The 60,948-nt window shown below is 43.7% G+C and overlaps 4 protein-coding genes across 4 annotated transcripts; 2 read left to right on the forward strand and 2 right to left on the reverse strand.

Annotated features, from left to right (window-relative positions):
• The first annotated feature begins 20,128 nt into the window (after positions 1-20,128).
• bet1 (Bet1 golgi vesicular membrane trafficking protein) lies at positions 20,129-22,404 on the forward strand. Its single transcript, XM_084455780.1, has 4 exons — positions 20,129-20,267; positions 20,808-20,917; positions 21,101-21,157; positions 21,283-22,404. The coding sequence occupies exons 1-4, from the start codon at positions 20,249-20,251 to the stop codon at positions 21,436-21,438; spliced, it is 342 nt and encodes a 113-aa protein (XP_084311906.1). The 5' UTR covers positions 20,129-20,248; the 3' UTR covers positions 21,439-22,404.
• Positions 22,405-22,540: 136 nt separating this feature from the next.
• LOC311323255 (putative acyl-CoA dehydrogenase 6) lies at positions 22,541-51,496 on the reverse strand. Its single transcript, XM_084455453.1, has 9 exons — positions 51,302-51,496; positions 42,514-42,634; positions 34,785-34,914; positions 33,601-33,707; positions 32,169-32,336; positions 30,446-30,619; positions 27,503-27,664; positions 24,714-24,864; positions 22,541-22,974 (listed from the first exon to the last, which is right to left on the reverse strand). The coding sequence occupies exons 1-9, from the start codon at positions 51,488-51,490 to the stop codon at positions 22,884-22,886; spliced, it is 1,293 nt and encodes a 430-aa protein (XP_084311579.1). The 5' UTR covers positions 51,491-51,496; the 3' UTR covers positions 22,541-22,883.
• A 662-nt stretch (positions 51,497-52,158) lies between these two features.
• gngt1 (guanine nucleotide binding protein (G protein), gamma transducing activity polypeptide 1) lies at positions 52,159-52,670 on the reverse strand (the record flags this gene model as incomplete). The annotated part of the gene is made up of 2 exons (XM_084455089.1): positions 52,159-52,284; positions 52,575-52,670. The coding sequence occupies 2 exons, from the start codon at positions 52,668-52,670 to the stop codon at positions 52,159-52,161; spliced, it is 222 nt and encodes a 73-aa protein (XP_084311215.1).
• Positions 52,671-54,379: 1,709 nt separating this feature from the next.
• Positions 54,380-58,381, forward strand: tfpi2 (tissue factor pathway inhibitor 2). Its single transcript, XM_084455467.1, has 5 exons — positions 54,380-54,481; positions 54,691-54,861; positions 55,142-55,321; positions 56,789-56,962; positions 58,002-58,381. Exons 1-5 carry the CDS (start codon positions 54,403-54,405, stop codon positions 58,076-58,078), a joined length of 681 nt encoding a protein of 226 aa, XP_084311593.1. The 5' UTR covers positions 54,380-54,402; the 3' UTR covers positions 58,079-58,381.
• Positions 58,382-60,948: the final 2,567 nt, after the last annotated feature.

The raw sequence follows: 60,948 nt of genomic DNA on the forward strand, positions 1-60,948 counted from the left end.
TAGGAGTACTTAAGTCTTATGGGGCTTAAGTATTATGAGTACTGTATGTATTGTTTCTATATGATTGGACAAAAGCCTGAGGATGACACGATTACCCCCCCCACAAAAAAACAACAACAAACAAACACCTCTCTCATATGAGGAGAATCAGAGGATGACATGATTGTGCCTGCCCCCCCCCCCCCCCCCCACCCCCCCACACACAGCCCAAGAAAGAAAGAGAAAAAATACATGTGGGTGTAATAGCAATCAAAATCAAGCTTTGGGGAGATGTCAGGGGCCTCATTTATCATTGAGGTACGCCTTCTTTTACACGGTCTTTTTCGCGAGTTCAGGCGTACGCCATTTGCCCCCCCCACATTGCGATTTATCAAGCCGTAAGGGCGAAAATTTAGTCGCCTTTCTCCGCGCTTTTGTAGGACACCTCTCCAGTTGGCGTACCGATTTACACGGTGTTCTACGCCCTTCTTGAACACAGGGGGAACTGGCGACGCAGGTGGTGCGTCGGTGAATTACTATGTTTGACGGAGAGAATAAGAGCGACAGTTCATGAACGCACAATCATGTAGGCTAATAGCCCAATTCAGCACCAATATATATCGCAATGCTAGATTAGACGTGTCCTCTAACCGGCTCATTCATGGTCCGATATGGATTTGTTCCCCAAACGGAACCTATATGCGCTGTCCCAAACCTTTCCGCGCTATATGTCACACACCTAATGCAGGCACTCCATCAAACGGCAATAATTGACCAATTAGATTGTCATTAATATGTGATCATGTGGACCTGTTTGCTCTTTGGTAAGCATATAAATGACAGTCCTCCTGTGCGTAATGCGAGCCTAAATGAATCCGGCGCTACTCGGCCTACTGGCCCGAGATAGAACTCCAAAGAGGTGACGGCGATGGCGACTGCACCCACATAAGGGCACCATCAGTGAATGAATACGTCTATGTGAATCGCTAAAATGTGCACACTAGAAATACCCAAATCATATGTGACATGCTCATCACAAGTGTAGTGGCACGGTGGCCTGGCTCCACGCATGACTCATTCATCCTGGCGCACAGCAGGGTAGGGCTAGACTGGAGGCAGGCGCTGCGCGTGACGGCTGGCTTATTGGTGTGTGCATAGCCAAGATACATATTCTTTGTCTTATTTACTTTAATCTTTATTAGCATTTTCCATCCATACAACGACAATACAATAAAACATAAAAACTTACAATAACAGCTTATGGGTACTTCCATCCATGCAGCTTTTTTTTCTTACTCAAATATGACAATTTTAATATTAGTGGTATCATCACACTTCCTTCTATAATCCATCCATTTTTCCCATCTCCCTTCAAACTTTCCTTCATGCATCCTCAATGCATGCGTGAACCTCTCCCTAACATACATCTCCTCCACAACACCCAGCCACTGCACCTTGGTTGGGGGTTCCACCTTATACCAAGCCCTCGTTATTGTCTTTTTACTAGCAACCAATAGTACTTTCACTAGGTATCTGTCCCCTCCTTGTACATCATCCCGTGTTATGTTTGCCAAGATATATATTCAAAGCTGATAAGAAGGTGGAAGTCGGCGCGCTGGAGGTGGAGGCTGCAACTCGCGGGGGCACGACCGTCAGGTCAAGGACCACTGCAGACTCCCCCTCCTCTGAGTCCCACCCCACGTCAGAGTCTGGAGAAACAATTTCAATCATTTTCTTTGAGTTTGTCTGTGAACTTGATTATGCATTAAACATTTCATTGTGCAGCCATATTCATTTGATATGTTTTTCTGTTGGCAGTCAAATAAATGCTGTGATTTACCGGGTGATTTAGATGAGTCTTAATTTCCCAGAGGGGAAAATGTTTAATGTGTTCTAACATTATGAAGTGGTCATCTGCGTTATTGTTCCCTGTTTTTGGTCCTAATTTAATCATAGCCTACCACAGAATGTTTGCTTCACTCGCAGCCACATGTTACAGTATGTCCGTGTATGCCCAATCCTAGATGCACAACACGTAGCTAAAGTAGGCTACTAAGCTGTAGGAGCAAACAGACAAACGTAGGCGATTTATACCTTCCGAAGAGGATTGCCTTCCTCACGTGGACCTCACCAACTAGCACATGCACCTCCGTCTCCGAAAAGTTCCTCTTCTTTGCTCTTCGTTCCATGTTTCATTGTCCCGCCTGGGTGCTCCACGCTACCTTTTTAAGCCGGTTCCTTCCGGGAAACCACGTTTGTCCACTCATGGTTGTGACCATATATGGTTGGATTAGGGCGTGGAGGGGGCGGAACACGGGGCGCGTGCGCGTACGCTCCCTTCCCCGCCCGTCTCGGATTTACCGTGCAGAAAAGGGCATACGACATTTTTGATAGATCCGAAAAGCGTGTAAATATTCTCGTCGTACGCTACATTGTTCATTTTCCGCGTTTTCGTCGTACGCCCTCTTTTACACCTGAATTTACACGCTCTTTGATAAATGAGGCCCCAGATGTCTTTCAGATGTAACAATAACAACCAATGACTAGAACTCTAGGCCAAGCCAAAGAAAGATAAGCATCTATAGCTAAAGCAGGTTAACAGCATTTGACCTTCCATCCATACCAACAAACGGGTAGAGACATTGTTGGGAGGGGAATACGTCATGTAGACACAAAGCACACATTCTGGTATAATCTTTCATTCATAATGCATGGTGCAAACCATTATTCCCCCTGGGGATAGATATCTAACTGACTGTGTGTGCTGTCCAACTATTGACTGTGTATACAAGAGCACAAAAGAACCAGGCTGCCATTATCCTCTACGGGTCCTCTGTAAGGTGTTCTGCAAGAACATTACACTAGTTTGCTCAATTAATCCGTGCAAACATTCCTCTCATTGCTGATGAGCACCATAATTGAGTGTGGGGGATCGTCTGCTACTCAGCTGACTCACTGAGATTAGTCATTTTGAGATTTGATGTTTAGAAAGTTGTCCCCCCTTCAAGGCTCAGTGCACCTCTATACTGTAGAAGTCGCCCGGCCCAGCCAAGTGTGCCTGACTCCCATCTGTGTGTGGATCACTGTTTTCCTGAGAGACAGGAAGCTTTAGGCCTGGGCCATAGCAAACACACACCAGTATTTGCCATGTCTCTCCTATGATGCTTTTTTAGCCTCTCTTACTCTGAAATATAATTTAATGTAATGTATTGTTTTATAAATGTTCTTAGCCAGTAGATAAACATACTCCTGGAGCTTGCTCGATCGCCTTGTTGAGAGGGGTCAGGGGAGAATTTTTACAGCTCACTTATCTGGCCCCTGGGGGATTACTGTTTTTTTTGCTTCCCTCTGGAATAGCTCTCTGTAAAGCGCATTGTGTTGCCTCTGTGCTTGAAATGCGCTATACAAATAAAGCTTTGCTTGATTGATTGATTGAAGCACCCCCCTGACCTTAAGCACTGGTGCCCCACAAGGTTGCGCGCTCTCTCCCTTGCTGTACTCACTCTACACAAACAAACAAGCCGCCTAAGCCTCAACTCCAACGTGGACGAGTTGACCTACCGACGGGAGGTTCTTCACCTGGCTTCCTGGTGCACCTGTAACAATTTGGAGCTCAGCGCCTGCAAGACTGTGGAGATGGTTGTGGACTTCAGACGGAGAATAGAATTGAAAGTTTATTTACCATATATAACCAGTACAGGTACATTTAAATTCTTATCGCTTGTCCTTACAATATCTTATCAGCATTAATCAATTCCTCATTCCAGTTCCTAGGTCTGCAACGAGACAATGTTCCTTATCTGAAAATTTACTATCGATCAGTCTAGCAAATTGACCCACATCTACTTATTCCATTCAATCATGGATGACTGTGACTAATATAGGTGGTACAGTTATTAAAATTCAAGTATTCAGTTGAAGAGTAGATTGGTATAGTCTATTTTACTGTACAGTATATGCAAGTCAATTGTTCTTGTCTATTGTATACTGTAGGTAAGGTGTTCAATTGTTGGTCAGGTGTTGGTTCAACTGATCAAGTGTACAGTAGTAGAGAATAAATTGTTGTTGTCTGTGTATTGGCAAGGTGTAAGGTGTTCAAACTGATCAGCGGCTGCGTTGGTTGTAGAGATCCTTGATGGCTGGGAGTAGGGCTGCACAATTAATCGTGAATTAATCGAAATCGCAATTATGACCTCCATGATTAACTAATCGCAAAAGGCCGCAATTAATGCGATTAATAATTTTGCTTTGAATTGAGTGTGCTAGGACTACACGGACGAATCACAGGTGCTTCTGCTGTCTGACCAATCACATGCGTTCCTGCTGAGTGGGCTGTGCGCAACAAATTCACTGAGAAGACAGATAGCAGTAGGGCAAGACAAGTGTCACAAGAGTACCTGCAGCCGTGAGTAGTGAATGAGCGAAAACAAGGTCAGTGAGTTAGTAGCTAGAAAGGGATCAACGTCCGTGATTTGGGAGCATTTCGGTTATTATATATGAATATTATATATTAAATATGAATCGCAATTATTAATCGCAATTACCATTTTGAAGCAAAAAATCGCAATTATTATCTTTAGTCATTATCGTACAGCCCTAGCTGGGAGCTCCATACCGATGATCTTCTGCGCTGTCTTCACCGGCCACTGGATGTCATCCCTCCTGTCCTGCCCCCCTTGTCCTGACAGTTAACTTGGTGGAGTCATCCAAGTTCCTGGGCATCATCATGTCACAGGACCTGAGGTGGGAGAACATCAACTCCATCATGGAGAAGGCTCAACAGAGGATGTTCTCCCTGCACCAGCTGAAGGAATTCAACCAGCTGCAGACAATCTAGCCTGGCATCGCCATCCTGATCACGTGAGCTCACATTCTGCTCTCCATGGATCAGTCTGGACTTCTTCCACATCCACATTGATTCCCAGAAATTACAAAGTAATGGGCCAGTAAGGGACTGCTTTTTAGCTGTTCTGCCCCCCAATGGGAATGCAGCCCCTGATTGGAACCCGTAGTTGATGCCTGAAAATGAAATGCAGGCTGCTGGCAAAACAGTCTCCCGAAGCAACAAGCGGTAACGTTAAACACAGCCATAAGTTCAGTTATTGCAGAAATAGACTCAATAACAACAATTAAACAAGAACAAGAGTATCCACTAGCGGAGTTCCTCAGAGGAAAAGATGATTTTCTTCCGACTGGATTTGGCAAATGTTTTTGAGGAAGTCTGGCTTCCAGGCTACAGACAAACATGGTCCAGTTCTGCAGGATGTAGCTGAAACGGTTAACTCCGGTTTCCCTCAGCCCGGCGGCGTGGGGTCTGGGGCTCGGTCTGCTGCTCAGATCAGAGTCTACTGACTGTCATTTGCTTCCCCCGCTCGGCTTTTTGTCAGGGGTCGACTGGTTCCGGCAGGTGGCCTGGGAGCACGGTTGCCACGGCAACCGGGAAGGGCCGATAGATGCCCCCTTCTCAACCTGGGCCTCGCTGGCCATGGTGCTGAAGCCACGGGGCTTGTGCTTTGCTGCAGAAGCTCTGGGCGCGTTCGTGCTCGCGGACCTCCACCCTGGGGCAGCCCTGTGCCCCTCTTCACAACCGGCAATCACTGAGTCCATGTCAGAACAGCCGTTTACAGCCTGCGCTCTAGCTCAAAAGGTTACACTTTTTTCAACTGCAAAAAAAGCCTAGAGCTCATGGTGCTGTAGCGCTTGGAAAACAGCTCTCCTCTCTATAGCGCCCTAGAGCTCATTACCTGTTGTAAACAATGAGAAAATAGTGCCAGCTCTAAAATACAGCTCCCCGGTGGACGCGCACCCTCACTAATGCTGCCTGCACTGAATGTGCACTTTACCCTGGGTGCAATACTGGACTATATATCTGTACATGTTCCATTTCTATTTATAACACATTAGCCTTTTAATTTATGTAAATATAACCTCACATAATAATCTATATTTTATCACGTACAGCCTTATAATAGCCTTACTACTCTACCTCTTATTGTGTATATATATTTTATTATGTTTTACTGTGCTTCAATTCCTCTGTGCAGCATGGAGTCAAATTCTTTGTATGTGGAAATGTACTTGGCAAATTAACCAAATTCTGATTCTGGTGAGTATATATCAAAAGACAGAACAATACTTAAATCATCAGCAGTGTGTTACAGAAAAACATTGTACTCACATGAAAGTCAAGGTTGTTAGAGCTTGTAGAAGATTTTTAACTGATCTAGTCAAAAAGGATTTGCCAAGATTCGCTCAAAGAGGTTAAGTCTGGTTTATTGAGAAAGCATACGAGCGCAAGGACTTCAGGACAACGCACGTGAGTGGTTCATCCAAGAGAAGTGCCGCAGTCTGATTTTGCGCGGCCTTATATTCAAGCAATACACAGGTATGGCGCTTCCAGGATGTGATTGGCTAACCCATTGTACACGTCATATTAAATGGCAGGCGTCATCAACAGTGGTCGAGAATACAGACACGTGACATGAGAAAAGGCGGTAATTCTTGCAGGGACAATGGGACAAAGGATGGTTATTCTGGAGCAGACAACGTCTAGATGTCTCGACCTCCTGGAGAGGTCATCCTGTATTAGCACAGCTATGTGAAAGGTTGAGGGAGGTGGTGAATTACAAAGGAGGTGGTGAAACTACAATTTCTATGACAAGCTCATTTCTACAAGACTGACACCCCATTCCTCTGAGTAACTTGCAAATCAATATTCCCAATATTAGGCCCTCTGAAAGAATAGATGAATAATACTAAACCCTCTCAAAGAACAGATTAAGGACGTGGGCGATGGGATACAGGCGAAGACGGATGCGGTTTCACTGGGACTCCAAGGGGTTCTGAAGCAGGCCGCATCTCGGACTAATGAATACGAATAATGTCAGCTGCAGCTTATCCCAAAACTCCAACAAATTATTTAGTTTGAGTAATGACTCTACTCATTAGGACTGACAAGCAGCTCTTGAAGGCTTTGAAACCCATAGAGTGCTGCTGGGGTGAAAGAAGTGTTTTTACAGTAAATGGATGATGATGAGTGTAGCGTTTTCAGTCTCTGTGTCTATCATGTTAGCTTTTTCATTCATTGTCTTGGTCGCATGGTCGGTACTCTTTCTCTCTCTCAGATACCCAAATGATACATGCACACGGGTGTCTGACTCACTCACTCACTCAGCTTTATTGACATTTATCTTACCCTAACCCTTTTCTGCCTCCCCTCTCCCTAGTGCCTCTCTCTCTCCCTCCTAACCAGGTCCAGTGGATGCCCCACTGTCACCCGCAGACCACCCTGAGTCCGCTAGATACCCCCGTGTCTGCTGTGGATGTCCAGTACAGCCACTAACCCTGTCCTCCTCCCTAGTGTCTCTCCCTCTTATACTCAGGTCCTGTGGACACCCCGTCTCCTGCAGGCCATCCTGTAGCAGATCCCGGAGACCCCCCCCTGTCCTCGGCCAAAGTTGAAACTGTTTTTTCTGCGTCCCTCTGGAATATGTAGGGGTGGGACCTATGCCCCCATTGCTCTCTGTAAAGAACATTGTGTTGCCTCTGTGTATGAAATGCGCTATACAAATAAAGTTTGATTTACTGCAGAGAGAGATCTGCATAGCATCAACATGGCAATTTTAGACAACTGTCATACCTGTAGCCAAATGTAGAACTGCAATACTGCAATCACAAGATACGCCCACTAGCCCAGGTTGAATAGAGACAAGGTTGTTATGAATTTGAGCCATTCATAGCCTCAGTATGCAAAATGCAGTAATTTGCAGTCAGAAGGATTTTAGAATCGCTAGAGGGTTAGAGTAGTGAAGAGAAAGTTTCAGAGTGTTTTAGGATTGGAAGCAGAGGTTAGGATTTGAGAGTGGAAGAAGGCAGCTTTAGCAGCTGATAGGGAGGAGGAGAATGTGAGAAGAAGAGATTGGAAGTTAAGAAGGTCCTCTGGGAGTCTGCCTTTTCTCCATTAACTATTCTCAGGCACCGTCTATCAGTCCGCCAGAACTGTTTCTTTTCATCTCCCCCCTCAGCACTGACTCATTTGTGAGGTATCTATCCACTCTCCAGAGGAATCAAGGCCATCAGGATGAACCAGATAGCGGTCACCTTGTCTCATGACATAAGGCGCTTAAGTGTTTCCATTAACAACAACAACTTCTTATCGTGCCTCTAATTGTTTTGCCCGACTTTAACTAGCTGAGGAAGCGAATACAAACACACACACACACGCACACACACACACTATCAAGTGAAATTATATAACTGAACACTGACGTTAATCAGTTATTTAAACTGTATTACAATTGAGTTACTTTTCTTTAAATGAAGGTACTCTTGATTGGGCATTTACATTTTTATTTAAATCTTAAAGTTTTTTTTTTAAATAAGCAAATATCCACTCTAAACTGATGCAGAAAAGTCTCAAATTGGTGATTGGTAAAAAAATTCACTAGAATGCAGGAAATTCAGTGTGACCTCAAAAGTTCTTGTCCTCCCAATGTTCGAATCTGATCTATACCACTGGTGGGGCTCAATGTCATATCTCTTCATGGGGCCCTTAATCCCTGGCAGCGCCCGTTTGAGCAGTTTGGAGTCTGCCGTTATACACACAGAGAATAACCAGCATTGAGTTGGGATTTGCATTTCCCCATTCATTCTCTACTAGTAGCCTACCCATATCTGTTGGAGCACACAGTTAATAATTGCCCATTTAGTCCATTATATGGCCAGTATAAAGTACAGTAGATAGAAAGATAGATACCATGGATGATACATGGACTGCACTTATAGCACTGTTATCCACACACACACACACACACACACACACACACACACACCAATGGTGGCAGCTGCCATGCAAGGTGCTAGCCTGCTCAGTGAGAGCAATTTGGGGTTCAGTGTCTTACTCAAGAACACTTCGACATGTGGACAGGAGGAGGCGGGATTAAAATCGCTGACCCTGCGATCATTGGACGACCTGCTCTACCTCCCGAGCCACGGCCGCCCACAACCACTACAGCCAGGCAAACGGGTACTTTACACTAGTTATTTCAGTAGTCATTTCAAAAGCTTCCTAGAATCTCTTGAAGGACATTTGGAGTGCTGCACATGATCCTATAGGCTTGAGGATAACTGTGTGACCCCTGAATCAATCAATTCACCCAGAGCACCAGAGAGCAGGGGTGCAATTAGCAATATCCTCTGTCTGCACAGATAGCTCTCTGAGGCCCAGCAGTTGAAAGGTCCTTCTGATAGATAATTTTCTCCGATTCATAAAGATGGCCAGAATGCAGCTCAATCAATGAGGCTCTTTCACTTTGACATGAACGCTTGTCATAACCGCATGCTTTAATATCAAAGAGATAAGTGTGAGGGGGTCGATTGAAATGCACTACAGAAAATGAAGTTTTGGATGGCATTTATTTATGAGCCATTGGATCAAAATAAATTAACGTCAACTGAGCCAATTTTAATCTTTTTGATCATGTTACCTGTCTTCAGTGACATTGGCATTGCTTGGATGATTTATAAGTTGAATACGAAGCAAACTAATGACGGTCATTTCGATCTCATTGCATGAGACTTGAAAAAGAAGAGTTTGATATTGCCGGTCTCTCTAATCGCGCAGGTCACAGACGGGGGCAAGCATGGACATTAGTAAGCCCACTATAAAGCCAACAAGAGGAATTCACGGTATTTGAACACTTTTGACAGATGTTACATTTCAAAGCAACACAGGGGGACAATCTGTCTTAAGTAATGACAACCAATCTATTTTGCATTCTAGTTGCTACCCCCCCCCCAATGACAGTGCACGGTGAGAGGTAATGTTTTTGGTGGGGTGTTAGTTTGTTAGTTAGTTAGTTAGTTAGTTATAGTAGTTAGTTAGTTATAGTAGTTAGTTAGTTAGTTATAGTAATTAGTTAGTTAGTTAGTTAGGTTAGTTCGTTAGTGTTAGTTAGTTAGTTAGTTATAGTAGTTAGTTTGTTTGTTAGTTAGTTATAGTAGTTAGTTAGTTAGTTAGTTATTAAGCAGGATTACATAAAAACTACCAAATCAATTTTCATGAAACACGGTGGAGGGCTGTAGCATGAGCCAATGAACCCATAAAAAAAAATTCACAGGGTGGATCCACCAATTAAAACAAACCGAACGAAGCCAGTCATAGGGTTTGGACTCGGGTGTGCGGAGGGAGAGCCAGGAGTACACCAAACAGCTCCCCACCGGCTGAGACCAGAGGGGGGCGCTACAGAGCCGCCCAACATCCATTTTCTTGACTTAGATTCAGGAGTGAAAAAATCCCTACCCATCCATTGTCAATGGGGGAAGATATTGGCCATATCTCGATGTGGAAAGGTAACAGAGACACAGGGTTTGGACCGGCATGAAGCTCTCAACCTATTAAATGCAGCAATACCAAACATCCTGCCTGCATGCATATGCGTGTACCCAGAGCCATGGAATGCATTCATGGGCAGAGGTGTGTGCTCCCCAGGCTCCATTTCTAGTATTAAATATTCATCTTAATCCACTCTGTTTTGAATTTGAAGGAAAACTAACAAAATGATTTACTGCGGATTTGCTATTAAACTGGCTTCAGGCAACAAAACGGGACACAATAAAGGCAAAAATGTGCTGTGAATATTACATAACATTAAGATCTGTAGTAGCAAATACAATGAGGAGTATTTTTCTAAATAATATACATGAATATACTCTCCCTGTTGTGTAATAATATACATGAGTATACTCTCCCTGGTGTATAATATACATGAGTATACTCTCCCTGGTATATAATATCCATGAGTATACTCTCCCTGGTGTATAATATACATGAGTATACTCTCCCTGGTGTATAATATACATGAGTATACTCTCCCTGGTATATAATATCCATGAGTATACTCTCCCTGGTGTATAATATACATGAGTATACTCTCCCTGGTGTATAATATACATGAGTATACTCTCCCTGGTGTATAATATACATGAGTGTACTCTCCCTGGTGTATAATATACATGAGTATACTCTCTCTGGTGTATATAATATACATGAGTATACTCTCCCTGGTGTATATAATATACATGAGTATACTCTCCCTGGTGTATATAATATACATGAGTATACTCCCCCTGGTGTATAATATCCATGAGTATACTCTCCCTGGTGTATAATATCCATGAGTATACTCTCCCTGGTGTATAATATACATGAGTATACTCTCCCTGGTGTATAATATACATGAGTATACTCTCCCTGGTGTATAATATACATGAGTATACTCTCCCTGGTGTATAATATACATGAGTATACTCTCCCTGGTGTATAATATACATGAGTATACTCTCCCTGGTGTATAATATACATGAGTATACTCTCACTGGGTTATAATATCCATGAGTATACTCTCCCTGGTGTATAATATACATGAGTATACTCTCCCTGGTGTATAATATACATGAGTATACTCTCCCTGGTGTATATAATATACATGAGTATACTCTCCCTGGTGTATAATATACATGAGTATACTCTCCCTGGTGTATAATATACATGAGTATACTCTCCCTGGTGTGTATAATATACATTAGTATACTCTCCCTGGTGTATAATATACATGAGTATACTCTCCCTGGTGTATAATATACATGAGTATACTCTCCCTGGTGTATATAATATACATGAGTATACTCTCCCTGGTGTGTATAATATCAGGCGTTAAGCAGATGAGAGGAGTGTTTGAGGTTAGAGGTTAAACACCATGATCAGGCCCTTGTGAACAATTAAATTAATCCATTCAATTTGACACTGCACTAACTTGCATTATTACTATGATCACATTATCCAGCATGTTACTGTTTAATTTAATTTAATTGCACCATTAAAACTATTATGACAGCCTGTAATGAATCTGAGCCTCAAACACAAATCTGTCATAATAATCATCAACATCATCAGGTCACAAAGCATGAAAAGCACACAGTTTCAGTTCGGTGCACACAGATTTTTAATTGACAGTGCTGTTCTGAGGGGCTCCAGCTAACTGGCAGCACTGATCTGATCTGTCAGTCGAGGGTCTTAATTAGAATAATAATGTCAAGGTGAGTTTGGGGTCTCGTGTGGTGTGTATCTCATTAAAAAGTCCCCCCTGTTCCCTTCTCTGTTTACCATAGGTTCCCTCCACACATCTGCTACAACTTGGCACTAAGTAATGGATAAAAGGCCGGCTTTTGCCTGTCACCCCTCAGTGATGGAAGTCTTTTTTATTTCTTTTTTTTAATAGTTGATCCTTGTTATCTTTGATGAGCATCTCTGTCTGCTGCACACTAGAGGGATTCCATGAAATAACAGGATTAATGCAAAGTTGAAGGTTGATTTTGAGAGATTAAAAATAAAACATTTATTCACTGGATTAACTTCAGTGCTTTGAATGGTGATTCACTAGAGGCCAGATAACCTTGGCATGTGAGATTATCTTATCGGTAACTGCACACCAATATGTCCAGGTTACATGTAGACGTGTCTGACTCGTGTGATCCCCTGACGATTGAAAATAGCGTGGCTGAAAATAGAGCTCAAATATTGAGTGAATCAAGAGAGGATTAGTGGAGGAAATGAGAAGCATGATCGTCTGATGAAGAGCTGTTGCTCGAAACTTGTTACCATGCAGTAGCAAATAAATCTGTGATTTTCCAAGAGTCATGTTGTTGCGAGCATGGGTGATTTTATAGGGGGGCTTTTTTAAAGTTATTTTGTTTTTACTAATTAAAGGAGTTTATCGGATTGTTATCTCTTGTTTTAAGGTTACTTATGATCATATACAATGGTTCAGATCAAAACGTTGACGAATGCAGAAGTGCTCCAGAGGCTATCGAAGCTAGCACTAGCAACATCACCATCGGCGAGGAAGCTAGCACCAGCAGGCAGTTGCAGTTTGATGTTGTGATGTTGGGTCATATTGACATGCTCGTGGTGTCTAGATGAAGTTTGATGCGTTGTGTATATTGAATTGTCATACGGATTTCTTATTAGCATACTGTTCACAACTGGCATTCTTTGTAAATAGACGGGACGGCAGAACTGTTTTTTTTTCTCACGTCAAAATGTTGCCCCCCCTACTCTCAGAGGGTAAAATCGCCTATGGTTGTGAGCTTCCTATATTCTTCTTGATATCGTACTCTTAGCTCAGCACCTGCCCTGTCCGGCCATGGATGTGCGTGCTTCCCTGTCTTAGCATGATCGAGAACTCAGCTGGCAAACACTTAAGTACTGTACATGTTGCTGATATTATTGCCACATTGAAAAATGGGTCTAGCATTTTGTTTTACATGCCAAACTGTCAATGGAGAACTCTGGAACAGGCAGCATAGCTTCTTACCACTTAAAATATATATTGATATTTGTATGACTCATTCCTAAACATGAAGCTTCACTATCAAGGCAGGAGGGTCGTACTTTATTGATCCCAGAAGGGAAAAGATACAGCAGCAGTATACAAGAATAGATAGATAAATACTACTCATTGATGTTGATTTCATGTAGGCTACTGCTTTTTGGCTTTTTTTTAAGATATAGATGCCTTCATTTAGACACTGATAGAGGTGATTATATCATGTGTGTACAGAGCATATAGATAGATAGACATTGAGAATGATTGATTGATTGATTGCTTGATTGATTCATTGATTGATAGTGAATGCATGTAGATGGCTTTTGTGTTATTTTCTATGTTATTGGTTGTTAGTTGTATGGTTTATGGATAATTATTACTGCATATGTATTATTTCATTGCAGCACAGACAGACATAAGCGCGTCAATAAAATCTCCTGAGTGGTGTCGACCCCCAATCATCTGCCTCCTCCTCTTTTGCCATCATCTTTGAGTCATCTGACCGTGGTTCTGCCTGTTCTCCACACGCAAAATCTCGGGGCCCCCCCGCAAGGATTAGGCGGGAGCCTTTTGCAACGAAACAGTATTTCGAGCCCTAGTCCTAGACCAGGGGTTTTCAAACTTTGTTTGTATGTGGACCACTATTAATAATCAAGAATTTTCGGGGACCACCCCACACCATAAAAATAGGTAGGCTACTAGACCTATACACACAGTCCTACCTGAATTAATCCACCTCTTAATACTAGCACTAGTATAACGCTGTCAGTATAACTGGCCGTTGCATCAGTAGGCCTACAACAGACTTGTAAAAAGAAAGTTTAGCGCACACAACGGATGCCTTATCTAGTAAATCATAACCGCCTAGCCAGACTCAGCCATAGCCTCTCCAAACACAATGCAAGCCTGTACACATAAAACAGAATAATCAACACACAAACCAGCAGAGGACAGACCGACAGACTTCAACCATAGTTATATTAATAAATAATATATTCTCACCTTAACAGTGACCAAATGTTCTCTCCTCCTTGCATTCGTCTGTGCGAAGTCCTGAACAATGCTTGTTAAGTCCATCTGGCGTGCGCGCTGGCTGAGGATGGCTAGTCAGAAGAGTCTGTCCTGGGCCATGGTGCTTCTCACATAGTTTTTGATGATTTTGAGTTTCGAAAAAGATCGCTCAGCACTTGTCACTGGTATAGTTAAGAAGAGTTTGAACGCGGTAGCAACGTCTGTGACACTGGGCAGGATTGATGTATGCCTCAGGAGCAGGAGGTCGGTTAGATGATGGAACCTTTTCAATACGGTTTATTTCTGACTTCAGAGCATTTCTAAAGGAACGTAGCTGTGCTGGAAAATCAGGCGAAAGATCGGTGGTGGGGCCTCTTCTGCAGCAGGGTCAGCCTGGTCTGCCTGCACCATGCAAGCTGCTGCCATGTCCTCCGGCTCAGTAACGTTAGCGCTATAGCAACGCCAACAGGTGCTCCAACGACGGCTGATTCAGTGCTAGTGCTACCTGCATCCTTCCTAGCGATGGTCGCTGCTGCATTAGTTTGATTTGTTAGAAAATATTATATCTTGGGTAGTTTTGCTATATTCTGTGCTTTTCCGTTCTGTTCATGCCGTTTTTGGGCTCCACTTTGGTATTTTCGCTTCATTTTGCTGTCTCGCATGTTGGATTCCCGGGCTACTAATGTAAGTGATAAGTGAGTGACGTCGTGACTGATCGCGTGCATCAAATGATGATTGGATACAGACAGGATACCCCCTTCCCTTTTTTTGTTTTGTTTTTATACATCCATGATACAGTATAAGGGTTGATGGTAAGATCTAATCTAAGTTCTGACCTTTCTGTCCCTACTGCAACAAGGAGCATTTCTTAGGGTCCTGCCCAGAGGTCAAAAAGATCAGCCTGGCTGAGGACATGGGACCAATAACCATTGCTACAAATGTGCTCCCTGTCATCCATCAGAGAAATGCAGCCTCAAGAAACCTTGCACAGTATGTTAAGGGTTACATCTCGCCATCTTACATGACCTTGCCCAGCAGAGGACCCGAGGTACAAAAGACACTATAAAGGAGACCACTACATAACTCGCCAGGTTAAAATGGTAAATGGACTGCACTTATATAGCGCTTTTCCATCTTAGCAGCACTCAAAGCGCTTTACAATGGCCTCTCATTCACACACACATTCACACACCAATGGCGGTAGCTGCCATGCAAGGTGCTAACCTGCTCATTGGGAGCAATTTGGGGTTAGGTGTCTTGCTCAAGGACACTTCGACATGTGGACAGTTGGAGCTGGGATTCGAACCACTGACCCTTCGATCACTGAACGACCCGCTCTACCAACTGAGCTACAGCCGCCCCTACCTGTTGATAGACTCTCTGTATGTGGACCAACCTAAGCGATCTTCACGGGTGATGCTGAAGGTTGTCCCAGTCAGCCTGACAAATGGCCGACAAAGACCAAGAACACATGCAATTCTGGACGATGGCTCAGAGTGGACTATGATCCTGAGTGCAGCAGAGATATCACTAGAGCTCAATGGAGCGCAAGAGACCTTGAACCTTAGGACCGTAAGACATGAGATGTTACCCATAACCGGTGAAACAGTGTCCTTCCTCTTGTACCAGCTTTAAAAGACTGAGACAAGTAGCAGTTCCACACCAGATCCAGCCTGGACACACTTTAACGTTCTCTGTTCAGTTATGGAATGAAGATCTCATAGAAGGCCTTTAAAGAGGTTGGCTTCCGCATCTGGATGATGGCTGCCCCCATCTACAATAGTTCAGGTAACCTTGAGACTGTAATAGTATGCACTATGAACATGTTCCAGGCACGAAAGATCACTCTTCAGCCCCAGATGGAGACCCCCCATCAGACAGTGCTGGGGGACATGGCTAGTTCTCCTGTTGAAAGAACTCATGAAGGTTTCCATCTTTGGTCTGGCAAGCGATGTACAACCTTGAAAAGAGCTCCATGTCTTGTTTGAGAGAAAGCAATTGCTGCTTGTTTTTTTTTTGAGACTTTTGTCACAGTTGAAATACTGAAGACCATCAGCTTATTTCTTGGTATGGTATCATCCAATGGCTTTGTTCTTTCAACTTGCTGATCGTTTCATCAGCTGAAGCAGCAGCATGTGTGGAGTGCAATCAGGTCCTTGCTTTCCTCTTCAAAGGAGTTTCCATTTCACTCTGATCAGAGAATGTATATCATTTATGAAAGAGACCTGGACACTTGTTGTTTGATCATGGTGATTTGATGATTTGATTTCCCATCCCCTTCTTGATTTCTTGGAGCTAGTTTCAGCTCCCCACCTTGTTAACCATAGTTCGGCTCTCCCACGCTGGCACATCCTGTCAATTCAGGTGCAGCTATCTAACTATATCTAATCCAAACTACGCTAGATGTGGGGCTAACATTAGATAGCATTTAAGAAACTAAACTACACTACCACTAAACTATCACAACAAGCGCTAGATTCATACCGACTACAGAAAGCCGCCATTACATGGATATACTTGGCTCGCGCTGGATTTTACATTTCTTCTACAGGCCTCCGAATTACACCAAAGTTCTCGGTGAGTCAAACGTCTTATAATATGCCGTAAATAAGGTCCAGGGGCCTCATTTATAAAAATTGCGTATAATCCACGTAACTAAGTTTGCTTAGCTAAGTAAGTACGAAAATATACGCACAAAAAATCTCAGATTTATAAAACGCTGCGTATCACAACCCATGTTCACTCAGGCACGCCTACGCCAGCTGCCCTTTATAAATCACAATCAACACTTAACTTGGCGCACGTGAACGCGCGTTCTTATCACACCCCAATTAACGCCCACAATTGCCTATAAATGGTCAGTGATACGCCCCTAATACTATGCAACGACAATGGAGCCGAGTGCAAAAGGCAGAAAGAGAAAGATACATTTTACCGATGCGAGGTGGAGGTATTGGTCAACGAGGTAGAGATGCCGCAAAAGGATCTTTTCGGAACGATGATTTCACATGTGCACGACTGATAAGAGCACCTGTTAGGCCTGTGTGGTCCCATTTAGATTATAATGAATTATCTATCATGCAGGCTATATTGGCATTCGTTTAGTGCGGTAGGCCTTATTAGGTGGCTGCTTATATCCAAACTGATAATGATTATAAGCCTATAGTGTTGTTGCATGGGTAATGGGGTTTGGATCTATATTGCACGTAACCTAATGCTTCACAGGGTGGACCATGAATAAAAGGCCTAACTTATCAACGTATAAATTTACAATGACAGCCATAACAATGCAAACATGTAGGCCTATAGTGACTACTTAAGGCAAGTATCCCCAATTTAACTGTACGACAGATCTGAGGGTTCTTTGCAGCAGCCAATTTGTGTATTTTCCGGAATATCTTGCATTTCACATACTTTCTCAAAACATTCTGTAGGCCTATAGAAGCTGCGTGTTCTAATGGATGTTGCGGGATAGCCAAGCACATATTAGAACATCTGTGCCAAGTCCCGGCATATCCAAGGCCCCGTGCGTCATGGCCTACTATAATCCAGCTATATCAGTGCCTGTATGGAGGTCTTGTAAATATATGGGGTCCATGGATGAGTTTCATGTGATTCTATAAAGCGTAATTATAGCTACACACATGACGATTCGGCAAATTAATAATCTAACTTGCTCCCTTGTGTTCTTACAACTTGGAGACGCATCACCTCCATGCGCTGTTTTGCGCTCAGCTAATTCTACCAAAGCGGCATGTGAGCATTGGGATGACATGCGTTTTTAGGCCCACATTCCTCGCATGCCTGCTACATGACAATCATAAGACAATATGAGGATATATGATGATGTACAATATAGCCTAATGTAGCCTACAGTTGCCTCAAGTAGGACATTTCCATTCACCGCTCAACATCATTGTAATTGCGGCTTGCCTCAGTGGTCATTCGGGTTTACATAAAAGCCTAATCAAATATAGGCTACAAATACATTAACGAATGAATAGGTGGATAATTAAACATACGAATAATTAACTAAATAAATGATTAACTGAATAAATATACTTCAACGCCGAATGCAACATTTGTTTGGTGCGGTATAGGCCTTATAGTTGTAGGCTATCGACATACGGAATCATTACTATGATAAGCCTAAGATTCGTGATGGCCTTAGGAAGCCTGACACTAGCGAGCTCCCAATGTGATCCTCAAATTCAGCAGTCAAACAAACAAACAATTCACATTTCCCTCAGTCCAGCGGCCATTTTAGAGTAACGTTAACTAACACAAACTACCAGCTCAGACCGTTCGCTTATGTTTCTGCAAATGTTCGCGGCGAACACAAAGCCAGCAGTAACAGAAAAAAAGGTTTGCAATAGTTTGTCGGAGTATTTGCAATATTGTCTAAACGTTAGCCAAGTTCGGGCCTTGACTTAGCTAGCTAGCACTAGGTAGCGTGCTAGCTAACATTAGCTAGCTATCATTAGGCTTCCAATACCTGAACTTAGTTTAGCGTGCAGGTTATGAGTTACATTCTGTTTACTTAAATCTTATATTACCGGTAAGTAAACAAATAAATAGCTAAACCAACAGTCAAATCAATGTAATTTGATGAGAAAAAAACCCTGAGGTGACGTTAGCTAGATAACTTACCAGAGATGAGGTGCGCACCACACAAAAAAGTGTTTGTTGGTCCCCAAACTGCTCTCTTTATGGTTTTAAACCACAGCTTTCGGCGGTTCCTCTGAAAAGGGTGACATCTCAAGGGGATGCTGAAGAATCTGAGGCCATCATCTTGTCCTTTTCTGTTTGTACAGTTCACAGCAGCTTTGAGGCATAATTAGCTACATGAAACGGGGCTACTGCGGCTAGCGAGTTCGTTTGCCTGTTTGCCGAGAGGCTGCGTGCGCACTCTGCTGTGAAGGCGGCGAACACATCTATAGGGAGGGAAAGTAATCTCATCGCCCCCTAGTGGAAGCGTTCCATAATGCCGAGAGAATGAATGGGATTTCTCGACACGTCTTTTGAAAAATGATATCTTGGTCGACACCGAAAAGTTAGTAGAATTTTTTTTAATTAATGAAAAAGCATTCAATTTATAACAAACAGGGAAATATACAATCAATAACATTTCTAAGATGAGTTATTAACCTCAACATACAGTTCAATATGAAGGATATAAGTGAAAATAATATATATAATATAATAAATAATACAGGAGCAGTTTGGCAAAGAATCCTGCCTACTTTAACTGTGAACCAGCAAGCAGTGACGTCACGGGATAGCCCGATTGCTAGCCTAATAGGACTGTAATACAACGTTATTATTAATAACGTTATAGACACGTTATTAAACGACGTTGCAGGGACCCATGTTGCCAATGTTTCTGCAACGTTGCAGTAAAGTCTAATTAGACTTAGGAGGGTAAAGTTATTTTCGACCATAGATGGACGTTGTCACAACATCGCCTAATGGTAACGTTGCAACTTACCTAAGTACAACTTATGTGCAACGTTGCTGCAACCCACTGTGTTAGTAGGGAACCCACTGTGTTAGTAGGGAACCCACTGTGTTAGTAGGGAACCCACTGTGTTAGTAGGGAACCCACTGTGTTAGTAGGGCTGGTCGAAACAGAAAGCAAGCCCACAGATGACGTACCACGATGATTCACTTAACTGGGCTAGGGAGGGAGGAGTCGCACGGGAAAATATTTGCCTTACCGGCTTCCGTATGATGTCGTGGCGTTTCAGGCTTATCAAAGCTACCGCAGCTAGTTGACCGAGTTGAACACCACTAGTACAAATCAACAAGGATAGCAATATCCCCAAGACATTCACGTCCTAATAAACAGGGCCTGTCTGCGATAGTAAATCAAGATGAGACGTGCAGGTTTGGGTAAGAGAACAATACCAAGTAGTAACGTTACATCGTAGTAGCTAGCTGCTAATGTTAGCATGCTACCGCTAGCAACACATGTTAGTTTTTTAAGTTGGTTGTCTTTTCGTGATCAGACCGTTCTCTATATTGTGTATTGTTGGTCAGCCAATGATCCAGACCCAGACTGAGCCATGGCTGGCTAGTGAGTGAATGGACCCGCTAGCTCACTGCTAACTAGCTAGCTTACTCTATGTAAGCTATGTTTATCAGTATACTGCACTGTAACTTTTATTCCTGTATTCTATTTGTCCTGCTTTTTGTTTAAATGTCTATAATGACTTGCTTTTTGTTTTAATGCTTTTAATTTGTCCTGCCATTTGTTTTAAATGTCTATAATGTCTTGCTTTTTGTTTTAATGCTTTTAATGTCTCATGTAAAGCACCTTGAATTGCCCTGTGGCTGAAATGTGCTCTATAAATAAACTTGCCTTGCCTTGCCTTGCCTTACTCAGGTCACTGACAGTTCTGTTTCCACATGTGTGTTTGAAATGTCCCCCAGGCGAAGGGGGGGCTCCAGGGAACTATGTCGCAAGTGGATACAGCATCTATGAAGAGGAGAATGAACACTTACAGGAGGGTCTGAGAGCCAAAGTCAGTGCCTTGAAACATGTAAGCATTTCACTGATCCTATGTGTGTTTAACTGTAGTAATGTAGTAAACACATTCTAGATGGAAATTAGCCAGAGACTAAATCTGATTAAAGCATCTCCTCCCCCTCGCGGGATTAATGCCTTTTGCATACTGTCCCTGCCAAATAAAGTAAATTAAGTAAATGTCATGTCCACCTTCTAGCTGACAATTGACATAGGAACAGAAGTGAAGCACCACAACAAAGTGCTTGAGGATATGGTGAGTTTTCACTTTGATCATTTCACATCTAAGACATGAGGACCAGTAGCCCAACAGTTACAGCTGTATATGTCTCTCACACACACATCAATACAGTGTCAATAATCGATTCTCTTCCAATACAGGACACAGACTTTGACTCAACGGGCGGTTTGCTGGGGGCCACGATAGGCCGAGTAAAGCAGCTGTCCAGGGGCAGCCAGTCCAAGCTGCTGTGTTACATGTTGCTCTTTGCCCTGTTTGTCTTCCTAGTCCTCTACTGGTTTATCAAGCTCAGGTGATAAGAGGAAGCATTCCACCACTCCCCCCCTCCTCCTCCTCCTCTCTCTCTCTCTCTCTCTCTCTCTCTCTCTCTCTCTCTCTCTGTCCGCCTCCCACAATCTGTGCAATCTACCCTGTGATGCACCTCTGGAACTGATGACCGTGTAGATGGAATTATGATGATTGTGACACATTAATTAAATTATTATGGGTTATGAATAGAGCATTTCTGACAGCCAGATCCAATGTGACTAGAGACTGCTGCAGGTCTGTGTACTGTAAATGTTTGCACAACTTGCTCTACTTAAGATGAGTCTCCTGACTAATCAAGACATCAGTCATGGTTAGATTAAAAAAGTTGTAAGAATAGGTTAATCTAAAGATTGTTTTTACAATGATGAGGTAACTGTGTTGAACCACAGAAGATCATTGCACAAATCAGTCAGTAGGTAATTTGAACATGTATGATGGTACTTTTGAGATATGCCTACAGGTATGTGCTGTTATTGAAGATTATTCTGTATGTGCGATGGTGACAGACCGTTTGGTCATTCTAGTGCATCAGAAGTAAAGAGCCATAAACAGAGCAAACATCTTGTTTTTGTAGAAGAAGAACGCTACCTTGGCTCAAAGTGTATTTAAAAACTGAGATTGCTCACTGAGGTGGGTTTTGTGTCCCTCTCAGCAAGAGATTAGGCTAAAAATAGACCTGCTGAAAAACTCAAAGGCACTCAGTCTCGTGTATAGTAATATTTAAAAAGCCTTTATTCTTGAGGCTCTGCCATATTGCTCAACCGACACGTATCAGCATCAAGTCTTCATCAGGGGATACAAGGCCGGCATATAAACATCAACATTGTGTTTATTTGTTGTAAGGAATGGGAGGATGGGTCAAGTCATACCCTCAACCGTGTCATGCAAGACTGTACCACCACTGTACCCTCCTGTGTTTTCAGCTGTCCTGTAAAAATGTATTTTATATGTAAATAAACCAATATGTATGTTTTAAAAGTGCACCCATTTCATTTAGTTTTCAAGTTTATATTTGTATCAAACAAGACATCTTGACCATAAGACACAATGTACAAACATGCTCATTTGAGGTAAATTGTTTATTTTACAGAAAAGTTGTAGAACTGTACATACTGTGTTTCCCAGAGACTATACTAGCAAATTTACAGGTTCTGTGCTCAACAGTTGATCATAACATTTCTGACAAACATTGTTTTAATGTGAAAAGGGGATTAAGAGTCGAGTACACAAGGCAATGGTTAGAACACAGACTACATTAATGAATCCCCTGGGATTATTACTTATGCCACAAATCTGGATCCACTATCTCACTCAGAAAGCAGTACCCTGGACGGAAGCACAGCATCAAAAAAGTACAGATACAGCTAATGAACTGCACTTCCAGTAGTATATTTTTCTTCAATCAAAACTGGCACATGATCGGCACGTGACATCACTTCCTGGGTAGGGTGTCCATGTACTTGCAGATGATGGCCAGCATTACCTCATCTGCCCCTCCTCCAATGGACAACAGTCTAGAATCCCTGGGTATTGGAAACATACACAAAGCAGAGGTAATTTAAAATTAAAATGGAATTTTACGGTTGTCGCATTGACCACAATGGCCACATTTTAATACTTGCATAATGTGATGTCATGAGTGGAAATGCATTGACTTCCAAATACATTTTCTGATAGCAATTTCAGCATTTCCAATACTTACAGTGAACTCCGTCTTGAAAATTACAGGACCCAAAGGGGGGGGGGGGGTCTTTATTCCGCCACAGAGTAACACACACATTACATATTGTGAGTGGCAACAGCATACAGCTTGCACATGCAACTTTCGGGGGCCCCCAGTGGAAATTGTCACTGCATTTATGCCATCCTAGCTGTCCTCCTGGGGCAACAGGAGCAAGTAAGTGCAAGTTCAAATCCTGGTCAGGGACCGGACTGAAGAGCATCTGTTCTTCTGCATGTTTTTCGTATTGGGTTCTTTGTGAGGAAACCCGTGCGGACACGGGGAGAACATGCAAACTCCGCCCTTTGATTTGATGCATTGTTGCATACATGCTTGACTTCAAGGGTTGCTTGAATTATTCTTACTGGGGTGGCTGTAGCTCAGTTGGTAGAGCGGGTCGTTCAGTGATCAGCGGTTCGAATCCCAGCTCCGACTGTCCACATGTCGAAGTGTCCTTGAGCAAGACACCTAACCCCAAATTGCTCCCAATGAGCAGGTTAGCACCTTGCATGGCAGCTACCGCCATTGGTGTGTGAATGGGTGAATGAGAGGTCATTGTAAAGCGCTTTGAGTGCCGCTAAGGTAGAAAAGCGCTATACAAGTGCAGTCCATTTACCATTTACTGATTGAGAATCTCAACTGTCCATCAGTCACTCTTATTTGCCATACCCATCACAAGATGTCACTATAGTGTCAGAGACTACCAGTGATAACGTCACTGCTTTGATACTACTGAGGCTCCTATAAGCATTCTTCAATACCTTCTTTCATTTGAAAGATCATTGAGTTGATGGGAAGGTATATGAAAAGCTATGTAAATGAGCACATGATTTCACCCATCTGATCGTATTAAATCATTTATCAACTCACTGTGTCTGTGATATGGCAGTACAGTACCTACAGAGTATTGACACAGGATTGGGCCCCAGTCACCAAGGGAATAACGTTATCTATTTGTTGTTTGAAACTAGAGCAGCAACGTTCACCGACAAATCTATTATTATAAGTCGCTTTGGATAAAAGCATCAGCTAAATGACCGTAATGTAATACAATGTAAAATAACAGAGGTTCCATGATTGAAGTCTGAGGCTGTTGTGCCTCTGGCCACATTGCTAAGTTCGACCCGTCTCTAGGACAGAGCGGGTCAGTAGCCATGTTTCCATCCACACGTTTTATGCAAATTAAGTTATATCGAATTAAAAATGCCTTGTGGAAACAGTAAAATTCCATTAAAAGTCATGAAAATCAACAAAAAGTTTGTACTGTCGACCTCATCGGATTTTCTCTTGTTCGATAAAAGTATTTTGTGATAAATGCTTTATCCGATTTAAAGCTCTAGATGGAAACGAACGTTCACCGGCTTTATTATGTTGCCTCTGGGTATGAAATGCGCTATACAAATAAAGCTTTATTCACATTCATATTTTTAGCGATCCTCACACAATTCGATTGACAAGTGGATGGAAACATGCCTATTGTTGATCTTCACCCACCGGGCGTATGAGCGAGGTGATCAGAGTTGAAATCTGTCCCACACCCACCTGTAGAACCTGCTGACCAAGACCTCGTTGGTGAAGCCCATGCCTCCCCAGAACTGCAGGCAGCTGTCGGACAATTCCCTGGCCAGCCGGCCTGCCTTCAGCTTCCCCATGGACGCCAGCTTGGTCACGTCGTTGCCCTTGATGTAAAGAGCTGGGGTGGGAAGAATGTCAATGTCATTTTATTTATATAGCACCATTCATCCAAATCAATGTAGATAAAAACATAAATCATACGAACACAGTGAGAACAGCGTTTGTACCCCAACCCCTGCCTCTATCTGGGCCCAGGCACATTCACGCACACACAGACATACACCAGTGTTTGCCATGTCTCTCCTATGATGTTTTCTTACTCTGAAAATGTAATTTTATGTTATTTATTGCTTTATAAATGTTCTTAGCCGGTAGACAAATATACTACTGGAGCTTGCTCGATCGCCTTGTTGAGAGGGGTCAGGGAAGAATTTTTACAGCTCACTTATCTGGCCCCCCGGGTGATTACTGTTTTTTTGCTTCCCTCTGGAATATGTAGAGGTGGGTCGTCTTCCCTCCTCCCTTGTTCTCTGTAAAGCGCATTGTGTTGCCTCTGGGTATGAAATGTGCTATACAAATAAAGCTTTGATTGATTGATTGATTTGATTGTATGATTTATACAAACACTGAAGGGAAGAGTCACAAGAAGGGAGGGAAGAGTCTTGTTTCCCACATTGGTTTGGCCATTGGTTTGGCAATATTATTGTTCAGGTCTTAACAGTCAACATAACCAATAATTTGAGAAGAACCAAACTGAGGAGGGAACATTGTTAGAGAAAAATAGATGATGACTAAGCCAAGTTGTAGATGCAGTAATGAGAGAACTGGGACATGGCCACAGAATGAAACTAATCACCTGCTGCCGGTGCCAACCAGATGCTGGACGGTCTGGCCGGCTAACAGTTCATACACTTGGCTGCAGTCTGGTCATCAACAAAATAGCAGCCGGAGGCACTCACCCTTCTTAAAAAAAAACATCCATCCATCCATCCAACATCCATCCAAAAAAAACATTTAAGGAAATAATATTATTTTGCTCTTGTTAGATTTGGTGCATTGGATTTGGCATCACCAAAGTGTCAGATGGGCAGGGCTTGTAACCTTTGGGACTGGTCCATTGGACCAGTAAGTGCTTATTGTGCCTTATTATGAGATACATTTAAATATCCTATACTAAAGGGATAGCTACAGTAACACATAATGGCCGACCATGTAGGTAACATCTCTGTAACCATGTATCTACTCTACTGATAGTCATGTCTCTTTTATTAAGTATTTAGCTAATCTTCAGTGCTCTGTAAATGTTCCTAGCCAACAGATTGAAACATTTTCCAGGAGCTTGCTCGATCTTCTCGTTGAGAGAGGTCAGGGAAGAATTTTCACAGCTCACCTTTTTGGCCCTTGGGTGAAACTGTTTTTTTTGCTTCCCTCAGGAAAATGTAGGATCTATGTCCAACTTTGCTCTCTGTAAAGCGTCTGCCTCTGTGTATGAAATGCGCTATACAAATAAAGTTTGATTTGATCCACTGCACTGAGCAAGTTCAAACCAAACACCCCCTGGATGTCATTTGGATTGTTGCGCACCGAGTAAGTGGTGAAGTTTAATTACTGATAGGCTTGGCATATGCACCGGATGTGGATATGCCAACTTGCAGCTAATAAAACAAACAATTATGATCACTTGCAAAACGGCCAGGCATTGACAGCTAATCAATTGTAAAATATGCAAGTTTAAGTCCTTAGCTAATTTGGAGTAGCGTGACACGCCAGATGGTTTGCTTCGCATAACCATCTGGAAACTCTCCTTTGGAAAAGGGCAGGCACTTTCAAAACTATTTGGCAGGTGATTGGATGAACTATCTGAATAAAATCTGAAAAGGTCCATCACACGCCAACTTCAACCGCTCCTCGCTGTCATCAACCCGCCCAGCGTAGCTGTTTATATTTCATATTCCTGAGAACCAACGCTGATTGGCAAGATCGTTTTCCGATCGGGCTCAACATTTCCTCTATTGAGAGTATCCAGAGTGATTAGCGAGTAACAACGTGAGTGCGTGACATCAGGATGGTCTCACAAGCCTACATTTGGAGATGAGTTCTGCAGTAAAAAAAAGAAGAAGAAAAAGCATCCACTTTTGACTGTGTGTAGGATTCAACTCGCTCCACTATTATGCTCCGTTTGAAGTAGCCAATATAAGTCTCTGGGGTCCCCAAAACATCTCTTTGAATATTTATACTGAAAATCCCACTCATATTAAGCATTCTAGCCTCTTCACCCCTCTTTTTCAGTCCTGCTTTGGACGTGCCATTCCATGCGTCTGTCTTTAATGCAAATGAGCTGCTGCCCTTCGCCCACACTCCCAACTGCCCTCAGAAGTTCAAACGATGCACATGCAGTAGGATGTTTCCGAATGGCTAGTTTTCTCCCAGATGGGGGGCTCATGATGTCAGCAGCCTAGGGAAATCAGTGAACGGCTTGTTGAATCATGTTTTCAGAATTTGGCTGACCACCAAAAAAAATGACTGGGTTGTCTTATTTCAAAGTCGTTAGTAGGTCCGTCAGAGACCCAAGCGTATGTGCGCAAGCTCTTAAAATATGAGCTTTTCATAAAAGGGTCCTCTTTAAACACCACGCAACCTCACCACCACCCCCCCTCCCCTTACACACTTTATTTAGACGGGTGGAAGACAGACGTGTGGGGGGGGGGGGGACCAGGAATGGAATCCCATGACCCCCGGGGTCTGAGCAAGCCCACCTGTAGCTCGATACAGGAGGGAGCGTAGCAGCTCCACCTCCGTCTCCAGCTCGGCCAGCCTGAAGTGGACAGACTGGTGGTAGAGGACGGGCGTCTTGAAGATCTTCCTCTGCCGCGTGTACTGGATGGTCTCCTGCACTATGTTGTCCATCATGGGCAGGACTGGAGACAGACGACATCCACAATGGAAGACAAGCGACAAAAATATGGTGAGGGAATAGAAAGTGAATAACGTTAGGAAAAATATAGTGACAAAGACTATGATACTGTATGAACACTGAGTGTTAACTCCAGTTTTGGATTAGCCATGGGGAGACTAGCTAGCAAGCATGCTAGCTAGTCAGCTAACACCAACACTGCACAAACCTGGGGTTAATAGTTCAACTGAACAATGTCTCCATCTAGTTCCGTATAAAACAAATCCAAGCAACTCCCCGTGTGTGCTATGCAATATGAATATTTGTCTGGACCACGGAGTGATTAAGTTACACCAATGGTCGAATGAGCTTCAGCAGCTGTCTCCAATCAAGTCATCACCCGCTTTGCTCCCTGCACTTTCTCACTCCTGTCTGGTTGTAATCTTGCGAATTGGTTTGTGACCTAAATAAACGCGCCCAGGCGCTAACCTGCCAATCGACTGGACCTCCCTCTCTGCTACACTCGGCTCTCACTCACGGTGTCCCACAGTATATGTGTGTGCGGTGTGATGTGTGAGTGCGGTGCGTCGTATCCAGTACATTCAGGTCATGTGTCAAGTGTCTATCGAAAGTGTCTCTCAACAGTGGGGGAGTCCGAGGGGGGGGACAAGCCTTGTTGAAGAGGCTGAGGGGGAAGAAGCTGCCTCTGTGGCGTGCAGACGTGGCCCTGATGGACGGAAGCCTCCTGCCTGAGGGGAGTGGCATGAAGAGATTATACCCGGGGGGGGGGGGGGGGAGGGAGTCGCAGTCTTTCTGGCCTGCTGTAGGGCCGGGGGGGAGGGTAGGTTGGACCAGGAGGGAGGGCAGGTTGGACCAGGAGGGAGGGGCAGGTTGGACCAGGAGGGAGGGCAGGTTGGACCAGGAGGGAGGGGCAGGTTGGACCAGGAGGGAGGGCAGGTTGGACCAGGAGGGAGGGCAGGTTGGACCAGGAGGGAGGGCAGGTTGGACCAGGAGGGAGGGCAGGTTGGACCAGGAGGGAGGGCAGGTTGGACCAGGAGGGAGGGCAGGTTGGACCAGGAGGGAGGGGCAGGTTGGACCAGGAGGGAGGGCAGGTTGGACCAGGAGGGAGGGCAGGTTGGACCAGGAGGGAGGGCAGGTTGGACCAGGAGGGAGGGCAGGTTGGACCAGGAGGGAGGGCAGGTTGGACCAGGAGGGAGGGCAGGTTGGACCAGGAGGGAGGGCAGGTTGCAGCCGATCACCTTCTCAGCGGATCTGAAAAGAGCTACTAAACACCTCAAGCTCTGAACTCTGTGGTTTTAGAAAGTAGACGGCTTCCTGAGTATACTATACTTCCTGAGTATACTATACTTCCTGAGTATACTATACTATATACTATACTCCGAGACCCCAAGCATAGTTTTTAAGCGGTGTGGCCTCTTCTATACAGTACGTGACAGGTAGCATGAAATTTAACCAATGCTGTTGCACACCAGCAGAGGGCAGTAGAGATTGCTCATAAACCTGCACTGCTTACTTCACCAACTGGGTGTGATTTTTATGTGCAAATCAAAATGTACTTGGCAATGGAAAAATGAATTGTGGTGGGCTCTGGTACAACATGTACAGGCGTTGACCATTTCAACTTAGTGGGGGTGTGGGACAATAACATCTCTTGAATATGAATGGGGCAATAAGACGATGCTGGTTGTGTGTGCACAGGCGCAGGGTTAAGTCTCTTACGTCTGAGTCTGAATCTGTGTACTTACGTCTGAATCTGCATCTGTGTACTGTACTTACGTCTGAGTCTGAATCTGTGTACTTACGTCTGAATCTGCATCTGTGTACTGTACTTACGTCTGAATCTGCATCTGTGTACTTACGTCTGAATCTGCATCTGTGTACTTACGTCTGAATCTGCATCTGTGTACTGTACTTACGTCTGAGTCTGCATCTGTGTACTTACGTCTGAATCTGCGTCTTAAGTACGGTCTGTGACATCCTCACATCCTAATTTCGCCAGAGCTGGCAAGCTACCCAGTCTGTCATCAAGGACTGACTCATTCTTACTCAAAATGAAAGCTTTGATAAAAGCACATTTCTAAAACGGGTAGTTATGGCCCTTGATTATGATTGGCTGAGACGCGTTCCAAGCCGTTGTAACACCATGATAAACTAACACCTATGACGCTGAAGCCGTTTGATGTTCCATATCACTGGACCCGTAGCCTGGCAACCATTTCATAAGCAGAGAACTACTTGTTTGGGCGGAAGAATCCTTTTGTTATGAATAAAGTATTACTTTCTGTTGATGTTTGTTTATTTTTATGAAACAGAACCGTTATATGTAGGAACCGTTTTAGAAAAGCAATAAGCCCCGCGAGGCCGTGGTTTATGATGGTTTTACAACAGCTAAGTGCCGTTTTTCTAACAACGCCCCTTAGCTGTTGTTAAACCACTGCCTCTTGGGGCTTATTGCTTAAATTTGGGAAGATTCCATTTTTATCAATTAATCTCGGGTAGATGTTCCATGGCAGAAAGAATTTCCCAGTAATCCAAATGTCAAAGTGCATGGGAGGGAGAGTGAGGAGAAAATGACACAGCCAGATAAGCCAAGATGATACCGACTACAGGGAGCTGCTGGAAAGACCCAAAACCCGAAACAGACTTGCTGTTATCTCTCATATCATTTACCAAACAAAAATGGTGGGATCTAGAAGGTCAGCCTGCAGCGCATCGTGTCCATGCAGATCCACAGACAAGGTACCGCCTTGCACCGATTTTACCTCAGGAAAACATAGTCACTTACTACTGGCCACTGCAAAAAGTCTCTCTTCCTGGAACTGGAGCATCTGATAGGTGAAGCCCATTCCTTCCTGTCCAATCATGTTCTTACAGGGCAGGCTGACGTCATCAAAGAACACCTCTGCCGTGTCGGATGATTTCATACCCATCTTGTCGATCTTACGGGCAATGTGGATCCCTGTGAGCCAACAGGAGGACAAGAACACATTCAATCATGCTGCCTGTGATTAAACCAGTCTGATGAAACTGGCAATATTTTAAAATTATTATTTTTTATTAAAATTCCATCGGCACAGATAAAGGATTCTGCAGAGAACATAGCAAAGCCGTATTTCGGATTTGAGCTCCGGTAGGGACATTAAATGTGAGCGCGCATAGCACACGAGCAGATTTTTCTTTTGGCACTATATACAATAAAAAAAGCATACATTTGAACTACAGTCAGATCTGATTATCCTGATAGCTGGTTCTTTAACCCTTGAACTGATGATCATGCATTTGTCCTACATGTGCACTTGCTGCATACAAATTGATAACTTATAGGGTAAAAAAAAATAAGAAAAAAATATTTTTACCTAAACATTACATGTCTGGTTTGTTTACTAACTTTATATAATTCAGTGGTTGAGTGAGCCTCGTCATGGCTCAAATCTTGTCGTGTTTGCAATGGTAGGCAAGTCGTAGGATAGCCCCGTATTAAAAAATCAAATGCACTTTCAATACTGAATCAATACAAGACACGATTTTCCCGTATTTATGTGCCCAGAACTGATGACAGAGGCTCTGAACTTTGTCACGCAACCAAATTCAACCAGATACTACAGCCAGCCTATCACGCGTTAGTAAGAAACGGCAAACCAATCCTATTAGCGATATTGGGCTAGGGAGGCGGGACTAGTAGAGGAGGAGATCTGTTATGCGTTCGTTCAGTACACACACGCTGAATACTGATGGGGACTTGTCCCCAGCGTCCCCCCTAAATTCTACGCCCATGGAACATAGTATATCACTTTCAGGTACAGTATACAGCAAAACCTTCACAGTATTTATATTTATTTAGAAAACCAAAATTGGGGGGGGTGTTACTACTGATGACAGTAACAGACTTCTTAGTCACAAACATTCCACCAGTTTCCCAGACACGGTATAGTGATACGATACGATAGCCTTTATTGGGTCCAAGTACAGACCCACAACTCCCAGTCAGCAGGTTAGGACACGCCTTCAACCCCCATCCCACGGCGGCTCCTCCTCGTACACCCCAGTCTAGGGCTGGGGATCGATTCGAATTTCAAGAATCGATTCGATTCCGATTCACAAGGTTCAGAATCGATTATCACGATTCGATTCGATTCAATATCGATTCGGATAGTGTTACTAAAACCAGTTTTTTTTAGCTGTAACCTGAATTACATGACTGCCAAGTTATGCAACACATCAATACTAGGGCTGGGTATCGATACTGATTTCCAAAAATGAATGAATGAATGAATCATTGAATGAATTAATGAACTATTCATTCCTTCATTTATTAATTCATTCATTAAATAAAAGATCGATTTTGGGATTCATGAATCGATTCTGAATCATTTGATTCAGAATCGATTCAGAATCGATGAATCGATTTTTTAAACCCAGCCCTACCCCTGTCTGTTCCTCATCTATCACATTAAAGTCCAGACGACCCTGAAACAATGGATTCAGTCCGACCAACACCCTGGTCTCACCGGGCAGGTCCATGGGCAGGCAGAAGAGGGACTTGTTCTTGTGGGCCGGCCCGTCGCTGGTGTTGGCCAGCAGACACATCCAGTCAGCCTGGGTCCCGTTGGTGGTCCACATCTTCCCCCCGTTGATCACAAACACATCCCCCTTCCTCACCGCCTTGGTCTGGATGCCTGGAGGAAGGAGGGCAGATAGAGAGGGAGACAGAAGGAAGGATGGAGAGAGGGAGGGATAGGTGGAGAGGGAGAGAGAGGGAGGGATGGGTGGAGAGGGAGAGAGAGGGAGGGATGGGTGGAGAGGGAGAGAGAGGGAGGGATGGGTGGAGAGGGAGGGATGGATGGAGAGGGACAGAGAGGGATGGATGGATGGAGAGGGAGAGAGAGGGAGGGATGGATGGAGAGAGAGGGAGGGATGGATGGAGAGGGAGAGAGAGGGAGGGATGGGTGGAGAGGGAGAGAGAGGGAGGGATGGATGGAGAGGGAGAGAGAGGGAGGGAGGGATGGATGGAGAGAGAGGGAGGGATGGATGGAGAGGGAGAGAGAGGGAGGGAGGGATGGGTGGAGAGGGAGAGAGAGGGAGGGATGGATGGAGAGGGAGAGAGAGGGAGGGATGGATGGAGAGGGAGAGAGAGGGAGGGATGGGTGGAGAGGGAGAGAGAGGGAGGGATGGATGGAGAGGGAGAGAGAGGGAGAGGGAGGGAGGGATGGATGGAGAGGGAGAGAGAGGGAGGGATGGGTGGAGAGGGAGAGAGAGGGAGGGATGGGTGGAGAGGGAGAGAGAGGGAGGGATGGGTGGAGAGGGAGAGAGAGGGAGGGATAGGTGGAGAGGGAGAGAGAGGGAGGGATGGGTGGAGAGGGAGAGAGAGGGAGGGATGGGTGGAGAGGGAGAGAGAGGGAGGGATGGGAAACGAAGGAGAGGGGGATGGATGGAGAGGGAGGGAAGAATGGAGAAAAAAAGTAAATCAAGACTATGCGACAGATACAGTATGCATTAATTGGCTTAAAAAATCACTCTGTCAAATATAAAACAGCTATAGCTAGCTAATGTTTTTTTTTAAACAAATCTGAAATATAGCTATAATGTGTTTCTGGATCATAATTATATTGTAAATCAAACGATGTACTTCCTTATTTAAAAACTAAACAAAACAAAAGCAGCCTCGGCGCTGCTCTGCGCCTTGCACAAGATGAAACAGGAGAGGGTAATAAAAGCATTAGAGCTACAACATATCAGATGCAACACCGTACAAACTTCACGTGTCTTTCTCATTAACGTGAGCAATCTCGCCCTGTCTCTGGAGCTTTGATGTTCTCAGCCCCATCAGCCCAAACCTAATCTGGGGCCATTTTGTCCGGGCCGTGTATTCTTGGAGCTCTCGTCTCGGGGCAGAAGTAAAAGACAGGTGGGGTAATCATGGAGGAAGGAAGGCAGCCATACTCGCCACATCAGAGCCTGCACCCACTTCGCTCACTCCCAGGCACGCCACTTTGTCTCCCATTATGGACGGAAGCAGGAAGTCCTTCTTCAGCTCAGCTGAACCGAACCTGGAGAACAGCACAGCAGGGCTTGACATTAAGCTTTCTCATGTACTTGTCCTTTCGGAGAAGTGAACTTATCTTTTACTTGTCCGAGAGCTGAAGTTACTTGTCCAAATCCAACGTTTTTGAAAAAGCAATGTATGTGCGTGCAAATAACAAATGGACTACTATTGATCAGATAATGATGTATCCTTTATTGAAAATTGTAATCAGATTAAACATTAAACGTTACTAGCTCTGTCGCCGTTGTTCCCTCACCACTGACCAGGAAACGGTTCACGGAGAGGTTGCACTTGGCGAGCAGTGGGGGTTCACACGCACGCAGTAGCATTTCTGATACAAGCTACGCTGCGCTAGCCAGACCACCCTGTGACACACAAGCTCACATTGTTCCTCTCTGCGCATAACGCCGCGCCTCCCAGGCACCGAGAATGAGCCTGGTATACTTTTTTTTTTTTTTACTTTTCCAATCAGACAACTGAAGGAGGAATTCATTTTTGCGGATATTAATCCATATTGATTCCTCTCTTCTTTATTTTACTGCAGGAGGAAGTCCACTTGTCCGTACATAAAATGTACTTGTCCCAGACAAGCGTACAAACCTTAACGTCGAGCCCTGAGCACAGCATCACACACGCATCAACAAACTTAACGGCTATACTTATATACAGTTGAACACTTCCACCCTTCGAGGCCAGTGTTCTTGTAAGTAAGTACTGTTGCAGAGTAAGGTAGAGTACATGGCTGTTACCTGGCCAGAGCGGGGGTAGCCATGTCTCTCTTACTCTGAAAATGTAATTTAATGTTATTTATTGCTTTATAAATGTTCTTAGCCGGTAGACAAACATACTCCAGGAGCTTGCTCGATCGCCTTGTTGAGAGGGGTCAGGGAAGAATTTTTACAGCTCACTTATCTGGCCCCCGGGTGATTACTGTTTTTTTGCTTCCCTCTGGAATATGTAGGGGTGGGTCGTATGCCCACCTCCCTTGTTCTCTGTAAAGCGCATTGTGTTGCCTCTGGGTATGAAATGCGCTATACAAATAAAGCTTTGATTGATTGATTGATTGATGTCGGTCTGTTACCTGGCCAGAGCGGGGGTAGCCATGTCCGTCTGGACCCCGATCGCCATGGGGATGCCTCCACAGCGGATGTTCCCCAGCTCCTCAGACACGGCCACACTGTAACTGAAGTCCAGGCCCAGACCTCCATACTCTAGAGCAGGGCACACACACACACACACACACACACACACACACGTATACGTACACGCACACACACACACACACACATGTATACGCACACGCACACATACACACACACATGTATACGCACACGCACACATACACACACAGAAGCAGTTTTTATTGCAACAACAATGCCATGGTTTGAGGTGCCACTGCGCCAGCTGAATCCACATGGAGACACACACATGGAGACACACACATGGAGACACACATGGAGACACACACATGGAGACACACATGGAGACACACATGGAGACACACATGGAGACACATATGGAGACACACAGAGATACACATGGAGACACATATGGAGACACACAAATGGAGACACACATGGAGACACATATGGAGACACACACAGAGATACACATGGAGACACACATGGAGACACACAAATGGAGACACACATGGAGATGCATATGGAGACACACACGGAGATACACACACATATGGAGAAACACATGGACACACACGAAAGACACACACACGGAGACACACATATGGAGACACATATGGAGACACACACGGAGACACACACGGAGACACACACACACAGAGACACACATATGGAGACACACACACACGGAGACACACACACACGGAGACACACACGGGGTGTCGGAGTGCATGAGGAACCACAGGTGCGCGAGTGGCAGCCAACGCGTTTCATTGAAATGAGCCACTTAGCAAAATGTATTAAGTACTGCAGGTCCAGACATGTTCCTCTCGCCAAGATATCAGATCATTACACATCTGCAGTTCAGATACAAGACCTCAAGTCTTTTAATGGGTTTCCATAGTGCATTAACAGCTCAGTAATAAAATACAAAAAACGACACCAGTCACTTATTCTCACTAAGAGCTGCCGGTTCCCCAGTCCTCCGTTCGTTGGGGTTATAGAAGGGGGCTCATTTCATGGGAGATTCTGAACGTCAAAAGGTCAATGAACAGGATGGGCCTACGAACACGATCCTCATTTTTGTTGGTAATGCATTCAGGTTAATACATTCCTCTCCACGTCATTCCTCTATGGCTGGTCTGAGGTCAGCACCTCTGGCCTATTTTCTGAGCTGTCTGGGGACTAATGCTGCTACTGTAGGAGGAAAACAGCAGTCTCAATTAGGGATGAGACGGTATGGATTTTTTTTTTTTTACACAGTAAGGTTTATGGTATTTCACGGTATACGGCATTTCACCTCCCCAACACACCTTAAAAAAACAAGCATTTTACTTTGAAGGAACTACAGTGCAACACATGATGGAAAATATACACTATTGTAATTAAGCTCAGTTTATTAACAGCAAGCTTATATTAAATTACAAAATAATACCGTAATACCGTAAACGTAATACCGTAAACACAGGGAATGTGACGGTTCTAACACCGTGGACATTTTATAGCGCGGTTCACGGTTTTACGGTATACCGTCTCCTCCCTAGTCTCAATGGAAGTTTACAAGTTTACAGCACACAGATCCTTATCTAAATCCTACCAGTCAGGAATTCAAATGGCCAGAAATCTGACCGATCCTGACACATTCTCCATGTCAGGGAAGAATTAGAATCCACGTCTCGGAAAAACAAAACGCTAACGATGACGAGAGTGATTAACCGCTGGGTGGGTCTGACGTGTGAGGGCGGGCTGTCGGGTCATGTGATCCCCGCTCGGATGGCGGCGAGCCAGGGAGGAGAGGAAGAGAGAGAGAGAGAGAGATGTGGATGGGAGGACAGGCGAACGAGAGAAAGCACAGCCAAAGACAACAGGGGGGGGGGGACGGTCACGGATGCGTGGTGACAGGCTTGTGACAGGCGCTGGGAAGGAAACCCCGCAGGGAATATTATGGACAGAGGGAAATGTAGTTGGTATTCACCCGCTTTCAGTCGAAACAGCCATCAACCCCCCCCCCCCCCCCCCCCACAGTCGAAACAGCCATCAACCCCCCCCCCCCCCCCACAGTCGAAACAGCCATCACCCCCCACAGTCGAAACAGCCATCAACCCCCCCCCCCCCCCCCCACAGTCGAAACAGCCATCACCCCCCACAGTCGAAACAGCCATCAACCCCCCCCCCCCACAGTCGAAACAGCCATCACCCCCCCCAGTCGAGCAGGCAGGGGGAAGAAGAACCAGACCCTGTTTTCACCCCCAGCTACCCCCCCTTGTATGTGCTCTTGTTCTTCACAATCTTTCCCTGCACCTGTCCTTGTGTAATATACAGTAGGCCAGGCCAAACTGTGAGGCGCGCCTCCCCTGGGGGGCCCCAAAGAAATCCAGGGGAGGCGCGGAGGGATGGTTAGAAAGAAAAAGGAAAGGAAAAACAAGCTTTTTGTTTTTGAAATGTCTATGGTTTTTATGAATGAAATGTAATTTTAAAGGTCAGAAGATCGAAATAAATAATGGGAGAGATGTTTACTAAATGTGTGGATAGTGCAGAGAGAGCCTCCCCCTGCAGGCATGAATGTATTGTGTGAAAACGTCACAACGTTAACTAGCAACAGGTGCCACCGAGCTAACTGAGCTGTGTAACGTTATGGGCTAGCTAACGCTGTCTTGTATAATGGACCAATTTGGGGGGTTGGGGGGGCGCGGGTGTGTCACTGTTTTCAGAGGGGAGGCCCACATTGATGGAGTTTGGGAACCCATGCAGTAGGCTATTCCTTTACACAGCTGTAAAGCTTTCTGTTTTATGGGACTTTGAAAGGGGTTGAGGATTTGGAGAGAAGAGAATGAATCACTCTAATGGCTAGCTTTATCTCCGTAACGACTCAAGACCACCACTACAATACAGCCCCATATGCCTCACTAGACTGCAATGTGTTCTCAATGCCTCATCGTGTGGTCACCGTGAGAAGGTTACTTCAAATACACACCTATAAAATGGCCATATTCTCCAAGGGAAAGGACTAATGAACTTAGCATGCATGTGTAATGTGACTGCATTGCTGGAGAGAAGAGACATTGAGCAAGAGAGGAAGTAACAGCTACATTATGTTAAAATTTGAGCCCCATAACATGACTCACAGAATAATGCAGAAAAGCGAGGACATTTTTTCTTTTTCTGGGGTTGCCAAGCTCTGTGGGTCTGACAGGACACGAGACCAACGTCAGAGCCTGAACTCTGGTTACCACGGTCTGGCGAGGACGGAAGAGGACGCGCCAACGAACCAATGTTCTACATTCCTACATCCTGTTCTGCAGTGTTTAAAAAGCATACCAGCCTTTCCCCTTTGGAAGGAAAAATGGGGTCATGACTCTCGGGCAAGCAGAGAGATTTCCCTGGTCTTGGGGTGTGTGCTGGATGTGAGTGCTAAACCCAAGAGCTCCCAAGCTCCAGAGCTTGTTAGCATGACAGGGCTAGCCAATCTGCTGATTCCACACGAGAAGTCTTATCGACGGTGGCGCAAGCTTGAACCCTGTCTTCACCCTGTCTCAGTCATCTCACATCCATCTCCCCTTTCCCACATCCATCTCCTCTCACAGATGAAAACAGAAAGACAACCAGCTCAATGATGTGTTCCAAGAAATGGAATGCTTTTAAACAGGCATAAATAAACCAACATCAGTTGCATTCTGTGAGGGAAATTGTGTTGACATGTAATGTAATGACATTATGTTTTATACTTAATAATACTTTATTCTCTACAGTTATTAAGTGTTCTAACTTCATACTAAGGGATGTTCTGTGTGAGTTTTCCAGTTGCCCCCTGCTCCTGGCCTGTGAGAGAGTACTGTGTGTGTTGGGTAGTTCCCTGTGTGTGAGAGAGTACTGTGTGTGTTGGGTAGTTCCCTGTGTGTGAGAGAGTACTGTGTGTGTTGGGTAGTTCCCTGTGTGTGAGAGAGTACTGTGTGTGTTGGGCAGTTCCCCGTCTCCAAGGACACAGCCGGTTGCAGGGCAGATAACATTAACTGGGTATCGGGGAGTGAGAGACACAGAGGCACAATTCACCACGTTTGATTTTAATGAGATGAGTTTTGTTTCTTAAAGCGGGGATGACCATATATGGTAGCATTTTCCTGTTGTTGTTTTTGTGGATGTTCATTTCTCATCTGAAGCAAACACACACCTGCATGCTTGATTTTCAAACGTCATGTGAGATACTGTATTGAATCACTGACACTATCACTGACAACTGTTGCATTGCACTTCTCCTCAGATACAATCTGGTGTCTGTTCTGAATTGCCCCCCCTTTTAAAAGAATCCACTACAATTCCTTTTATGTCGAAGCTAGGTTCTAAGGGCCAAGTCCAAAACCCTCATTCCACTGTTTCACAGAGATTAAATATTCCACATTCTGACTGATTATGTTTTCTTTCTCAGTGTTCTGTGAACTCAAGCAGCCTTCCAAAAACCTGTTTACTCCCAGACTACCCCATATCCTCCCTGGTATGACATTTCTCCACCAATCACAACAAAGCACTGTGAAATCTCTATTCCTGATAGGTGTAACTATATCCCCTCTCAATCAATAACAGACAGCATCATTTTAGAGTCTGATATTGCAGTCAGTAGCCATGTTTCCATCCACTTGTCAATCGAATTGTGTGAGGATGGCTAAAAATATGAACGTGCGTTTCCATCTAGAGCTTTAAATCGGATAAAGCATTTATCACAAAAGACTTTTATTGAACAAGAGAAAATCCGATGAGATCGACAGTACAAACTTTTTGTTGATTTTCATGACTTTTAATCGAATTTTACTGTTTCCATAAGGCATTTTTAATTCGATATAACTTAATTCGCATAAAACGTGTGGATGGAAACATGGCTAGTGTTTCAGTAGCAAAAAACTCCTCCTAATCTGATCACCAAGAATACCAGAGGTAGGACAGCCTTGAGCCTTATACTGTACTGCAGGCCGAAATTTGACACACCATGAAACACATGTCAAATTGTTGTTTGGCCTTCATAATCACACTTCATGAAGTGCCATGCATATTCAGTGCATCCCTGTATCACTACCACATGTATTGGTGTGACACGCATGTGTCACAGCGGTATATCTTCCACAGTGTAAATCATACAAGGTTATCCAATCGGCCATCTGGTAATCTGATGTGACACGCCCAATTCTAATCCTGCCCACTAATGCTGAAGGCCTCTACAGTCAGCACTTTCTAATGACCCCCCCTGTCCAGACCAGTCCCCCCATCTGACCTCCAGATTAACATGCCTCGCTCCCAAACAGGACCGACCAACACACTTACCTGACCAACAGATTAAGGTGCCTAGCAAACAGGACCGACCAACACACACATTCCCAAAGCCTGGTTCTTCTCAGTGGTTGATTCCCAAACGCTGAAAGACGCTGAAGTGTGTGTAATCGTCAACGTGGTGATAATGGCTGCTTTTCACACTCTCTTTCTCACAGTGCTGTAGGCACGACATCTGAAGTGAGGCGTAAAAATGACAACTGATGTGTGATGTGTTTCGGTCCCTCTTCCCTGCCTAACAGTCCCAGTGGGAACATTTCTCAACTCACCACGATGTTTATTTACTTCAAAATACAATTCTGTTCACCTCATCGGCAGTCACTCGAAGCGAGTACAGTATGACTGTCCTCTCCGTAGGGTCGTCTACTTGTGGGTCCTTAGATGGCTGTGGATGCAGATCCGTGATCTGCATACTCTGGTGCAGTGTGGGCAGGGGAGAGTGGAGGTGGTTAGTGTAATGTAGGTGCGTCGTTCCTCCCAGCTGATCCTCAGAATTGTTCGTAAGGATCTTTGTTTACGGTATGTTGTTCCAGGGCTCTCGGGTGCCTGCTGTAGCCGCTCCATGACTTGACTCCATACAGCAAGGTGGGGAGGACAACAGCTCTGTAGACCAGGAGCTTTGTTTGGGTCTTTAGGTCTCGATTTTCAAAGAGTCTTTTCCTTACACCGTGTCCTAACTACACGCGACGCGAGCAAGCGTCAGCGACAAAATGCGTTCCATTGCTTTGTTTTCTGTTGTTATGTCCTAACTGGACGCGAGCGACGCAGCGCGAAGCGGCGCGACGTTTTAACTGCCCTTTTGACGCTCGCCCTGTTCCTATTTTCCTCCTGTCGCTCGCGTTGACAGGCGTTCGTTCTTTATCTGTCTTCAGTTGGAAATATAGACAAATGACGTAACAGAACAGGAAATTTAACGGTTTCAGTTAGGACAGCAAGCATGCGATGACGCGTTCTGTTGCTCGCGTCGCAAGCAGTTAGGACACGGTGTTAGTATGCAATGGCGTTGTCAGAGGTGCTTTACTGCAGAAGGGACTGGAGCACTTCACAAAATAGATGGCATCATGAGGAAGGAAAATGATGTGTATATATTGGAGCAACAACTCAAGACATCAGCCAGGAAGTTAAGGCTTGGTCGCAGATGGGTCTTCCAAATGGACAATGACCCCAAGCATACTTCCAAAGTTGTGGCAAACTGGCTTAAGAACAACAGAGTCAAGATACTGGAATGGACATCACAAAGCCCTGACCTCAATCCAATTGAAAATGTGTGGGCAGAACTGAAAAAGCGTGTACGAGCAAGGAGGCCTACAAACCTGACTCAGTTACACCAGTTCTGTCAGGAGGAACAGGCCAAAATTCCAGCAACTTTTTGTGGGAAGTTTGTGAAAGGCTACCCGAAATGTTTGACCCCCAAGTTAAACAATTTAAAGGCAAGGCTACCAAACTGAGTTGAAATGTATTTGGCTAAGGTGTATGTAAACTTACGACTTCAACTGTAATTGTGTCAAGTCTGGCACCATTACTGGCATTAAAATACTCTCTCTTCTCTTGACACAAAGGCTGACTTGGAAGCTTCTTTGCTCCTTTGATCATCCTGATTGATGCTGACACTCGTTGGGTGAGCAATAATATGACACCGCTCCCCGAATAAAGGCTTTTTAACTTTACGTTCCTGGAGACTGAGCTTTTTAGAAGGTATATTTTAGCCTACTCTCTTGGTTCTTTTGTTCTAGTTCAAAGGAAGATCAGAGCAGGGCGTTTGACACCTTGTGATGTGGAATCCATTAACTTCATGACTTACCTCTCCAGAGCTTTTCAGCGAAAAACGAGACTCCTCCACATGGCGCACAATACACTTCTGTTTCTTATCCAAAATGAGTACTCTGTATATCACACCGATGGGTCACAAAAAAAACTAGAAATGGGAGAGCACAGACCTCCGCCCGTCAATGCATTTCGTGGCTCTGTGCGCACACACCTGCGTGTGTTCAAATCCCAGCTCCTCCCATCCACATGTTCAAGCGTCCTTGGGCAAGCAACAGAACCCCAAATTGCTCCCAATGAGCAAGCTAGCACCTTGCATGGCAGCTGCCGCCATTGGTGTGTGAATGTGTGTGTGAATGGGTGAATGAGAGGCCATTGTTAAGTGCTTTGGATAAACGCACTATATATATAAGTGCAGTCCTTATTACCATTGACCATTAATGGGTAGCTTAAAGTATAAAAGGTATAAAAAAAACTCAAGATTCACACTCAGCTGGGAAGATAAACCTTTGACCTCTCAATTGCAATTATCTTTGCAATGCATTTGGACAATCACACCGGACATTTGACAATGGCGAGGAAAGGACATACCGACTGGTTTGTTCACCCCAAGGAATCCAGCGTTGCCCAGGATCTTGAAGACCTTGTGGGCAGGAAACGTCCCCTCTTCTTCCCACTGGTCCACATTGGGGTTGATCTCCTGGTCTATGATCTACGAGTCAGAGACATAACAAACGGGATGTCACCAGTATGTGTGTGTGTGTTCCTGTCCTACTGTAGGGCGCATTTGGGGACAAAGACAGCATGTCGGTTAGGCTTTACAGTTATCGGCTGAAAATTTCAAAGGAGCAGCTGTGCAGGTGAAGCCCGCTTATACAGTGGTGCACTGTACCTGGTTGGACACAGGTGTGTGTATGTTTTTTTTTCAATTGTCAATTGTAGCTAGCTAGGTTTCACTAGTCAATAGGAGCTAGCCCTTGTAGCCCTACAAGAGATCCATGAAATAGAACTGTAAGTTGACATTCCTAACATAGCTACTAGCTTGCTATTTAGCTGCCATAGTTAAAATCAGATGCTTACCGGTAAGCTTAATAATATAGACTATGCAATACTGGAGATCCATTTCGATTTTTTTTTTTAATAATGAGTACTCGAGTACTCATTCGGAAACACCAATGAGTATTCGAAGCCTGTAAAATGGTATTCGGGACAGCTCTAGTATGTATGTTTGTTTTCCTGTCTGGCTGTGAGTGTGCAGGCCAGGTAGGCTTGTCTATGCCTGTCTGTTTGTATGTCTGCAATATTTCCGTGGAACTAATTAAATATAAATTGCTTATCTATTCCCAGTCCCCGACAGTACACTGGGAAACTGACTCACCAGCCATTAGGCAGAACCCGCTCATGATGAATGGGAGTGAGTGAAGGGAAAATCAACAGTTTCGTCTTGTCCTGCTGTGCTGCCTCAATGTTTCAGTCTAATATATTTTTGGCAGACTGCGCTTGACTCATATCTACAATATAAGGAATGGAAAAAGACTGAAAAAAAGAATATGGTGCTATGCCATGTTATGACAAGTGGGGGATCTTATCATGCATGCTCTTTCCACCATATATAGTAACTAGAGCCCTGCAAACCCGACAGGGCCCGATGGGGCCCGACACCATAGGCAGATTAGGGCCGGGTTTGGGCCGAATATTTAATGTATGGCTGGGGTTCGGGTAGGGTTCAGGGTCGACACACAAAAAAAAGCTGAGCGTGTGAGTGTTGTCGAGATGGACAAACTAAAAGATCAGCTAGCAAAGGGAGAACTTTGAGAAGTTCCAATGCTAGCTAGACTTGCGCGCTACGTGTTGAGTATACCCGCAAGCAGCAGCGCGAGCGAGGAGGAGAGGAGAGCGACGCTGAAGCCAGAGACAGTGGACGCCATCCTTCTCCTGCACAGCGCCCGCAAATGAACAGTGGATGGAATTAACTATAAGGTTCTTCTTTATCCACCATTCGAACAATCCTTCGTTGCAATCTTTCATCAATTTCTCCCTTCCGACCACGCCCAGGGAGGTTAGAACAGTGCCATGGGCTGTAAACTTCTTGATGATATTGCGCACAGTGGACACAGGAACATTAAGATCTCTGGAGATGGACTTGTAGCCTTGCGATTGTCCATACTTTTCCACAATTTTGGTTCTCAAATCCTCAGACAATTATTTGATCTTCTTTCTTTTCTCCATGCTCAGTGTGGTAAACACAGACGCACAACACAAAGGTTGAGTTAAATTTTCTCAATTTTAACTGGCTTCAAGTGTGATTTCTATATTGCCAGCACCTGTTAATTGCCACAGGTGAGTTTAATTACAAACGAAAGGAGCACCACATGCTTGAAATACTATCATTTTGAAAAGGTGCCAATAATTTTGTCCGGCCCATAAAAAAAAAAAATGTATAGAATGATATCAGATTTGGCTTTTTTATCTGCTTTTTTGTGTTGTTCCAATAAAAACAAAATAAATACACATGTGAATACCAACGCTTTTGTAATTGCATACATTTTCTGGGAGAAGTGGTGCATTATTTGACAGAAGTGGAAGGGGTGTCAATATTTTTGGCCATGACTGTAGCTGCTAGCCTTTGTGTGAGCGAGAGAGAGAGAGAGAGAGAGAGAGAGAGAGAGAGAGAGAGAGAGAGAGAGAGAGAGAGTGAGACATGTCATCACATCGTTATATTGTCTTCGGGCTTAAGTCGGGTTCGAGCTGAGTAATTTCTTAACTCGTCGGGCTAGGGAAGGGCCGGGCCTGATTGCCAGGGGCCTGGGCAGGGCTGGGGCCGACATTTCATTACTGGTATAGTATGCATGCAATTCCAGTGTAATCTGTATGACGTATTGCTTCACTGTGGTTGCAATTTCATGTCTTGCCATTCTACACTATATGGCCAATATCTGTCTTCACAGCATCACTAGCTTGCCTGATCATGGAGCTCAACATGGGCTGTTGGCTCTGCTTTCAAGTCTCTCAGAGTAGTAGGGCTGCACAATTAATCGTGAATTAATCGAAATCGCGATTATGACCTCCGTGATTAACTAATCACAAAAGGCCGCAATTAATGTGATTAATAATTTTGCTTTGAATTGAGTGTGCTAGGACTACATGGACGAATCACGGGCGCTTATGCTGTCTGACCAATCACATGCGTTCCCGCTGAGTGCGCTGTGCGCAGCAATTTCAGTACCCGCAGCCGTGAGTAGTGAAAAAATTAGCGAAAACGAGGTCAGTGAGTTAGTAGCAAGAAAGGGATCAACGTGTGTGATTTGGGAGCATTTTGGTTATTATATATTAATATTATATATTAAATATGAATCGCAATTATTAATCGCAATTAGCATTTTGAAGCAAATAATCGCAATTATTATCTTTTGTCATAATCGTGCAGCCCTATAGAGTAGGCCTAACTGTCATTGCATCAAACAATAACACCACAATCCTCTTACAAAGTTTCTGTGCAGAATGAAGTTAAAACCTACAAGATTTGTCCAGGCATTGGGTATTGTGCTGTAAAGGCTATAGAAACCCAATCTATTGGTAGTTGTAATTGTTAACTGATCGTCATATGAACTATTACTGATTTTGCGCTTTGAGCTAGTCTTGTTAACATTTGTTGTCATTGTTGTAGCGGTTGTTATTGTTGTTTTTTGTTGTCATTGTGTATGTATCGTAACCTTTATGTTTAGTTGTGTATCGTAACCTTTATGTCTTTTTTTCAGGAAACTGTGTTGCTGCCACTCTTGGCCAGGATTCTCTTGTAAAAGAGATTTTAATCTCAATGAGTTTTTAACCTGGTTAAATAAAGGTATATATATTGCAAGGAAGTGGCCAGGAAGTAGAAAACTTGCTTTGGAGCCCCAATACAGCAACGGAAACACCACCATCCACGATCTCCACGCCATGGAGCATCTCTACACCCAGCGCTGCCGCAGGAAGGCCATCTCCAACACTAAAGACACCAACCATCCCATTAATCACCTGTTTGCACCATCTCGTCAGAGACGGAAGATGGCTGAGCATCGAGCATCAGGACCGCAAAGAAGAGGTTCCACAACAGCTTCTTTCCTGACGCGGTCCGCAAGCTCAACATCCAACAGCAGCAGTAAACCGACACTGAAGACCCCCCTGGTCAGATCCATTATCCCCCCCCCACCACTCCACTGCCTGGACAGTTAACTAATCCCCCCCCCACCCAATCCCACTCCCCTGCCCTCGCTGACCCCCTCCCCGTTGACCTACCCCGGGTCAGATTCGGGGAATTATAGACCTGTCTCTATTTTGAGTGTGCTTTCTTAAGTCCTGGAGAAAGTAATGAACAGTTAGCCTATGTCAACACATCAATGATTCACAGTTATATGACTTTAAATCAGGCTTCCGGAAGTCTTATTCAACCAACTCCTGTTTGCTATTTTTAACTTACTTCATAAGAGGTAAAAGAGAAATCACCAATGACAGAAATCCAAGGTAATCTATCCACGGAACAATCTAAGGCTCTTCAGATTTTCAATAGGGTGCTGAGTGAGGAGCAGAGGCTCTTCGAGTGCACATTTGGCTATGTGAATGTGAAGGGGTCTTTATCACCCCAGACTTTGAAACTCTTAAAGGAGTAGTAAAGGGAAAATGCATGTTTAGCCCTGTTTTAAGGTTACTTATATTTTGAGAAAGTCTGATAATTGCTCTACCACCGTTTTGGTCATACAATGGATGTGGGTGGGCACCTTGAAAAATCATTCAAAAAACATGTTAAACTCTCGATTTCAAAGAAAAGAAAGTCAGCAGTGGTGGCCGGCAGTGGTGCAAGGTCTGGCTGCAATCATTACCATTTGGAGATAGGGGGGAAAAACATTCACAATCGTCTTGGGCAGAGTGGTTGCTGCTAGGTTGTTTTTTTCACATAGTCTGGATTGAATCTGATTGGGCTGTGAAAATCCTCCACTAATGACAAAGCTTATTTGTTATCCCCTACAAACCTACATTTGGTGAGTCACTGAACATGCTGACAACATGTATTCAAGGGCGGAGGTTTGCGCCAAGCGTACTTTTTAGTTGTTTGTTTTTTGTTCAGGCTGTATTGGGTTATTGTTGATGGATGTCTAGTTTTATTATTTTTTAGCTATAGTGGTTTGTTGATTATTGGATGCTGTCTAGACATTTGGTCTTCCGCCATCTTCACTGTCAACACATTAAGGTCCACAATGGAAATAAGCCTGAGATTGTATCGTGCTATCCTGGACGATATTTTTTTAAGCTGAGGTAATCATCTGATGTCTTAATTCCTTGTTGTCAAATACACAGCAGTGCAAATATTTCTCAATATATATCGGCTCAATCCAACTGAGACCAGCAATACCAAACAGTAGCATGGCTGCCAGCTCCCCTGCATCATGCCGAAAGACTTCTCTCAGGGAGTCAAAGGATCCTCACAGGGTCAGATCCTCCCCTCAGAAGAATCGTACAACTCAAGCGTGTTCGTACATGTACGATGATTCATCATGAGCCTTTCCTAGAATAGGTCTACTAGGTATACAGCTGGGAAACAACTTAAAAAGACACCAAGATAGGAAGTACAGTCACTGACTACATCTATTTTTAAAACAAGCCTACTTTTCTTTTTGCCACTGCTTTCTAAGAGGAGCTATGTTTATCAGTATACTGCACTGTAACTTTTATTCCTGTATTCTATTTGTCCTGCTTTTTGTTTAAATGTCTATAATGACTTGCTTTTTGTTTTAATGCTTTTAATTTGTCCTGCCTTTTGTTTTAAATGTCTATAATGTCTTGCTTTTTGTTTTAATGCTTTTAATGTCTCATGTAAAGCACCTTGAATTGCCCTGTGGCTGAAATGTGCTCTATAAATAAACTTGCCTTGCCTTGCCTTGCCTATGGGAACTTGCCTATTCTAGTCCTGCTGTAATTTACTATATGTTTAACAAGGCTTACATGCTAGCCTACACTGTGGAAAATGTATTCATGATGCAGAGAATGCACAGATAAGATAAGACATTATTTAATCAATTAACAGCTTGACTTGCAAATAAATGCACGATTGGATCCACAGAGACCTTGAAAAGTCAAATCAAGCAAACAATGCTGTGCAAAATGTCCAAAATGGGTCCACGTTAAAATGTTGTGAACGTGAAAATGTTCAAAGCAATTGAGCGTTGCCTTCAAAATGCTCTGATGTTTCGCAATTACCTCTGCTTCTTCCCCACTCCATTTTGGAAGAGAACATAAGGTTTTTAAGCCCTCCTTGACTAACCTAATCATGCTGCTTTCAAGCTTTCCTGTGGAACACAATGCTTCATCCATGGCAAATAAGCAAAAATAAGGGGAAAAAAGGCAAATTCAGTCAAAGCTCCCACTTAAGTCCAAAAGCCATTATCAGGCGCTTTGAGTCATTTATCCAAAAGGTTTCAGCTTCCGTTCTATTTCATCTAGGCTACATGCATCTATAATATAATGATTGGCAGCTGTACTGTAGGATGTAGTATAGATGAGGAGGACCAGCCGACAGGCAAATTCAGTCAAATAAAGCTCCCACTTCAGTGCAAAAGCCATCATCAGGAGCTATGAGTCATTTATCATGAGGTTTCAGTTTATCTAGACTACAGTCATTTATCATGAGGCTTCAGTTTATCTAGACTACAGTCATTTATCATGAGGTTTCAGTTTCAGTTTATCTATAGACTACATTTATTTATTCTAATAATAAATAAATAATAATTCACTTTACTTATAAAGCATTTGGCTGTAGGCTGTTGTGCGCCAGATGGTTTGTTTCACACAACCATCTGGGAAAGCTTTGTTGGAAACTGTTTGGAAAAAGGCAGGCACTTTCAAAACTACTTGGCAGGTGATTGGATGAACCATCTGCCCATCACCGTCTATCACAGGTAAATCAAATTGGAAGCCAGTCAGGAGAAAAGCGAAAATATATTCTCCGCAGAGAAAAGGCTTCAGTGTCGTTCTTTACTTTTCTTTCAATTAAGAAATACTCTCTTGTTCAGATAACTGATGTTATAACAGCGTCTACTCTAACATCCGCCACTGTTGTTTTAGAACAAACAGTTGCTTCTCGCTGTCGTCATAAATGGTAAATGGTAAATGGTCTGCACTTATATAGCGCTTTTCCACCTTAGCGACACTCAAAGCGCTTTACAATGGCCTCTCATTCACCCATTCACACACACATTCATACACCAATGGCGGTAGCTGCCATGCAAGGTGCTAACCTGCTCATTGGGAGCAATTTGGGGTTAGGTGTCTTGCTCAAGGACACTTCGATCATGTGGACAGTCGGAGCTGGGATTCGAACCCCTGACTCTTCGATCATTGAACGACCCGCTCTACCAACTGAGCTACAGCCGCCCCACAATGTCACAACGAATACGAAACCATGTAACGGCATAGCTGCTAGTATTTCCTCAATGAGCGCTGATTGGCCGATCATTTTCTGATCAATTGGCCGATTGTTTTCTGATCGGCCAATCAAACTGATCTCTATCGAGCTTTTCCAGACCGATGAGTGGAGTGAGTCGTGAGCTTGTAAGATCAGGATGGTCTCACAAGGCTAGCAGGCTGTAATCTAGGTCTGAATTTGCCTTTCTCCCTTATTTGCTTAATAATAACATATTTAATTATTTTTTCCACCTGCCATGGATGAAGCTTTCAAGTGTAAAGTTGGAGGGAAAATTTATTTTCCCTCCAATAAATTGTGAAAGGGATAGGAACTCAATTATCTTTCCAAAATACACAGTACCAAGTCAGCCAAAACCTCTGACAGCCAAGAAAAATGTTTGCCCTGGTACAGGAGAAACATATTTAAGATTTTAAATCTTTCTTTTTGGACAGCTGAGGGCGCACCATCTAGGCCTAGGGATAGGCTACTCATTCTATGGGACATAGGGGTTAAGCCATTGGAAAAGCACAACACAAGTTAAAACAGGCGGTTCAAAAACAGTTCGATCACTCCCTTCCTTGGCTACAGCATCCATATTCTCATTCTCCAATTCTGAGGAAGGGAAGGAACTTTTAGGTCTCAGACTATGGGGCTACATCTTTTTTTAAGGTTACTGTTAATGTTACATACCATAGCGAAGTCAGGAACACAGTCATCCAGGCCTTACAAAATGGCCGTCTGGCCATTGTTCTTTTCTCTGACACTGTTGTTCCACATCTGGGGTTCACTAGGCTAAAGGGTACTGCAGGTTGCTTGTTCAGAATCTGTGTTTTGAGGATATTGGACAGAAAACGTGTTGTAATGATAACCAACAGCCTAAGGCTATAGTGAAACATTCACTCCAAATCGAATAAATATAATTTAAAAAAATATAGCCTAGGCCTAGCGTGGATGCTGAAGATTGGAATTGCTTAGAGTGAACACACTTGCTCCATTCTAAAATGATTCTGATATCCGGATATTACAAACCTCTGACCTGGAATAGTCACAACAAGATTTCCCATTATCCCCTTTCGGTACCAAGGTAACAACACAAAATCCTCAACTGTATTCTTTTAATAAACTACAGTTGCTCTAGTTCCTGTTCCTGGGCTGTGTTCATATTGTTCCTCGTTTCTATTTTCATTCTTCCCATAATTCCCAGGGTAAATTTATTTTCAGCCTCTCTGCATCCTGAGAAGGTTCAGTCACTGTCTAGACCTGGTCTATTGTAGACCCTTTCTTTAAACAGTGCTTGGTCTCACAGTTAGATGAAGTATCACGGTGATCAGGCCCATCTAAGATAGGGAGGGCCTGTTTAACCAAGGCCTATACCTAGCCTGTATTCTGCTGTTTTAATACCTTATTATTGTGTGGTATTTCAATGTAGCAACATTAAGTCATTGCTTTCTCCACGGGACACAACCAAGGCCAATGGAATGGGCTACTTTCCTCTCTTCTATGAATGATGTAGGCTCTCCAATCGGGTTCAGTGGTAACTAGTTTAATGCAGAAGGCTACATGCAAACACCCTTGTCTTGTCTGAGCTACACTGCAAGGATGCATCACGCTGGGTCCATAAAACACACTCACTCTGTACTTACACACTCTGTACTTACACACTCTGTACTTACACACTCTGTACTTACACACTCTGTACTTACACAGCTGGATTCAGACAATAATGAACTTTCACCTACTTTTAAGGTTACGGTCACAGTCAGGTGCCTTTTGTCACATAACGCCGAAGGATGTGCTAGCTCTTCAGCATTACTTCTTAAGAATAAGATCATTTTTAATTCATTACTGTGTTCTAGCCTGGGTTACATAGATAAAGCTGGCTGTACTATACTATACTAGTCATGCAAGTTAGCTAGCTTAGCTACCTAGCAGGCTTCATACCTTTTTCAGTGACTCCTTCAGTGCAAAATGCTCCGGGGTGTAGAGTAAATGATCACTAGTTGTCTCGGGGGCTTTGGGTTTACTTGACACACTTTCAGACAACCTCCGTACACTGCCAACCGAGGTTAGTTTGTAGAAATGACGGCTGGCTACCAAGCTCAGTCTCAAAGCTCCTTCACGAAGAGCCATGTTTATCATCCCCATGTTTATCATCCCGGCTGTGTGACCTGCACATGCGCACATCGTCACAACACACAACCGCTTGGCCATGGCCGGTAAATTTATACTTTTTACAACACTAAATTGGCCTACCACACACCTTACTTTAATTTTTCATTGGGAGGACACAATGTATTTTTTGTTTTGCAGAATAAACGGTATGCCATGAAATAATGTTTCACCTATATCTGTTCTGTCTGAAACCCTCACGTCTACACATGACAATATATCAACAATAATATGACAAATAAAAACAGTCAGGGTAAGAAACAGTGGCTGTAAACAAGCTTATTTAATAACCGTGGATTTATAAGGAGATACATGTTGCATGCTCACACGGAGAGAGAAGCACTTTAAAATACCATCAAGCAAAGCTCTGGCAAGCTCTGGTCTTATTTATTGCACCACTTCAGGGGAAGAAACCATAAATTATAATGCTGAGTATAGCCTAATGGGCAATGGTACATTTTTTACACTAGGGTTTGTTAATTTTTTATTTATTTACATTTTTCTGTAATGGAAAATGCCAAATTGAAAAATTGCTTCTCAGTAAAGCGATTGATTATCCTCTGATGATTTAATACAAAGGGTGTGAGAATGTCCTCAGGTGCTAGTGAGGGGCTAATCTGAGATCCTTTCTAGCAGACGACACATCCACCCTTCTCCTTGAAGGGGTTCTTGTCTTCTGGGATGCCTTTGACCAGAATGTCCTCATCCACACCGGCCTGAATGTAATCCTTAATCTCCTCACTGCATTTAGACACCTTTAATACAAAAGACAACATGAATGACTACAGTATCCCCACTATTCCTCAATCTACTATTGGATCTATACAGATCAGCTTTTGTAGCCTTGCAGCAAATACTTTCTTTTTTCTTTCCTATCCTCCATTATACTAATACATAGTTGGTCATATCTGTTACACTATCATCAAAACACTGCCAGTCTTTGCGGATATCTATTCAATGCACGTGATTGTATAGAGCTACAGATCATCCAGTTAATTAACTTGACTTTAATATGAACTAAATCAATGTTGAACTCAAAACTTACCAATGCCCTCTCAAGCTTGATTTCAATTTTGAGCTGGTCTACTGCCATTTTCGCTTTATCCTTCTCCGTCAAATCCTCTACATTGATGACTGGCATGGTCTGTAAAAGTACAAAGACATGAATAGGCTACATGCTACAAGTACAGTAAATGCTACGATAAGTGTTTAGACACCGATACATGTGTGGTGATATAGTAGCCTAAGGCTCAGTAAACATTGTCACATGCATTAGACATTTTTTTGTGTTTTTTGTTTATAAACTATTATTTCTTTCCTATTGTTAAAACTAATCTCATCAAAAAAGAAGTATTTACAAGTGTTAAGAGACAAGAATAAAAGAACTCACCACTGCTGACAGAGAGACGTCCTTCTCCCCAGAAACCCCCCAGAGAATCCCTCTCCTCTCCCTCAATCCAGGTTATAAAGTAATCTGCATACACAGTCCTTATCTCTTAATCTGATTAGAACAAGGCTCTTTGTTTGACCATTGCAGCATCACCCTGCATTGTGTAGAAAGTATATTGGTCTATTAAAATGAAGAGTGAATCAAACAGGTGTATGTTTTTCGTTGTTGAGCTGACATCTGGATGGGGGCAGGGTGTGGCTCTGTTATGGCTGTGACTGTCGTTAAGGCTAATACCTGGATGCACATACTGGGGAATAGTGCTTTGTCCATTTTGGGATGGGGGGGGGGGGGTTCCAGGTTACTGTGATACAGTAATAAGGCTAATCTGTGTTTAGCCTGCACCTGTCATGTTGAAGATAGGCCGACATCATTGTCTTGACTGTAACAACCACAGCAATTCTTCAGGAGTATAAGTGACAATTTGTATATGGACACAGCATAAATTCACACCTTTCCTTATATGAATGAAATGAATTAGATAGTCAAAACGCATGTTTTGATATTTTATGACATGGGTTGATGATCATTATCACGTTTTTATCACTTCGTAACAATGAATGCCAATTTTATGATTCCTGGTGCAGTGTTGAGAGCCTTGATTTAACTGTTTTAACTGTAATGTCACTGTAACGGTTGACTGTTAAATCTTCCTTTAATGGCACAGCAGCCTGCATTCCCTCCAGGAGAGGGAAATGAGAGGGCTTTCTACTTATTCACTTGAGAAGAGTGGTGAAAGTAGAAGGTAAAACTGTTGTGACTAAAGGGATAAGTAGCCTACAGTTAGCCTAGTGGAGATGACTGGAAAAGAAGACCTTCACAGTCAAAACGGTTGTGTTGTAGTTTTTGTGAGCTACGTGTGATGGGAACATGTCATACGAGATGAAGCAAGCCCTAAGTAGTAACATCCTTAGAGACAAAGTAATGTTTGGTAGGCCATCATCAAACAATAAAGCAGGATATGATGGCATAGTTATGATACATTGTTAATCACCCACGACAGCCTATATTATCAATAATCAATTCCATTCGACGTAGTTTGCTAAACAACCAGCCTTTTTTAACGTTATTATTAGATTATTATTATTATTATTATTATTATTGGTAGTAGTAGTAGTAGTTTTATTTTTACGTCATCGTGTCCCTCCCTCTAGCCCCCCATCAGGCCAAGCTGATGGGGGGGGTGGGGGGTCAACCAATTTATTGCGTCTGCAAACGAACCAAAACGTAACCTCAATCAAACAGGCTGTGTTAACCTCACTATGGCTATGTTAACCTCACTCTGGATTCTAATGAAATGAGTCATAGCCGACATCCCGCCCCTCGGTTCCCTTGGGAAAACTTTACAAGAGTATCCTATAAAACGGGTGGTTGGGAGGCTGAGTGTGAAAGTTTCAAGTCCCTCCCGTCCCAACACGCAGCAACAATGGAGTTTACTTTAGTAGCTATCTTATCTTTGTTCTCTACACTTTGTCACGTCTTCGCGTACCAACCGACCGGCAGAGGTAAATACGATTCTTATATTTGATGCAAGATATGCTATTATGAATCCCTCGACGGCTAAAAACCCATCAAATATGCCATCATTTGATAAAGGACAATGGAATAGCCGGGCGTCGACGGGCGACGCAGAGAACAACTTTAAGCCTATCTTCTCAAAGCTACACAATTTGTTTAAAGCAACATCCGTTTGATGTTCTTCTATCCATTCCAGAGGTGTGTCTGCTACAAGTGGACGAGGGACCCTGCAGGGGCGACGTTGGTCGTTTCTACTACAACACCATCACTCAGAAGTGCGAGGAATTTAGCTATGGAGGGTGCCAAGGGAACGCCAACAACTTTTTTACTTTTGAGCAGTGTCAGAAAACATGTTGGAGAATACCAAGTAAGTTTATTAGATAGGACTCATCATTTCCGTGCTTGTTTACTAGGAATATAGGCATATCTATTTTGGTTTTAATTGAATACCATGCACATTGATTAAAAAAAAAACAAAAAAAAAACAGCCATACCACTCTGACAAACTGTATTTTAAACATTCTGCATAACTTGAAACGCATATCCAAGGCAGCCTCACCAACAACAACAGACACATTTCGGGGGGCAGTTCCTCTATAATTTATTGGTCTCTCTCCCCCCCCCCCCCCCCCCACACCCCTCCCCAGAGGTGCCCCAGATCTGCAGGTTCAGGAAGGAGGTGGGCCCATGCCGTGCCATGCACCTGCGCTACCACTACAACATGACCAGCATGCAGTGCGAGCCCTTCTACTACGGGGGTTGCCTGGGCAACGACAACCGCTTCTCGGACCAGCGGTCCTGCATGGACTACTGCAGGCCCCCCAAGCGTATGTGGAGGGGGGGCATTTAACAGCTGCTGCTGTGCCGTAATAGATGCTGGGTTGTGTACCGCTAATCATTTACTGTACATTACATTAGTCATTTAGCTGACGCTTTTAACCAGAGCGACTTACAATAATTGCATTTAACATAGGAAGAGCCAATGTACTACTACTCACCAGAACTCACAAGTGCATCTTCTTTCCAAAACAAGTGACTAAGAGTGTAATCTAGTGCTGAAGGCAAAGTGCAAGAATAGCAAATTAAAAATACAATAGGTGCTTAAGAGGGAGGATCATGGTAGTAGTTCTTGAAGAGATGAGTTTTGAGCTAGTGGCGAAAGATGGGCAGCGACTCTGCTGTCCTGACGTCAGTGGGAAGTTCATTACACCACTGCGGGGCAAGGACAGAGAAGAGCCGTGACCCTGTTGATTCACCGCAGGAGCCTTGGAGTGACGGGGCAACCAGTCACCCCGAGGAAGCAGAGCGTAGTGGTCGGGAGGGGGTGTAGGGTTTGACCACGGCCTGGAAGTAGGAGGGAGCTGTTCCTTTCATTGCCCTGTAGGCTAGCGCCAGAGTTTTAAACTGGATGCTCGCTGCTACAGGGAGCCAGTGTAGGGAACGGAGGAGGGAAGTTGTGTGGGAGAACTTGGGGCGGTTAAACACCAGGCGAGCAGCAGCTTTCTGGACAAGTTCCAGGGGTTTAATGGCTGATGCCGGGGCCCCAGCAAGGAGGGAGTTGCAGTAGTCCAGGCGGGAGATGACAAGCGCCTGGATGAGCACCTGCGCCGTTTCGTCAGTGAGGAAAGTGTGAATCCTCCTGATGTTGTAACGGATGTGACATGTGCAGAAAACGACAGTTGGTCATCCAGGGTCACACCCAGATTCCCCGCAGTCCGAGTGGGTGTCAGTGCCGTGTCTTCCATGGTGATGTCCAGGGCCCTGGCAGGCTGCCCCTCCCTGGAAGGAAACATGTTGCAACATGTAGCTTCCACTTTTTATTAAACTGAGATATTGCACATTAATTAATCATGTGGTTGTTGGTATTCATAACTCTTCATGTGAGGCAGAGGAAGGGCTGAGGGCTAGGAGAGAGCCTGCTGGCAGAAGAAGAGGACAGGAAGATGGGCTTTTTTCAGTCTAGTAACTAAATTGGGCAATTTTGTTGGGGGGGGGGGGGCCTTATCACATCTTCACATTCCGGAAAAGGAGGAACCAAACTGATATGAAACAGATCAACAAAGCATTCCATTTGTGTCTCACTAGCCACCCACCTCCAATATAGCTTCTCTGAGTACATGGGCATTTCCAGTTTCTTAGAAAACACTTACTGGTAATTATTCTGTTGTCTTTTCAGCTTTTGCCATAACAATAGACAGTATGCATAGTTCTGGTGCATAAAATTGTTTCATTGTGATAATGACTGTTCTTTCGCCGAACACCTCCATGGCTAACAATGTTGTCATGGTCCAAAGGTACATCGGTGCTGTGCCTAGACCCTCTGGACAGGGGCAGGTGTGCTGCTTCCATCCCACGATACTACTACAACACAGTCACCAGGATGTGTGAGCAGTTTATGTACACCGGCTGTGGAGGAAGCAGCAACAACTTTGTGTCGAGGCAAAGCTGCCTGGATGTCTGTGGTAAAGGTAGGTGTCCAGTACATATCCTGTACCACATGCAGTACATATACAGCACCAAATGCATAAGGGTCGACCTTAAAATGCTATGGATAGGTTTCCTAGACCCCAGACAACATTTATGAAATGTTTGAATGTGATTATGACAGTAGGTAACATACAGTTGTCTACTCCATTGGTCCAACCAACATCTGGGCTCAAGAAATTGGCCTTCTATGTTTATCTGAAAAGAGAAGATGGTCATACAAAAACAACAAACCACAGACCCTCATCTTTGGATCTTTGCTGCTACCAGTGCTTGACTTGGGCGGGAGATGGCTGATACGTACTGTACATACTGTTCCAGCATGTTCTACTGCTCCTTATAGGATATCAGCTGAAATATTAATAATATTGTGGAGCTCCTGCACCTACAAAAGATCTAAATCGTACCGGTGAGTACCAGCACTTTCAAGTCAAGCACTGGGAGCAACCATTTGGCCGTTTGCATGGTCTCTGTAAAAACTACAGTATAATGGACGCATAGTTAGAGGGACAGTTGGTCCCTTAAAACCAGTTATATATTGAATATAGGCTATATATACCGACCTACACACACATACACCAACCAACCAACCTACCAACGGCGGACTGGCCATCGGGACCCTCGGGACGATTCCCCATGGGCCGGTCCTCAAGTGGGCCGGTCTGGTTGCTGTGAGTGAGATATTCAGAGGGGATATTCCCGGCGCTAACTGGGCGTCCCACTTTAAATGGCCGTAAATGCACGAGCACCTCCCCCCACTCAATAACTTGCTGGCTGGTTGCATGGTCAGTGGGTTGACTGGGGCTACTTTGCCCGACCTGAATTATTTCCCCAGTCCGCCCATGATACATACATATACATACATACATATATAAATATGTGCATCCAAGGACATTTCTGCACAGTACACAGCCAAATTGAAATGCATGGCGGTTAAAAGCTGTATCAAGTGGCCGGGATGTTGACCAGCAATGAATTAAATGACAGTAGAAGACTGATTATTTGTGATTTTCTTTGTTTCAGGGAGTCGACTATGGAAGAACAAACACAGAGGGAACAGAGCAATGAAAAGGAAGCCTATTAATTTTGTGCAGTATTAAATCACTGAATCATTTCAGGACAGGCGTGTGTATATTGACCAGGTTTTACCGTGTGTTTCTACTGGGCTAAAGAACAGGAAACCAGATAGTGGCTCTGCCTTCGCTTGTATCTCACAGGGAGTAACTGTTATGCACATTTTAAAATGGTGACCATTTGTTAAAATGTGAATTATATTCCAGCAGCAGTAATTTTGTTGGTTTTGCTGGTGTATTCCCCATGCATTATTAGAGCATGGTAATATTTTGCAAATATTTTTCTATAAATCTTTTAAAGACAATGGATGTATTATCCTTCATGAAGTATGCCTGATTACGAATGTAGAAATGTTTATATTGTTCATAGATCATTTTTGGTTAGTTTCATTTGTAAGTGTTGGATAAAAACTCAAATACTTTGTCTCTGTCCAGGTTTCCTTTCCTTTCAGTTTTTCATTCCATGACGCAGTTTTATTACAGAAATGGCGGTTGAACCTGAGTGTTTAAATGCTTGAGCATTTTACTTCGGGCCTGTGAATACATGTACTGTGCCATCACATTGGGCTCAGTAGGACAAGTCTCCTTTTGGGACACATATCTCCAATTCTCACTTTCACTCCATCTACAGTACATCCCACTTCCCCTCGCTCTCTCTCTCTCTCTCCCTCTCGTGTTGTGTTTGGCTGGGTCTGATGGGCCCTCAGCAGCCTGGGGCCACAGGAAGGAAGAGTTCACTGGAGGGAAGGACACGGATGCTGATTCTGCTGTGTGCTTCGGGCGAAGTCAACACAACGGATTGTCATTGGTCATCTCATCCTCCTCCCTTGTTCTCTGTAAAGCGCATTGTGTTGCCTCTGGGTATGAAATGCGCTATACAAATAAAGCTTTGATTGATTGATTGATCTCTAGTGTGAAAGAGTCATTAACGTCTGCTAAATGTCATTGAATGCCATTTAAGTCGTGATCAGATGAATAGAGACAGAGCAACTGTTCGAAGACTGTGAGAATGTGTAGACTAATACTGTGTAGACTAATACTGAAGCACTGTGCTTATAGCCTCACCACACCCACTCTTTGAAGTTTCATACGATTTGGTTTTCCTTACCTCAGCGTGAACTTTCTCCTCAACTTGATTTGCGACATGCAATCACGGTTGTTATGTTCCAAGTCATAAATATCCTTAATGACAAGCTTTCTTTTGGCAGAGCTTTCAGAAGCAGGCTTAAGCCATGTTTTTGTATCGTCTAGGACATAAAACAAACTCAACCCTTTTCATGTAGAATCCCCCCAAAAAAGTGAACCTATTTTGAGACTGCAACTTTGTACCCAATCTGTATGATATTCAATCTCCCATAATGCAATGGTTGTAGCTCTGTGCGATTTTTATGGCAATAAATTTATGGAAGCCATCAAGCTAACTGCTATAGCCTATTCAGAGGGGCTATAGACACTAAAGGTAATATGTCTGGCTCTCTCATGCTATTAAGAGCCTATTCTAAATCATCCATATTAGGACGGGTTATTAAAGTGGAAGTGAACATAACAGGAAGGAAAGCTATCTGGTCGTGGCCACCTGACTGTCCTTTGAAAGGTTAGGAGAGAACAGATGACGTCAGGCAGGCAGCTTTTTTGGGGGTTGAATGTGGCATCCTAGGAATAACTTGTGAAAATATGAAATCTGAAAAATATCGATTGATAGCCTATTTGTAGAGCTGCAATCCGTTTGGACGTCGTGTTATTGGCCTACGGTGTTTTCTTCTTTCCAAATGATAATCACAAACCTTGGTTAATCACATGAATAAATTCCTTTTTCTTGTCACTTTTTATATTTTATTGAGCCTATTTTTATTATATATATACTCAGCAAACGGCCATGACAAATGGTCAAGCCTATACAAATACTCGGTGGTTAATTTTCAATTACCAAAAACCTTCGAGTTGGAACTTGTGAATAATTATTATGGCAGCAGAATTCAGACTGGGAGAGATGAGAGATTTGGTTCACCCAGAGTGCTGTCAGGGCGTTCTTCAGAACTTGCGCCAGCTATTACAGGCCATTAGGTAAGGTAATTTACCCATAGTTCAGTTTTAATTAATGCACTTTTGAACAAATGTGCTAATCAGACCACTATGCTAATGCTCTTCTCTGTTTAACAGAGAAAAATAACTCCTGCACACGGTTTTCTTCACTTGCGGTCAATCAATTTATTAATCACAGGATTAATAGCCACATGGTTTTCTTCACTTGCAATCATTCATTTATTAATCACAGGAGTATAGCCTACTTTTATAGACTGCAAATGAAGAAGACAGTGTACGAGTTGTTTTTCGCTACTAAAGTTGATCCTGGTCCTCTCCGACGCGCACACAGATGTGCAGAAGCAGTCTACTCTTGAATTTCTCTGTTTAATAAAAAAAAATCTCCCAACCCTTATCTTGTCCATATAATTTCATTTGCGAATAAACTTTTCGAGCATATTGGTTTACCTATATAGCTTATGCTACATCAAATATAGCAAGTGCATATCAGCACGCTGAAATTTATATCATGTACACTGTTCGTAAGTTCAGACTGTCTGGTGTCTTGATTTTGATGTCTCTGATGGACAGCTGGGGAGAAGAAGCACCTTAAGCGCCCTCTAGTGGTGAGTCTACACATCGCAGTCCTGGGGGAAAATGGATGCTCTCTCAGTGGAGACCTTGGGACACACCCGTTCTATTAATACATCCGTGGACACACCCCTCCAGTTTTGGTGCAAATGTCTTGTTTTACCCCAAGCTAGGATGCAGAGAGGCTGAATTGATCCTCAAAGGGTACAGACAGGCAACCTCTTTTCCTGATGGTGAAGAACCTCTAGTTATGAAACATGACATTATCCATACCATCATACATT

This window comes from Borostomias antarcticus, assembly GCF_949987555.1.
Source record: "Borostomias antarcticus genome assembly, chromosome: 21".
Classification (NCBI taxonomy): domain Eukaryota; kingdom Metazoa; phylum Chordata; class Actinopteri; order Stomiiformes; family Stomiidae; genus Borostomias; species Borostomias antarcticus.

Coding starts and splice junctions, on each gene's coding strand:
- LOC311323255 (XM_084455453.1), bottom strand. CDS start 51,490: ATGGCTCTTCGTGAAGGAGCTTTGAGACTGAGCTTGGTAGCCAGCCGT. Junction 34,915..42,513: donor TGGGGTGAACAAACCAGTCG/GTATGTCCTTTC, acceptor GCCCTGCTCTAG/AGTATGGAGGTCTGGGCCTG. Junction 33,708..34,784: donor GCTACCCCCGCTCTGGCCAG/GTAACAGACCGA, acceptor GCTGTTCTCCAG/GTTCGGTTCAGCTGAGCTGA.
- bet1 (XM_084455780.1), top strand. Junction 20,918..21,100: donor AAGTCAGTGCCTTGAAACAT/GTAAGCATTTCA, acceptor TCCACCTTCTAG/CTGACAATTGACATAGGAAC. Junction 21,158..21,282: donor ACAAAGTGCTTGAGGATATG/GTGAGTTTTCAC, acceptor CTTCCAATACAG/GACACAGACTTTGACTCAAC.
- tfpi2 (XM_084455467.1), top strand. CDS start 54,403: ATGGAGTTTACTTTAGTAGCTATCTTATCTTTGTTCTCTACACTTTGT. Junction 54,482..54,690: donor GTACCAACCGACCGGCAGAG/GTAAATACGATT, acceptor TATCCATTCCAG/AGGTGTGTCTGCTACAAGTG. Junction 56,963..58,001: donor CCTGGATGTCTGTGGTAAAG/GTAGGTGTCCAG, acceptor TCTTTGTTTCAG/GGAGTCGACTATGGAAGAAC.